At 45.7% G+C, this 71,344-nt stretch overlaps 1 protein-coding gene and 1 non-coding gene across 11 annotated transcripts; both read right to left on the bottom strand.

Moving 5' to 3' along the window:
- Positions 1 to 4,170: 4,170 nt before the first annotated feature.
- On the bottom strand, positions 4,171 to 33,384 carry ENTPD6 (ectonucleoside triphosphate diphosphohydrolase 6). Of its 10 annotated transcripts, none has more exons than XM_066386930.1 (15): positions 33,228 to 33,379; positions 32,871 to 32,905; positions 23,852 to 24,172; positions 22,196 to 22,272; positions 19,708 to 19,851; positions 18,532 to 18,607; positions 17,895 to 17,930; positions 16,542 to 16,630; positions 15,922 to 16,001; positions 14,892 to 14,956; positions 12,260 to 12,361; positions 10,240 to 10,380; positions 7,804 to 7,860; positions 5,868 to 5,980; positions 4,171 to 5,138 (listed from the first exon to the last, which is right to left on the bottom strand). In XM_066386930.1, the coding sequence occupies exons 3-15, from the start codon at positions 24,141 to 24,143 to the stop codon at positions 5,040 to 5,042; spliced, it is 1,371 nt and encodes a 456-aa protein (XP_066243027.1). In that variant the 5' UTR covers positions 24,144 to 24,172; positions 32,871 to 32,905; positions 33,228 to 33,379; the 3' UTR covers positions 4,171 to 5,039. The 10 variants fall into 10 exon arrangements, with proteins under 10 accessions (XP_066243027.1, XP_066243029.1, XP_066243030.1 ...); XM_066386932.1 differs by having other exon boundaries at positions 23,852 to 24,175; XM_066386933.1 differs by having other exon boundaries at positions 33,308 to 33,324.
- Positions 33,385 to 67,303: 33,919 nt separating this feature from the next.
- Positions 67,304 to 67,379, bottom strand: TRNAG-GCC (transfer RNA glycine (anticodon GCC)). The gene has a single exon. It is a non-coding gene; the product is annotated as a tRNA-Gly (tRNA).
- Between the last annotated feature and the right edge of the window lie 3,965 nt (positions 67,380 to 71,344).

Below are 71,344 nucleotides of genomic sequence, written 5' to 3' on the forward strand. Positions count from 1 at the left end.
AAAGTGAAAAGGCAACATGCCAAATGGAAGACAATATTTGCAAACCATCATTTAATAAATATATAAAGAGCTCATAGAACTCAATAGCAAACAAACAAAACCCAATCAACCAAACCAAACCAAAAAAGAAAACAAACTCAACCCAATTAAAAAATGTGCAGAGGATCTGAACAGACATTTTTTTCACAGAAGACTTAAAAATGGCCGAGATATCACTTCACACCGGTTAGAATGACTATTATCAAAGACAAGAAATAGCCCTGGCTGGATAGCTCGGCAGCATCGTCCTGAAGCAAAAGTTGAGACTTTGATCCCCATTTAGGACACAAAATAAATGGATGTTCCTGTCTCTCGCGCTCTTTCCCTTCTTATCTCTTAAATCAAAAACATTCAAAAAATAAATAAATAAAAATTTAAAAAGAAGTAAGTGCTGACAAGGATATTAGGGAACACTCCTACACTGCTGAAGGGAACACTCATACACTGCTGGTGAGAATGCAAATGGTGCAGCCACTATAGAAAACAGTATGGAGTTTCCTCAAAAAGTTAAATATAGAACTGCTACGTGACGCAGCTATTCCATTTCTCAGTATGTATCCAAAGAAATGAAAAGACTAACTCAAAAAGATATTGCACCCTATGTTCACTGCAGCGCTTTCTGTAATAGCCAAGATATGGAAACCTAAGTGTCCTCTGATGGATGACTGGATAAAGAAAATGTGGTATGCCTGACCTGTGCTGGCACAGTAGACAAAGCATCGACCTGGAGTGCTGAGGTCACTGGTTCAAAACCCTGGGCTTGCCCGGACAAGGCACATAGGAGAAGCAACTACTATGAGTTGATGCTTCCTGCTTCTCTCTACACACCCCTTCCTCTCTCTTTCTAAAAATGAATAAAAAATATTTTTTAAAAATGTGGTATATAAACACAATAGAATACTATTCAACCATAAAAAAGAATGAAAATTTGCCATTTGTGATACCATAGGTGGACCTTGAGGGCATTATGCTAAGTCAGACAGAGAAGGACAAATACTGTATGATCTTACTTACATGTGGAATCTAGAAAAAGCAAAAACCAAACAAAATGAAGATCAAGAGATACAGAGAATAGACTGCTGGTTGCCAGAACTGGGGGTGGGCAAGGTGTGAAATAGGTAAAAGTGGTCAAAAAGTATAAACTCGCAGTTATAAAATAATTAAGTCATGGGAATGTGACATACAGACAGCATGACTACTGTAGTTACTAATATTGTACTGCATATTTGAAAATTGCTGAGATCTTATAAGTGATAGTTTTGCAATATATACACATAGCAAATCATTATGTTGTACATATGAAATTAATATGTCAGTTAAACCTCAAAAAAGGCATTGAGACTTGATGTGATTATATACTGCTCACAAAAATTAGGGGATATTTTATGCTTCATATTAATTTTGAAATATCCCCTATTTTTTGTGAGCAGTGTATTTTGGCTAGGTAAAGTCATTTCTGTCCTTTGTGATCAGGGTAAGAATAGCAGGTTCAACTCTTGGGACTGTTTCAAGCAAGTCCTTTCCTTAATCCATCTAGCAGTCTCACAACTTTGTTTCCTGAAAAAAGTATAGCTTTTAAAGGACTCTACTCCCCAAAGAGCCTCTGTCTTCACAGGTTTTTCATTACGTCCACCTGCTAGAACAGTAGTGGGTCTTTGGATAGGCAACACTGCCATTTTGACTTAATTTCATTCTTAAGACTCCCATCCTGCTCTTCATTAGGGCAGAAAAATATAAACCCCCAACTCCACACAGCTCCTCAGAATCTGACTGCAGGAATCAAGACAGGTCTCCCAGTAGGGTGCCTTAGTGACTCCGCTGAAGACCAAGAGTTCGATGGCACTTTTCTACTTTCTGAAGACACTTAATAATACAACCCTATGAAGATACAGAGGAAGCAAGCTGAACTATTCTGAATATCAGGGGGTACATTTCATGTTAAGGAGTAAGAATCATTTAATTACATTATTTTCTAATTTATATCAATCCATTCCTCTCCATCACAGTTCAATTTAATCAGCAGTTTAACATAGATTTTAAACTCCTTATTAAAATATTCTTCTCTTCAATCCCTGGTCAGGGCACACAAGAGAAGTGACCATCTGCTTCTCTCCCTCTCTCTCTTCTTTCTCTCTTCTTCCACAGCCAGTGGTTTGAGCATCAGCCCCAGGCACTGGGGATAGCTCGGCTGACTCGAGTATTGGCCCAAGACGGGGTTGCTGGATCCAAGTCAGGGTGCAAGCAAGAGTCTGCCTCACCATCTCCCCTCCTCTCACTTAAAAAACATGCTTCTAAGAAGCACCCTAAAATGAAACACACAAAATATGTGCCACCCTTTGACCCAACATTGTCAGGATGACTCATGCACAGAATGTAGTACTGGAAACATGATGCTATAAGGTCCCGTCATCCAGATGTGGGGATGCCACCAGCCACTGCAGGGCAGAGGCAGTTTCACTGTACACCAACAGGGGTGGCTGCTCTAAGTAGGAATAGAAAGGTTTGAGACACGTGGACAGAAGGCAGTGTGTGGGGTGTGCAGTGAAGATTAGAGCACACAGAACACATGTCCTCTGCAAGGTGGGACATGGGGGCACCAAAATTCTTACTGTACCCACAATCTGTATTCTTTACAATGTGTTAAGACAGGCACATAGGCAGTTATTCTTTTTTAAAAAAAGTACTTATAAACACAAAAGGCACTCAAAGTGACTTTACCTGTATATTTTGCTGGGCAAAATACTCCATGATTTATTTGGGAAAGTTCCAGTTGTTTACACTTTTTCAGATGTGAGATTAACCTATAAATGGACCAAACTGCCTGACCTGTGGTGGCGCAGTGGATAAAGTGTCGACTTGGAAACACTGAGGTTGCCAGTTCGAAACCCTGGGCTTGCCTGGTCAAGGCACATAAGGGAGTTGATGCTTCCTGCTCCTCCCCCCTTCTCTCTTTCTCCTCTCTAAAATGAATAAATAAAAATATCAAATAAATAAATGGACCAAATCAATTTTCACTTTACCTTAATACATCTTTAGTTCCTAGCCCCAGAGCTCTTTCATTTAAATTGTTAGACGTTGTGGGAGGAAGGGGCTGGGAGACCCTACCAAGGTAGGGGTGGCGGGAGCTAGGGAGAAGTCGTTCCAGTGTTCTTGTCAAGCAGAGGCCTCCAGGCTGTAGTCCCCGTGCGGCTTTTCACTTGGTGGAAGCATCTCTTCTGCCTTGTCTTTACTTGCTGCATCACGCACAGAACTCCAGGCCTTTGCCGTAGGGGTTCCATTCTGGGGGAACCACTGGGCAGAGGAGAGCAGGCTCACTGTCAGTTGTTTGTGTCCTGTGGTCTCCCTCCAGGCTTCTGGAGTCAAGGTTGTAATGACCACCCCACTCAGGCCAGATGAGGACGCCGGGAAGAGTGTGAAAGGCTTCCTATGTGAGCGCCCTGCAGGCACAGTGCTTCTCAAATGGCCGCGACTTCCGTCTGGATCCCTTGCCCATCCCTGCCCGCTGGGAAGTTAGGGCTCTGGCAGGTGAGGAGCAAAACGTCCTTACCCTTTTCCTGCAGAGGCCTTTGCTCCCCTCAGGCCTCGCCCATGGGCAAGTACTCATCAGCTGTGCCTGCTTCCGTCTGCTGCGGCCTTGGGAAGTCCAGAGGCTCCTTCTGTGAGCTCCCAAGAGGAGTGGGGGCTGTGAGCACCTAGTGATCAGGGCACCCAGTGAGCTTGCCCTGTCTTTGTCTGACATTTGACCCCTTCCTGAGTGACCCACATTCAAGCCAGGTCCTCACTGAACACAGGACTACCATGCTGCTGGAGGTGATGAGTGTGACACCCTCCCTGGCACGTGCTGTGGGTGACAGTCCTAGGGAGGAGGGCGAGCTCCGCTCTGATAGAGCCTGAGAAGAGAGGGCTGTCACAAACGGAGGCTAGAGGGCCCAGTGGGGCCTCCGTGTGTCCTTCTGCCCTGGCCTTCTCACTAGATATACTGACAGCACTTAGTTGTGCCACCACCTTTTACCCCATTGGGCAGTTTTTGTGTCAACTTTAGTTAACAGGGACTTCATTCAGGTCCTTCCTGCCAGTGTTGGGTGGATGGCTGTCGCTGGCACTCAATGAGAGGAATCAGAGGAGCAGAACCCTTGGTAACAGGTAAACCTTTATTTTGAGTAGAACACACAAGGTTCAGCTTATCCTGTGTAGTGTACATTCACCAGAGAATGACTGTGAGCCTGGGACCACACTGGTGCACAGCACCTCGATGGACCTCGCAACGCAGACCCTGGAGCTCAAGGAGGAAGGGACCCAAGAGGGAGAATTCGAGGACAGCTCTGGCGACTATAGCGCCAGCTGAGCCACGGGGCTGTGTCTCCTGACACTGCTGAACTGCACACACAGCGACAATACATTCACTGGGGCTCAGAATGCAGTGGCCACACAACCACTCAGCACTGCACGATGGAGATGTCACTCGTAGCACAGCCATGAACATTTTACAGCAGTTCTCGCTCACTTAGTCTTTCTTGAGGAGCCGTGGCCCATGACTCCTATTCCTAGTGTCAACTCCATCAGTTAACCCTGAGCCATCAGAGAACTGGAAACAGCCTCTGTATGACATCTCATGTCCATACTCAAGAAGGAACAAACATGTGCAAATCCCGACTCACTTTCCAGAGGGCACAACGGTTCCCACCCAGCTCACTGAGAGCAGCCAGGACAGCCTGCACACCCTTCCCACGGACTCCGAGGAGAGTCAGGGGTGAGGACACAAAACAAAACCAGTCACAGGGATGAGTGTCACAGCTGTGACACATGGAGCAGAGGCAGACTGAAGGAGGTGCTGGGCTAGGCTGAGTTCCTGTCCTCTGCCTGTTCAGGGGCAGGTCTGCAAGGCTGCAGGGAGAAGGAGTCTTGGCCCAAGCTATGGCCATCTGCCAACATGTAATAGATTCCAAAATGTTCTTGCAGAGATGGAGCCACTGCTGTGAAGACAGCAGGCAGCCTGGCCACTATGAAGCCCTGCTCTTCTGTCCATTCAGGGAATCAATGTAATGAAAAATGGCCCCTAGAGCCCAGCTGGTTTCCACACTGTTGATTTTCCTAGTTAGCTAGAAAAGACAAAGGGAGGGACAGAGGGTCCATGCACAGAAGGAAAGGACGGGCAGAGGGTCCATGCACAGAGGGAAAGGACGGGCTGGTTGGGACGGGCAGAGGGTCCATGCACAGAGGGAAAGGACGGGCTGGTTGGGAGAGGCAGAGGGTCCATGCACAGAGGGAAAGGACGGGCTGGTTGGGAGAGGCAGAGGGTCCATGCACAGAGGGAAAGGACGGGCTGGTTGGGAGGGGCAGAGGGTCCATGCACAGAGGGAAAGGACAGACAACCTGGTTGGGACGGGCAGAGGGTCCATGCACAGAGGGAAAGGACAGACAACCTGGTTGGGACGGGCAGAGGGTCCATGCACAGAGGGAAAGGACAGACAACCTGGTTGGGACGGGCAGAGGGTCCATGCACAGAGGGAAAGGACGGGCTGGTTGGGACAGGCAGAGGGTCCATGCACAGAGGGAAAGGACGGGCTGGTTGGGAGGGGCAGAGGGTCCATGCACAGAGGGAAAGGACGGGCTGGTTGGGAGGGGCAGAGGGTCCATGCACAGAGGGAAAGGACGGGCTGGTTGGGAGGGGCAGAGGGTCCATGCACAGAGGGAAAGGACGGGCTGGTTGGGACGGGCAGAGGGTCCATGCACAGAGGGAAAGTACAGCCAGGTTGGGAGGCAGGAGGTGGCATTCTGGCTCCCTATGCCATACAGGACACAGGAGCACCCAAGAGAGGAGTCCTTACCTTTAGCACTTTGTTTCCTGGGAAACCAAATTCTTGGAGCAGCAAGCTGATGTAGGTGAGATCCATGCACATGAAAGGATTGCTCGGTGGTTTGGTCTCCGCTATCCGGCACACTAGGGATGAGAAGCCACTTCCCGGTCAGGTTCCCAGAGGTTCACTCCCTGGGAAGGGGGTGGAGGGTGGGGGTGCAGGCAGACCCAACTCCACCCACTTCAAGCAGGCTCTGTGCTGGCCCCAAGCCCTCACTGCTGATTTAAATAAGACTGCAGCTAAGAGAAGGACAGTGACCCGCCAAGAGCACAAGAGACAGGGCTTCGTCAGCCCAGTCTCTGTGGGGCTGAACTGTCCATCAGTATGTCATGGGTGGTAGGCCACATCTCTGCACCGTGACCCTGGATACCTCTCCCAGGTGCCAACCTGGGCTTTCTGAGGAATGAAACCACCACTGAGGCTGGCTTGTGGTGGCGCAGTGGATAAAGGGTCGGCCTAGAACACTGAGGTCATTGGTTTGAAACCCTGGGCTTGCCTGGTCAAGGCACATATGTGAAGCAACTACTACAAGTTGATGCTTCCTGCTCCTCTCCCCACCCTTTCTCTCTCTATCCTCTCTAAAATCAATAAATAAAATCTTAAAAGGAAAAATGTTAAAAAAAATCCTTAAAATAAAAAGAAAACACAGACACACAACTGAGCCTGGCCTGTGGTGGCGCAGTGGATAAAGCATCGACTTGGAACACCGAGGTCGCCATTTTGAAACCCTGGGCTTGCCTTGTCAATCAAACAACTAAAGTGAGGCAACTATGAGGTATACTTCTCATTCCTCCTCCCTTCCTCTCCTCTCTAAAATCAATAAAATCTTAAAAAAGGAAAAGAAAAAAACACATGAAAGCTCGCTCAGAACGATCTACTTAGTCTCAAGGGGGATGGATAAACCCACCAACAGTCTTCCCAGAATTCTGCTTGGTCCTTTTCCTATTGACGAGTCATGGACACCAGTATACCCGAGACAAACCCAGAAGTGACAAGAAAGCTTAGAAGCCAGTTTTGGGAGTGAGGGAGGAGGACTGACTATGGAGAAACATACAAAGGTTAACTCTTTTGACCTGCAATTGGGAATGGTAAGCAAAGAACAGAAAATTTACTACAAGCCTTCACTTCACACCTAGTTCAGCTGGGGTGTGAGATGATGAGGAAAGAGGGACAGCTCGGGGCTGAAGGGCCACCACCTGTGACACCCCAGGGGAAGGCTCTTGATCCTTCATATGCCAGGATCTGCTGTGCGGGGTCCCTGGCTTCTCCAGGTTCTCATGACAGTACTGAATTTACCAGAACACTTTCAGAGGAAATCACTCTTAGGGTCAAACTGAGTCACAGTGAAAAGGCATAAGGAAAACTGAAATCAAGGGAGTCCATTTCTCATAATGCAAAGGCTTTTTGTGGCTAGCAGTGGTTGGCAAACAGCGGCTCGTGAGCCACATGCAGCTCTTTGGCCCCTTGAGTGTGGCTCTTCCACAAAATATCATGTGCGGGCGCTACCCCGATAAGGAATGTACTTACCTATATAGTTTAAGTTTAAAAAATTTGGCTCTCAAAAGAAATTTCAATCGTTGTACTGTTGATATTTGGCTCTGTGGACTAATGAGTTTGCCAACCACTGGTAGGGACATAGATGGCCCCCTTTCCCAACACCTGTGGCCACATATGATGTGGTGAAATTCTGGCCTGGGCCCAGGATGGTGACCCCAAGTACGGTATACTCTCAACTCCATACTCTCACACCTCAGAATGCTCGTCTGGTTGACAGAATCAAGTACCAAATCCAGGACTCGGGGCCACTGCCCACGTCACAAGCACTGCAGCACATAAATCCTAGCTGGGGCAGTGTCCCTGCCTGAGCTCTGGCCCCGCCCACCCTGGAAGTGCTGTAACCACTCACCGTACTTGGCTGCCATCTCAAAGTCTTCGACAGCTAGGCTGCCTCCCTTCTCCGCATCTGTGGGACGAGACCAGATGTCCAGTCTGTACCGGCAGCCCAGGAGCAAGGCCACTGAGGCCCCGAGGCTGGCCCCTGGGGAGCCTGGAGAGGCAGGTGCAGGGCTGTGTTTGAGGCTGGCTGCAAGCCTGGCTGTGAGCAGGGCAGAGGCCCTATGCACACTGACCATGGTTCTGAGGTGTCTGACGTGGCTTGGGGAGGGCAGGCGTTCCACCAGGACCACACCGCATGTCAGGAATCTTACAGGGGCTGCCAGAGGAAGTTCACCAGGATCTCTGGACCCCAATTTTTTTTTTCATTTTTTTTACAGAGACAGAGAGTCAGAGAGAGGGATAGACAGGGACAGACAGGAACGGAGAGAGATGAGAAGCATTAGTTATTAGTTTTTTGTTGTGGCACCTTAATTGTTCATTGATTGCTTTCTCATATGTGCCTTAACTGGGGGGCTACAGCAGACTGAGTAACCCCTTGCTCAAGCCAGCAACCTTGGGTCCAAGCTGGTGAGCTTTGCTCAAACCAGATGAGCTTGCACTCAAACTGGTCTCGAACCTGGGTCCTCCGCATCCCAGTCCAATGCTCTATTCACTATGCCACCGCCTGGTCAGGCCACAATTTTTAACTTTAAGAAAAGTAAACTGGAAATGTTTTCCATAGTTATGGCCCTGAGCTTAGCAATGGTATTCTGGTATCAGTTTCCTGAGTGTGAAAAAACAATTTAGAAAAAAAAGGGGGGGGGTGAGGAGTGGTTGGTTGTCTTAGAACAAATGGGCAGAGTCTTTATGGGGTTCTCCAGGAGGACAGCAGCTGGTTTCCTCAATGCCCTCTGAAGCCTCCCATGTTCAATAGAAGGCCTCTAGGAGTCCCACACACTTACGTCTGTTAGGAGGCAGCTAGCCCATGTGGTGAAAGAAATCTGACTTCTTGACTTAGGCTTTTGCTAAAGTCAGCAAATGCCATTATCAAGGGTAGACACCATTTCTGAATGCTGACCCAGGGGGTTCTTTCAGAGCCACGTGAGACCACAAGAGGAGTTAGCAGAGCTTTTCTGAATACCCAGCATCTCCTGAGGTCACCTGGGAAGATGTGGGAACCCTAGGGTAAGGACAGCCTGCAGTCAGAGTGAGGGGTCCTAGGCTGTAGGGAGATGCTGGGTGGGCCCCTGGGTGGGCCCCTCCCTAGGCACTGCAATGCCCAGAGCTGCAGCACAGTTAGGAAGTGCGTGTTAGTGTGCCCTTGCTGCAGTTTACATGGAGCCTGCAGGGTCCCCTAAGGCTCAGCAGCCACACGGTTGGCTGCAGGGGATAGCTGGGGACCTTGCTTTATGTCAGAGAGGAGCCTGGGTCAAAGACAGTGGTGAGAGAGAGGATGGCACCTCCCCACAGCCCCCACCAGCTGCGGGCTGCCTTCCACACTGGGTCCTGACCGTGGGTGGCTTAGTGAGAGTGGAGGCTTGGCTGGAGGCCTCAGGTCCCCGGGAGCCAGAACCTGACATCACCAGTTTATTCTAGGCGGCTTTTTATTTACACTCATGCTCTTATCTTTACACGGGCAATGCAATCTGAGTTTCTCAATTATTTCATTAACAAAAGTGAATGAACTTTTAACCCAGTGCACTGACTTCCAACCTTCAAGAGTTTCCATCCTCATTCTAAACACCAGCAGCCTTGGCAAACTCCAAAGTCACCTCCTGTCCAGACTTCACTCTGAGATGTGCAGGAGTCAGTGAGGCCCTAAAAGCACCTGAGTGACCAGAGGAGTCGGCTGACTCCTCCTCACCCCAGCCTGGCTGCCAGCTGGGGACAGGTGGCTGCTTGGCTACATCACAAATGGCTCCATCAGCCAGGGACTCAAGTACCAGAACAGGAGGGGGAGGGTCTGAGTTACACAGGTGAGTTTAGTCCTGTCTCAGGGCAGGAGATTAAATGAACAGCAACTGACTGCTCCTGCAATGACAACATAACTTTACTAAGTGGCTTAAAGAACTGATATTTATTAAAATAAGGCTTGCTGGCTGGATCAGTGGATAAAATGTCCTGGTACACTGAGGTCATGGGTTTGAACCCTGGTCAGGGCATGTATGAAAAGCAATCAATGAGTGCACAACTAAATGGAAAAAAAAAGTGGAATAGCGAGTTGATGCTTCTTTCTCTCTCTCTCTCTTCCTTCCCCCCTCAAATCAATGGACAAAAAAAAAAAAAAAGAAAGAAAGAAAGAAAGAAAAGTAGGCAGCTTATTAGCTCCTATTTGATGACAAGACACCTATCCTCCTGAGTCAGTCCACTTCTCCTGCCCTGAGGTGACAGATAGCACAGCTGCTCCTTGACACAGGCTCTTTGCCCACGGGTCCACACCTGAGTCCCTGACCCAGCCCACTCTTACCTATGAGACCAACATTTGCTGCAAGGTCGTAATAGTAGGAAAAAGCATAAAAATCCACATCCTTCACTTCTTGCGTTCTGTGCACCTTCCTTTGGAGGACTTCCGACACTCTGCTGGCACACAGCTGGTACAGGTTCACTGCTGGGCAAAGCAAAAGCAGGGCCAGCAGGCAGTGGGCTCCAAGCACGTTCCTGGTGACTTGAGACCCTGACCTGGAGGGTGAGGTGGGACCAGAAGCCTACACAGACCTCTCCCCAAGTAAGAGCTCACTAGCATCATACATGTCAACAGCACCTCTCAGGAGCACTGGTCAAGGGAAAGAATCCCTAAGAATGCAGGTGGCTGAGCATGGCCCCGACGCTGAGAGACAACTGCCTCTGGCTGAGGCCCATGCAGCCACCCTCACACAGCCCCCAGGCTCAGGTGTGCACTACAGTGGCCCTCTGCTACCTCAGTGCTGAGCTCTGAACATGCCGCATCTTACTCCATCCTTATCAGCCACCCAGGAGGTAAGGCATGCACTCTCCTTATGTCACAGATGAGGAAACTGAGGACTAGTAGGCATCTTGCCAAGCTCACAGGGCTGGCCATGAACTCCTTGCTTGGAAGGAGAACACAGATCCCAGAGTTAAGGGATTAGATATCCTACAGTGTCCCATCTTCTTTCCCCCAAACCTGTTCCACCATCTGAGGGAAGCTCCATCCAGTTCTCTCCAAGGCCCACAGAGCCACTCCTTGCCCATCAGACCTCATTTCCATCCACTCTCCTTTGTCTGACCAGTCACACTACCTCCTCATTCCTTAAACATAGCAGCTGCCTCAGGACCTTTGCACATGCTGCTCCCTCAGCTTTAGATCTGTGTGGCTCATTCTGAATCTCTTCATATCTGATCTTAAATACTCCCTGGTTATCTTATCTAAAACTACCATCTTTTCCTTGGCACCACCTTTCCTATTTTATTTTTATTCAGAGCACTTTCTCTTGTGTTTTACTGTCTGACTCCTCCCACTCCACCTAGGCAGAGATCTTGCCTGCACAGTGCACTGCTGCTGTGTGCCCAGTGGCTGCAGCAGGGCCTGACAAATAGCATGTGCACCAGTGGCTGAGTTAGAGCGACCTGCATGGTCACTGGATAATGAGAAACACATTTGGTCTTTGTACCTGGTTTCTGATACAGAACTCCTAAATCCCTTGTAAGATCCTGAGTGACAGGAGTGAGAGGGGCATCTTCTGCTATTCATGATAAACCCCTGTAAAGCACACCTGAGTTTATGCTGATGAAGCAACTCTTTACGGCTCCCTAGATGGCTTACAGGGTGAGGGATGGTTGTCAGAGGAACCAACTACATGATATGAGGGTTGGAACTTCCCAGCCCCACCCAACATCTGGGGAGCGGTGAGGGACTAGGAATTGATTTAATCACTAATGGCCAATGATATAATCAACTGTTCGGAGAACTGGTTGGCATAGAGAACCCACACATTCGGTGTCAGAATAACAGAAGACAAACCACATGTCCAGTCTGGGTACTATTTCAGTACTTCTTTTAGGCGATACAGTGCACAGAGCAACAAAGACCACATGGGGTGAGAGGCGCCAGGCTGGAGAAACCCGTCACACAGCTTACAGGGCTCTGAAGCCTGAAGCAGCCTCTCCCGTCCTGGAGGAAAGGAGAAAGAAAAGCCATCTCTCTCTCTGTGCAGAATGGGCTTGCTGACTCACTTAGAGCCTTGCGACGTTTAGGCCGTCCTTACTGCGGGCTTGTTGGGGAATCAGCCCTTTGGAAGAAAGTATTTGGCAACAGACAAGGAAGCCTTATGTAGAGACCTCACAGGAGTTGGGGGACTCCAGTGGCTGGCAAGGGCCTCCCAGAATCCTGGTGAGGATCAGAGAATCCCATTTCATGGACAAGTACAAGGAGGTTTGGTGACAGTTTCCTGCTTCTCAAAGGTCCTTGGAAGGGGTCGGCTGCCATTGTTAACCCTATAAACCACTGATGAAGGATATATCCACAGTACCTGCCTTCTGCCCTGAGAGTTGGTATGTTACTTCAGCATGCTCCCACTCTCCTTTGAAACTGGAAGACAAACAAGGGCTGATCAACTCTTTTCCATCCTCCACTGAAATAAAAACATAAGAAAGAAAAGCACGTTGTCACTGGACCATCAGGACGCTACACGAAGCTGAGACACGATTGCACTGAGGGAGCCTATAGGACAGAGTGTTCCAGGCTAGTGCTAAAGGCCGGAGGGTTAAAAGTGAGCCCCAGCTCATTGAAGTGTTCCAGGTCACCTTTATCACCAAGGCTGCCACAGACTCTCATCTGTCCTGGAAACATGGACACACCCAGCTCTCACTCACTGAGGTGCTTTGGGGTTTCAGGCAACAGGTCTAGTGCTGTTCAGTGAATTGTCACAAGGATCCTACTAGAAGGGGAGCCATTATTGCCCAATATTATAGAGGACTGAGGCAGGGCCAGGATGATGACACCAAGTGCTACCATGCAACACATCTGTGCTGCTCCACAAAGCTGAGGCCCCATAATTAGCAAAGGAAATGTGGTGGTTCTTCTTCAAGGCTGGTCCCACAATACCATCCCTTGGAGACATGTGTGCTGGTTTCCAACCTAGAAGTGGGCCCCTGTTCCTGCCCCTGGCCTGCTTCTAGCAATGGAAGGTGCAGGACACGATGCCCTGTGACTCAGGCAGGGCACTCCTGGCTGGAGGAGAGGCCACGTGGAGGAGCACAGGGTGCAGATGTGTAGCCCAGCCACCTTAAATGCCACCAAATGGGACCCCAGGGACTCCAGTAGAGGTGTCACCCAAGCTGAAGCCTATGGAACCATGAGATACAATAATAAAATGACTGCTGCTTACAACCATTCAGTTTGGTGAGTGATCTGTTGTGCAACAACAGGCAACACAAGAGGGAGACTTGTCTTCTGCGGTACACCCCTCTTGGTCAGTGTCACGACCCCCATATCCCAGTTGGGCACTTGTGCGGCCTGTCAAGAAAACCAGCAGCCTCCCAGGTGCTATGCCAAGAGGGTAGAATGCAGGAGCTGATGGGACTGCGATGCCAGTCATGGATGGGCAAACTGGTGCTTGCCTTCTTCTCGCTGGATAAATAGGTGTTTTCTGGCCCCTGTGTGAATGTCAAAGTGTTTCTGAGATGTAGACATATTTTTGGTTTGCAACAAAGCGGCTATCATTATGAGGTTAAACACTAGAATTTGAAAGAAATGAATGGAAATAGGATATACACAGAAAAATAAAATTTTCAGTTGAACATTCCCACTGTATCAGAACAGCCAGGCCCTGGGAAGAGGTGAGAGACATGCTGGGCTGGGGGAAGGCGGGAGAGAGCACCACCAAGAGGCCGGGCTGAGGAAAGGGGGTGTGGCTGGAGAACACAGGTCGGCTCACACGCACATTTCTGGGGCAGAGGCATGGGGCAAGGCCTCTGGGGTTCTGGCCAATGTCATCAGGACAGACAGGGAGATGCCAGCCTTAGAGCCATGTCCCCCCATTCCTGAATTGGGACACAGTGACCCCTAAGATCTCTAAGAATTTCAATGCACTGCCTGACCAGGTGGTGGTACAGTGGATAGTGTTGGCCAGGGATGCAGAGGACCCAGGTTCAAAACTGCGAGATCACCAGCTTGAGCGTAGGCTCACCAGCTTGAGCACGGGTCGCCACCTTGAGCGTGGGATCAGAGACATAACCCCATGATCGCTTGCTTGAGTGAGCCCAGAGGTTGCTGGCTTGAAGCCCATGGTTGCTGGCTTGAGCCCAAGGTCGCTGGCTTAAGCAAGAAGTCACTGACTCAGCTGGGGCCCCCCAGCTCAAGGCACATATGAGAAAGCAATCAAAGAACAACTAAGGTGCTACAATGAAGAATTGATGCTTCTCAACTCTCACCCTTTCTGCCTGTCTGTCCGTATCCGTCCCTCTCTCTCTCTCTCTCTCTCACTTGGAAAAAAAAAAAGAATTTAAGTGCTCTGCCAGCCAGTGCCAGCCTTTTCAGCCAGAACCATCAGGCAGGAGCAGACGAGCTAGAAGTAAACATGACTTTAATAACCCGACCAAACACAGGCTTCGTCTCCAGTCCAATACCAGGTCTGCAGGAAGGGCCAAGCCCGTGTTTTATAAGGCAAGAGAAGAGAGAGGGATGTTCTCACAAGGCTAGAATCACTGTGAATGGAACAAGTCCCCTAGACCCATGGCAACAGCTCAAATCACACCTCCGTGTGGCCCCTCCTGTACTGTCCTGAAGAATAAAGTTCTCTCTTCAAATCCTTAAAAACAAGCAGGCTCCAAATATAGGTGATGACAGTTTCTTGGGATCCGAAAATCCCCCAGCTCAGGATTTCAGAAATGACTTTGCCAGCACTTCTTTCTTTAAAAAATAACCTGGACTGTATGCAGGTAAAGCGCATTAGCCTGTGTCCCCGTGGGTGTCACTGACAAGATCCTTCCACATGTGCCTCCTGGGCTCCCTGAGTCCTGCTGGTAAGGGCAGCAAACCCGGGGTCAGCGAGTCGCTGTGACGGTGGAGGTGCGGGGTGGGGAAGGGGCACCTCTCCTGAAGGACCCCTCCCCCTCATGCCTACCAAGCAAGGAGGGCTCTCAACACTGCACTCTACTCACCAGGTTTCCCCTCGGCACCTCCCAGAATCGCCAGCCGTGCTGACATCAATCCGAGCCCCAGGTAGCTGTGAGAGAAAAGGCTGGGTGAGGGCTGGTCTGCCACCGGACGTGCTGGCTGCCAGCCTCGCTGATTCCAACACATTCACCTGGCCTGGGTCCAAAACGAGCGGGGAAGGTAGAACTTCTCTCAAGGCAGCAGGCTTTCCTGCTTCTTCTAGAAGCCTCCCTTGTGGAGTGGAGGGCATTTAGCTAATTAGTTCAACAATGAAGGCCCATCACTTGACAGGAGCCTGTCTCGGAGCTGTGGCCCCTGGTGACCACAGAGACACAACCCTGGTCTTTGTGGTGCGTCTGTGCTCTACAGAAGGAGCCTCCTGTTTGAAGGGGCCATGTGGCAACAGATGGCCCATAAAATTCCTGCACAGTCCTTGGGCTCTTGTCTACTTCAAAGACATCCTCCAAAACAGAACAGAATGAGAACAAAAGAAGACATGTAATTTTACTGTAAAAAACCAAAAAATGGCCCTGGCTGATTGGCTCAGCGGTAGAGCATCGGCCTGGCATGCGGGGGACCCGGGTTCGATTCCCGGCCAGGGCACACAGGAGAAGCGCCCATTTGCTTCTCCACCCCCCCTCCTTCCTCTCTGTCTCTCTCTTCCCCTCCCGCAGCCAAGGCTCCATTGGAGCAAAGATGGCCCGGGCGCTGGGGATGGCTCCTTGGCCTCTGCCCCAGGCGCTAGAGTGGCTCTGGTCACGGCAGAGTGACGCCCCGGAGGGGTAGAGCATCGCCCCCTGGTGGGCGTGCCGGGTGGATCCCGGTCGGGCGCATGCGGGAGTCTGACTGTCTCTCCCCGTTTCCAGCTTCAGAAAAAAAAACCCCCAAAAAAACCCCGAAAAATGGAGGGAGGGGGAGGAGGAGGAGAGAGTGGCTCCAGGTGCATCCACAGCAGGGGGTATGTGGGACCGAGCACACTGGCTGAGCTATATGCCTGGATGGTCAACCTCTCCACCCTCACTCCCGCAGACAAACCTGTAGGAATAGAGCTTGTAGGTCCTATTAAAAATCTGCAGTGACGTCAGGTAGCCTGGTGGGGAGGTCTGAAGGGTGTCCTGGGGAAGAACAGGAGGGTTACTAACTCTCCTGCTGGCCTTTCTAGAGAACTGTCCCCCACTCCCTCAATTCATTTGAAAGGACAGAGATATTCACAGATATATTCAATGAAAATACTTTTCAAGGCAAATTAAGATTTTTATTGGAGCAGGAATGAAAAATAAAACATCCAAAATGAAAAACTAGGTTTTTCTTTCTTGTAACATTTAACTGTTCTGACAAATGTGGCCCAACCAAATAATTATGAATAAATTTCAAAAGTGCTCCTCTGTTGAAAACTAATAATATAATAAAACAGTAGGTGAGGAAGGCAAGGAGAGGGCCCACTTCACGTTCTCTGGCCCAAAGGGCTCCAGGTAGTATGTAATTTATCACCCCACTGAAAACCACATTTCCATTTTCCAGGCAGAGTTAAAATCAACTGGACAGATTTGGCCCTTAGGGGAGGCAGGGACAACACGGGTTCACAGCCATCATGTCTACTGGCCTCCCCATGGGACGCAGCCATGGGGGGTGGGGCCACAGCAGGGGCTAGTTACCTCGACTCTTGGAAGGAAGGTGATCTGAGTGGACCCTCCGCCCAAATCCAGCATGCCCACACTGCTGCTTCCGGGGGATTTCAAACTGCCTGGAGCACAGGGAGTAAAAGGCAACTCAGCGCTGCCATTTAGTAAACAGATCAGTACTATATAGTACAGTAGAACAAGTAAGGAGATCAAAGCCAGGTCCTGAGTGGAAACAAAAACAAGACAGGAAGCAGCAGCAGCTATCTGAAACTCTCCAATAAAGATGCACCCTCTGTGTAAGGGCAGGAACAATACAGCTCCACTGGCTGTGGCTTCAGTTCAGTTCAAAGCGAGAGTGAGCAGACAACACTGCCACCTACTGCGGTCAGGCCTGCCACCTGCTGCTCACTGCCCAGAGCACTGGCTTGTCCTGACACCGACCGGCCCCAGGCATGCCTCCCTGCCTCAGCTCTGAGGCTCACTTGATATGCTTCTCCATTCTCCAAGGCACCAGAAAACTTTCTTTATTCATGTGTCAGCCACAATGATCTTCTCTTTCCTCTTTCCTAATATATGTTTTAATTTATTTTTTCATTGAAATTATTGGGGACATTGGTTAATAAAATTATATGTTTTACATATACAATTCTATAATACATTATCTGTACATTGTATTGCATGTTCGCCACCCCAAGTCAAGTTTCCCTCCATCATCACTTATCAGCTCTTCACCCTCTCCCATCTCCCCCAGCCCCCTTCTCTCTTGCAATCACCACTGCTGTCTGTGTCTATGAGTCCCTTTTCTCCTTTGTTTAATCCCTTCACCTTTTTACCCAGTCCGAATCCCCTCCCCTTGTCAGCAGTCAGTTCACACTGGTCTTTTCTCGCATTACGTTAAAGGGATAAAATTTAAGTACTGAGTTAATCTAAGAAAACTCCTTGCTATTTCCAAGAAGAGACGTTTCTGTTCTGGTTCTGCCTATAGCAGAGAAATTCAATTATAAGATGACTAGCATTTACATCATGATTAAATACTCGAAGACATGACTAGTTTTATTCCTGACCTCTCTTAGAAACGAGAGGACAGGGCCCCTGCTGGTTGCGCTGCAGAAGGGGGAGCCGTGCTGGTGGGAACCTGCAGACCGCACAGGAGCACCCCTGGTGGGAACCTGCAGACCGCATAGGAGCACCCCTTCCCCAGCACTAGCACTGGGAGCTCAGTGCACGCCCTGACAAGCCAGGGGGACACCCCCACCCATTCCAGCAACCTATGTTGGGCCAGAACACTGTGAAACCCTGAGGGGGTATTTTAAAGAGTAGAAATGAGGCCCCTGATAATCAAGAATGGGGTCTGAACTTTTAGCCTTCACGATGAAGTGAACATACCTGTTAGGAAGTTAACAGTGATCCAGGCTGAAATACCTACAAGAGAATCACATAACAGCATCTCAACCACCTGCGGTGTTGTCAACAACATGTGGGACACAGAACATTACTTTTGGCTTCAGGAGCACAAACTGACCACTTCCTCAATACTAAACCTTCAGATCAGCTAGAGAGAAAATTTATTCATAACATCCTCCAGCAGTTTCTGGCAGTTTTAGAAGATACCACACTAAAAAACCAGAATACTCTGCCCCATGTCTTTATCAACGTTCCCCTCCCCTCCTCCAACACAAACTCTTAAAGTCATATTTAAAATCAGGGGCTGGTAAGGAACCTCATTAAGTGTCTCTTAGGATTTAAAATACAACAATACTCTAACATGGTAGCAATTGAGCATCCTCTTTAAATGCTCTTAAAACTGAAAGGATTTTCAGAAACTTCATCTGTGCCAGTTGTGGAGCCAGTCAAGATGAAAATCTAAAACTGGCTCCAAGGCCTTGAGACAGTTAAACTGTGAACTAGAATGGGACGATCGTCGCTCAGTCCTGAATGGGAGAAACCTCAGTGTTCCCAGCAGCCCTGAGATAGCCCATCTCACTGGGAGAGCCTCCTTGCACAGAGGATTCGGCAACTCTACCTTCATCCGTCCCGTTCATGATGGAAACACAGTCTTCCCCTACAAGGAAAGGCGATGCCTTAAACACTTCTTTCACCTGAATGTAAGGAGAGACATTTCTTTATCCTTTAGAATCCAAACTCACAGTTCCCAATCACATATGCTTTCAGCAGGTGGTTGCAAAACACCAGAGGTGTTAGTGGTGCTGCAGAGTAACAAAGCTCAGGTTTGTTTCAGCTTCGGATACTCTGCAAGCGCTCTCCTTGTTAACCCATTCCCTAGGCTGGCCGAGGCTGCCGCTGTTCTGTAGCCGTGCTAAGGCACTCTGGATTAGAAGACCTCTGGGGTGCACTGACTCTGCTGGGCTCAAAAAGGCTGCCCTGCTTTAAGACAGGGGATGAATGGACAGAAAGCCCTATAAAGCGGAGCTCAGACATGGGACCCCTGCATGGCCTGGTGGGTACTGCGCCCAGGGCATGACCTGGCAGAGGGAAGGCAAAGGCAGTGAGTGGCTCCATTTGAATGTATTTTCTTCTCCGTTTTTTAGAAAGCATTGATACACAGGAACTTTATAGTACATCTGAACACCCCAAGGATCCCTTGATCCTACCTGAGTATGTAACTTTTATAAGGGACCTGACAGGAGTAGACTCCATCACTTAGCAGCTAGTTTAGAAAGAGTGTAGAGGATTAGGAGTACCACTTTGCTTAGAACAGCTGCCCTGACGTGCCTGATGAAAACGAACCCCGTGCAGGGGTGGTGCAGGGCTGGGGGGCACGTTCTGGCCATGCGAAAGCCAGGGAGAGGCTACCGGGCCTCCGCAGTGGTTACACCTGAGTATCAGACTGAGAGAGAACTAGCAGTTTCCACGAGAACAAGCAGGCTTGAGCTGAAACGTCAGGAGCCCCATTCCCACGGCCTCTGACATGGAGAAAGTCCTTGGATGGCAGAAAGCCTTGCAAAAGCACAATGAATTTTTAAAACAAAGTTGTTTTTATTATAAAAACAGATTTATTCTAGAAAACACCAATAGCTTTGAATGTCATGAGAAAGAAAATATCATTCACTCACCACTAACAAGTCAGTGTTTTCCTCTTCGGGAAGCGTCCGACTGCCTGACTTCTTGGACACTGACTATTTATTTAGTGCTTTCAGTTACTGTAAGCCACCCCCAAGCAGGAAATGTATAAGATCACCTTTTGTAGTAAATTCTGAGCCTTTTCTCCTGGTAGCAGACGTAAACCAGCTGTGGCCTTGAGGACCAAGGGGGTGGCCTTCCAGAAGTCAAAAGGAATTTCTTGTTTAGCAACATCCAGTAACTCCTGAATGCCGGGAGCGCTCTGTGAACACGGTAAAATAGGCCTGTCGAAGTGCGGCACAGAGAGAGAGAGGCACGATGATCCCCTCACCTGTTCGCTTTTATTAACTTATGAACGCATTTTTTTTTTATTTCCAAACCAGCATAAAACAACTCAAGTGGTGCTGGCGGGTGTGGGGCACAGGGACCAGGTAAGCACAGAGAAATATCCGTGGTGTCAAAGGGTGAGGCACACAAAAGGGGATCCTGTTCTACACACCTGGCCACCAAGACCCTCACCCTGTACCTCAGATGAGTTGTGATTCCCCTGGACAACATGAGTGAACTCCATAGCCCTTCACAGGTGCTACTGAGGAATCACTTTTACCTGAGGGAATCCTTGATCAAAATATTGGATATGGCCCTGGGTCTGCAGGGAGGGGCAGGGAAAGACTTTGGTAAAAAAAATTACTGGGCACATCAGTAGGTAAAATGCCATGAGGGCAATTTGGCAATGTCTGTGCAAAAGAAAAACATACATTCCTTTTACCAAGAAATCCCATTCTAAGAACTCACTGGAGAGATCTCTGCACGTGTGGGTGAGGAAATGCATATATTGTGACAAACTGCCGTCTTCCTTATACTGTTAAGGGCAAAAGACTGGCCATTATCTAATGTCCTTCAGGAGGGGCTGGTTCTGCAGATTCCATGTGCACACATAACTGCAATACCATCTACTCAGGAGTGTCAAAGCTCTTCACACATAGTGATGAACGATCTCCAAGTGACTGTTTAGTGACAAAAGCAGAGCGCACAACAGTGTGAGTGCCACTCCCTTGTGCATGTAAGACGAAACAGAGGGGTAAAGAACACAGATGTGTGTCTCATATCCACTTAAATTCGTTCTTGAAGGATAAGTAAGAAAACAAGAACACTGCAAAATTTATACCACTGGAATCTGTGTTGCCTATTGAAACAAGTAAGATTTAAAAAGAGCTTATTCTAAAGATACCTAATTAAATCAGGTTTAACTTATGGCCACACAAGAATCACTAATTTTTATTTTTTATTTTTGTGACAGAGATAGAGAGGCAGAGAGAGGGATAGACAGGGACAGAAAGACCGGAAGGGAGAGAGATGAGAAGCATCAATTTGTTGCGGCACCTATAGTTGTTCATTGATTACTTTCCCATACATGCCTCAACTAGGGGGCTACAGCAGACCGAATGACCCCTGCTCAAGCCAGCAACCTTGGGTTCAAACTGGTGAGCCTTGCTCAAACCAGATGAGCCCACGCTCAAGCCAGCGACCTTGGGGTTTCGAACCTGGGTCCTTCCGCATCCCAGTCCAACGCTTTATCCACTGTGCCACCGCCTGGTCAGGCAAGAATCACTAATTTTGATTTTGTGTTTTAACCAAACTACAAGAAAGCAAAGCTGTCTGAGCTCAGGATACATCTAGGGACAAAAATGGCATATGAGCTTTAAGACATGCTTGAACCAAAAAACAAACAGCCATATTATGACTGGTTTCATGAGAGTTTTAGTGGAAATACAGGTATCCTGCATTACTCTGGTTGTAAGTTTTAAGTTCTTTAGAAATATAAATGCTACAAACTCTCAAAAATGATCATTTGACAAGTTTAATACATTTTTTTTAAGTGAGAGAGAGACAGGAAGGGAGAGAGGTGAGAAGCATCAAATCATAGTTGCGGTACCTTAGTTCATTTATCGCTTCTCATATGTGCCTTGACTAGGGGGCTCTAGCCAAGCCAATGACCCCTTGCTCAAGCCAGCGACCTTGGGCTCAAGCCAGCAACCTTTGGGCTCATGCCAGCAACCATGGGGTCATGTCTATGATCCCACACTCAAGCCAGCGACCTCAGGGTTTCAAACCTGGGTCCTCAGGGTCCTAGTTAGTGCTCTATCTACTGTGCCACCATCTGGTCAGGTTAATTAAATTTCTTTTATACTTATTTGGTCTTGTGGACTTTGTATAATATATTTTTAACTAATTTTTTTGGTTTAATCAATGTTTGTCATCTTCAATTAGAAGAACTCAATAAAAAAAATTAAGTTTTCAAATGTTTTCTGTAAGTTTGCAGCACTTGTGCTCTCTCAGCGCGTCAGGACTGTGGTGGCGTGAGTGCTGGTTGCGGGAGTGCTCGGCGGCTAGCGGGGTGCAGAGTGGGAGGCGGGGCGCTGGGTGCTGTGCCAGCTCCCTCTCCTTTCTGACCATGCTAAACATCCGACACGTCCCAGGTCAGCACCGTCAGAGGACCCCTTAGTGAAAATAGCCTACTGGGCTCAAGAGAAAGCAAGCTGGTTTTAACAAATCGCACAGAAGACAAGTGTGATGGGCAGACAGACATGAGGGAAAGCTGCTACCTTTTCAACATCATCAGCGTAAGCAGAGAGACCTGGCTGCAGTGCTTTGAAGGTTTCATGCGTCAAGGTGGGAGTTTCTAAGGGAAAAAGATATTTTAAGTAAGGTAAAACTATGACTCTATACACAAACATAAAAGCCTACACAACTAGGATTAACCACATTTTTTAAAGGCAATCTGAAAACAGATCGATCCCAGGGTGACAGGAGCCCTTCAATGATTCTCACCTAAATTCTGACACTAGCTTGGCTAAATAAGATGATTATACCTAATATTTTGGCCAGAACTTTACCTTTTTAAAGAAAATTAACTTTATTCAGGTATAATTTGCATATAAAAACTCCACTTAAAGTTAAAGTTAATTCTTGCTAATTCAATAAATAGAAGAGCAGGGCAGACTGCAAACTGCAAGTGTTTCCTCAGAGCTATAATGGATGCATGGCAGGGCTCTAAACAGTATCAGTTTTCTTCTTTTTAAAAATCGAGTGGATTTTTAAATTGAATGGTTATGAGGAGTCTGGAGTCATGTGAAGACAGCATGGTGAGTGCTCGGAGCACACAGTGGTCAAGGGACACTGGTCCAGATTCACACAGGAAGACCCAGGAAGCAAAACCAGAAGCAAAACCAGAAGGACTTCTCTCCAGAGATAAAACAATGGAATACAGCTATTAAAGGGTTACACACAGACATGTGTTGTCTTAAACTCAGCTTTGATACCATTTTTGAAGGTAGATAGGTCCAGCACATGAATATTTAATGTGCAGTAACTTTAAAAACAAAGCAGGTGAAAAGTAAATAAAATATGCATAATGGTTTTGGAGAGAGCTACTCAAGGTGTCTGCATCACCAGCTAAGTGCACAGAATGGAGTCAACTCAAAAGGCATTAAAGATCAGCAAAGGACCAGAGCAGAGAGGAGGGGACCCCAGCTTGACCAGGGGGCCTGCTGAGTCGTGAGTGAAAAGACAACCTGTTGAAGTGATGGACACAAAGAAGATCAAAGGGAGGAGGGACAGGGTGGAGCTGGACTGGGATGGGGTCTCCTTATAGAACCAGCCAGCTAGTGAAGATGCCCAAACTCCCACCATCCCTTCTACCTGAGTCCCGCAGGAAGCAAGCTGCTGAGGCTCTGGCTCCAGCTGAGCTCTCACTGCCCAGGCCCCGCTTGTCATCCCCCCACTGCCTGGCCCCTGGCAGTTCTGTTTGGGCCTGGGTTCTGGGTCTCTGCATTATCTGACTTTCCCTGACTCCCAGCTCCATTAGCCTGAATCTGGGGTTACTTCCTGCCTTAAATTCACCAATTCGACCTCTAACTTAAGTCACGCCCCCAGCCACTTAACCTACCTTTGCATGCTGGGAGGGGACAGGGCACCAAACACCCTCTGAAATCCCAGCTGCCCTAGCTGGTAATCAGGTGCTAGTACAAGTGAGAACTGGGACTCCTGGGAAATTTAGATTCCTGGGCTCTAACCCATACTCTGAGTCAGCATCACTGGGGTACTGCATTTTTGACAAGCCCCCAGGTGAGTGTAAGGCAGGGAGGCTAGCCCACACCCTGAGAAACCGCTGCTGTCTTTAAGGGGAGGCGATCCCAAGAGCTCTGCTGTAGAAGAGAAAAAGCAGAGCAGGGCCAGGCTCTCTGCCCCGGGCAGGATACCTCCAGGCTGCCGGGTGAACTGAAAGATATGCACTCGGGTGCCAGTGCTTCCCGCATCAAACATGATGCCATAGAACACCTTGTGACCATATGCAGTCGTCTCCAGGGCATCTTGGGTCTGCTGGCCCCTGTGGGCCCCTGAGGCTGCATCAGTGATGCTGAAGAAGGCCTGGGTGGCAGAGACCCAGTGCCACTTGATGTAGACAATATAGATGAGCAGGCACGCGAACAGTCCCACAGGGTACGCCACCTTCATCTTCTTCAAGTTCCCATTATTTGTTATTTTTCTCATTTCTTTGTCTGCTGAGAACTGTGCCACAGCTGCTGGCAGAAAGGGAGAGGCAGTAAAAGCAGGTTAGGCCGCGAAGTTTCAGGGCAAGTCGGAAATTCCTGTGCTCAGGTATAAGCATTGAAGTAAAAACTGGTCTGCATTTTCTCCTGTGAACCGGAAGCTTCACCTGATCCTCAAAATAATTCTGGACAGTGTGATCCCTATTCTATAGAAATGGAACTGAGTTCTCGATGACTGGATGAGTTGTGCAAAGCTGTAGGTCCTGCAGATGCCTACCTGGGTGTAGGGTTAATGCAGGACATGGTCTTTCCGCTGCTCTTGAATATGTGTCAAGAGCCAAGGGACAAACAGACCTTGAAGAAGGCCTCCGTTCCTGGACTTCCAGAATGGGTGCTTCCTGCGCTTGGCTTTGTGCCACTATTGTCTAACTGCTTTATAAGCCACACTGCCTGCGTGGCTCATGTGCACCTTGCTTGCCTGACTGGCTGCCACCAGGCCTTCCTGTATGTAAGTAATAAAGGCTATGTCTGCTCCGTCCGGTGCTCCTTATGGTTTCTTTGGAATATCTGCTAGACAGGTGGGAATAACCTGGTCTCAAACTCCTGTGTTACACTTGGAGCACAGGCCCATGCCTGAGCACAGCTCCCGAAAACCTTTCAAGGTAACAGGAACATATGTCTGATCATTCTCACTTTTTCTCTCATGTAGTAATTTACTTTGCAAATGGGTTAAAACCCTGTCCTTTTAGAATTGAGAACCCCAGGCAAATCTGAGAAACACTGCTCATTCCCCTGGACATTTCAAAACAGATACCTCTTTTTATTTATGTCACATATCCCTGCCAAGGAGGGAGTGATGCCCATGTGCTAGCTTTTCTTTTCTTTTTTTTTAGATTTTTTTAAAATTGATTTTTAGAGAGCGGGGAGAGAGAGGGGGGAGAAGCAGGAAGCATCAACTTGTAGTAGCTGCTTCCTGTATGTGCCTTGACCAGGCAAGCCCAGGGAGTTGAACCGACGACCCCAGCATTCCAGGTCAACACTCCATCCACTGTGCCACCAGAGGTCAGGCCTATGTGCTTTCAAAGGCTATAAAATATAAAAGTTCTACCTCAGTAGCAGAATAAACTAATTCAGCACCATTAACTTTGGTTTAATGTACCCCCAAATGGAAGCACATGTTCAAAAAAATTTTTTTTGAGAGAGAGACAGGAACATCGAGCTGCTCCTGTTTATGTGCCCTGATCAGGAAACAGAACTGGCACCCCTCACACTGTGGGATGACAGTCCAATCAACTGAGCTATCCAGGCAGGGGTTAATTTTTATTGGCTTTTAGAAAGAGAGAGGAAGGAAGAGAGATCGGAGGAAAGGAAGCCTTCATTTGCTGTCCCACTCAGTCAGTGCACTCTTTGGTTGCTTCCAGTGTGTCCCTGACCGGGGATGGGACCCACACCATGTTGTTCAGGGATGACGCTCTTTATTAGCAGCTTGTAGTGCAAGGCTTCATGTGTAAATGCGTACAGGCAGTGAGGGGCCTCATTCTCAAGGCTCCCCTACCCTCGGGGAATATCCACCGTCTGTTCATCCTTCCCTGTCAGTTATGGGAAGGGGAGTGAAGATTCCTAGGGAGAAGGGAGAAGGAACTGCGGGCTGAAAGCAGGACGTGGGTTTAGGTTCTGCTGGCTGCAGTGTACGACCACGGGCAGTTACCCTACCCCCTTGCATGGGGCTGGCCTCATTTGTAAGGGGGGGGGGCTGCTCACAGGAAAGCCGCCTCATGCCGCTGTCTCAGGATACAAAGAGATGTGAGACGTACAGAGAACACAGATACTGGGTGCTGGCTTTACAGAAGGGCAGCAAAGGTAATGACCCATTGGGACCAAGGACAGTGATGAGCAAAAGTGCCAGAGGATGGTGTGACTTCACTGCCTGGGAAGAGTGGGGCCCAGGGCTGCCAGTGCAGGGGCCAGCCTGCAGTGGGCTTCCCGCCAACCTCGAGGCTGTGTGGGTGAAGAAATGGAACAAAAGTGGTCCTAGGCAGGGGGTATACAGTCCAGGCCTTCCACTGCCCCTCCTTTCTGGGATTGAACCCTGTAGCCACACCTGGACGCCCTCAGGTTCCTGGGGCTCAGGTCAGAGCAGCACCACTTAATCCTGTGATGGCCTCTGTGCCCCTAGCTAGGGGAGAGGCATCCCCAGCAGTCCACAACCCAAGCTCAGGCAGGGGCAGGACAAATCACGCCTCCTGAGCGGGGCTGCAGGAAAGGCTCTCTTGACAGGTGCCCAGGAGCAAACCTCCCTTCCTAAAACTCCCCAAGACTCTCTCTCCCCATCAAAGAGTTTCATTTACAATAACTTAAAAAGAATAAAATATTTAGGAATAAAGTTAACTAGGGCCATGAAATACTTGTGCCCTGAACACTACAATATGTTGTTGAAAGAAATTAAATGAGTCCAATAAATAAAAAGGTAACCCATGTTCATGGATTGAAAGACAACATTGTTAAGATGTCGAAACTATCCGAAGTGATCCACAGTTTGAATGCAATCTTATCAAAAACCCAAGAACTTTTTTTTTTTTTTTTTTTTGGCAGAAATAGAAAATGCCACCATAAAAATCAATTGGAATATCCAGGGACTTCAAATCATCAAAACTATCATGAAAAAAAACAACAACAACAAAGTTGGAGGTCTCACACTCCTGATTTCAAAACACATTACAAAACTACAGTAATTAACATATTGTAGTACTGGTATAAAGACAACACATAGACCAATAGAATACAGTAAGAGGCCAGAAATAAACTCTCATGTATATGGTCAAATGATCTTTGACAAGAGTATCAAGACCACTGATTGGGCAAAACATAGTCTCTTTAATAAATGATAATGGCAAAATGGATATCCACATAGAAAAGAACAAAGTTGAATCTCTACCTTACGTCATATACATAAATTAACTTAAAATGGATTAAAGACTTAAATGTAAAACCCAAAACTATAAAACCCCTAGAAAAAATCATAGAAAAGTTTCATGATATTAAATTTGGTAGAGACAGAGACAGATAGACAGAAACAGAAAGTGAGAGAGATGAGAAGCATCAATTCATGGTTGCGGCACCTTAGTTGTTCATTGATTGTTTTCTCATTTGTGCCTTGACTGGGGGTGGGCCTCCAGCTGAGCCATGACCCCTTGCTCAAGCCAGAGATCTTGGGGTCAAGCCAGCGACCATGGGGTCATGTCTATGATTCCACACTCAAGTTGGTGACCGTGATCAAGCTGGTGAGCCCATGCTCAAGCCGGCGACCTTGTGGTTTTGAACCTGGGTCCCCAGCATCCCAGGCTAACGCTCTATCCATTGTGCCACCACCTGGTCAGGCAGTAATTTCTTAGATAAGACACCAAAGCACAGGCAACAAAAGTAAAAATAGATAAGAGGGACTACATCAAATTAAAAACTTTGTGCATTAAAGGACACTAACAACAGGGAAAGAAAAGGCAACCTACAGAATGGGAGAAAATAATTGCAAATCATGTATCTGACAAGGGATTAAAACTTGGAATATATCGCAAACTCCTAAAACTTAACAACACAAAACAACCCAATTCAAAAAAGGACCTAAATAGACATCTCTCTGAAGAAGATATACAAATAGCCAACAAGCATATGAAAAGATGCTCAATATCACTAATCATTAGAGATACATGAAACCACAATGACTTATCACCTCACACAAATCAGAATAGCTACTATAAAAAACCCCCAGAAAATAACAAGTGTTGGGAAGGATGTGGAGAAATTAGAAAACTTGGGGGACTGTAAATGTTGCAACCACTATGGAAAGTAGGGAAATTCCTTAAAAAACTGAAAACAGAATTACTATATGACCCAATAATCTTATTTCTGGGCTATCACTGAAGGAACAGAAAGCTGGGTCTTGAGATTGTTGCACACCTGTGTTTACTGCAGCATTGTTCACAGAAGCCAAGACGTAGAAACAATCCAAATGTCCATCCATAGAGGAATGGATAAAGTACACGTGGTATATTCATATAATAGAAGAGTATTTAGCCTTAAAAAGAAAGAAAACTCGGACATATGCTACAACATGGTGAACCTTGAAGACAGTATGCTAAGTGAAATAAACCAGTCACACAAGCATAAATATTCCACTTACATGAGGTTCCTAGAGTATTCAAATTCAGACAGAAAGAAGAATAATGGGTCCAGGGGCGAGGGGAAGGCAGGAGATGAATTTTTGTTTAATGGATATAGAGATGCAATTTGGGAAGATGAAAACATTCTGGGGATGGATGGTGGTGATGAACACAACAATATGAATGTACTCAATGCCACTGAACTATATACTTACAAATGGCAATTATGTATATTTTATCACAAAAATCCTTTAACAGCTCTGAGGCAAGGCAGATAACGAATGAGTTCTGTGTATGTAGGACTAAAGGCAGTGGTGGAGGAGGAAAATGAAGAAGGCCAGGCTGTCTATTATATCAAATTCAATCTGTTTTACAGTTATTAGTCATACTACACTCTGAAGAGCGGCAGGTCATGTCTTATTGAGAGTCTTCACGCTTTAAATATTCTGTTTCTTTTTAGCAGCCTTTTCCTTTGGCCCTTTCTCCACACCTCTGCAAAACCTTCTCAAGATTCTTACTGCCACTCTGGACCCTGGCAGCTGGAGGCTCCTCCCTTGGGCTCCTTGGTGCCCTATACACTCCCTCTCCCTGAGGGAGTTTTCCAAATTGTAGGGGGGGTATCCCTCTTTCTTCTGGTTAGACAGCACCTCTCTGGCAGCAGAGATCAGGCCACTTATCACCGATCTCCGACTCTGACACAAGGCCAGAGCCCAGCAGCTGCATAGCCACCACTTGCTGGTGAAGGAGGCTGGCTGACAACTTAGCAATTCACCAATCCACCAAAGCAGCACAAGCAGGCAGAGAAAGATGGAGGCATAGGAAATACTCCAGTACCTGTGTGATGGTCACCAACATAAGTAAAACATTCGGGAGGGAGCTGTTTGCCAGGAGACAGAAGCGACCAGGTTTTCTGATGGTAGGACATTAGTCAGAAATGGAACAGCCCTGTGAGAGATGATGGGTTTGAGTCTGGGCCTGGGGAATTATCTGCATTAAGGGGATGTTAATTGCCTGACCTGTGGTGGCGCAGTGGATAAAGTGTTGACCTGGAATACTGAGGTTGCTGGTTCAAAACCCCGGGCTTACCTGGTAAAGGCACATATGGGAGTTGATGCTTCCTGCTCATTACCCCCCTTCCCTCTCTCCCCTCTTTATTTTATTTATTCATTTTTATTTATTCATTTTTAGAGAGGACAGAGGGAGAGAGAGAGACAGAGAGGGAGAGAGAGGAGAGAGAGACAGAGAGAGAGAGAGAGAAGGGGGGAGGAGCTGGAAGCATTAACTCCCATATGTGCCTTGACCAGGCAAGCCCAGGGTTTCGAACCAGCGACCTCAGCATTTTCAGGTCGACGCTTTATCCACTGCGCCACCACAGGTCAGGATCTCCCCTCTTTAAAATGAATAAAGAACAACAAAAAAGGGGGATGTTAACTAAGATTAGGAGTGAAGAAATCAGTAGCAGAGAGAAAAGCCAGGAATAAGTAGAGGCCAAGATACAACCGGGAAATGCCCACTTACCCACAACTGGCCCTCTCAAAGGCCTCCTTTTCTTAGGTTACTATAACCCAAAGTTGCCATTGCTAAGTGGTCATTAAAAAAGTATTTATATGCCCTGGTCAGATGGCTCAGTTGGTTAGAACATTGTTCCGAAGCACAGAAGTCGCCAGTTCGATCCCTAGTCAGGGCACATACAGGAACAGATCAATGTTTCTGTCTCTCTCTCTCTCTCTCCCTTCCTCTTTCTAAAAACAATAAAATAAACATTTAAAAAAGAAGCATTTCTAGAAAATGTTCTAAAGCAGCTATTTCCAGGGATGAATAGTGAGGACACAAAAGCAATACTTTACAAATGTGTGTGTTTTACAAAAACCGTTTAGCCTACCAAGTGGTGGTACAGTGGATAGAGCGTCAGACTAGGATGCTGAGGACCCAGGTTTGAGACCCCGAAGTTGGCAGCTTGAGCGCAGGCTCATCTGGTTTGAGCAGAAGCTCACCAGCTTTGACCCAAGGTTGCTGGCTTGAGCAAGGGGTTACTTCGTCTGCTGAAGGCCCGCGGTCAAGGCACATATGAGAAAGCAATCAATGAACAACTAAGATGTCGCAATGCGCAAGGAAAAACTAATGATTGATGCTTCTCATCTCTCCATTCCTATCTGTCTGTCCCTATCTATCCCTCTCTCTGACTCTCTGTCTCTGTAAAAAAATAAAATAAAAAATAAAAAAAACCGTTCACATAATCAAGCTTTATCATGTTTTACATGATCAGATTCACAAGTGATATATTACATTTCGAGGCAAAGGCTGCTCTTTACCAAATTTGTCTACCTATTAAAAAACACCTTTACATATGCTATATCCTATTACCAGAGGTCCACAAAGTTGGCACTTACATTATGCAACATTACACAAACTTATTTCTATATAACCACACCAAGGCCCGGAAAATGTTTATAAATGGACATGCCAGAACTCTCACAGCTAGCATGCGGTGAGGTACAAAATTTTCTGGCTTCCAGCAAAATGTGCTTTATTACTTCCCTTTCCCTATTATAATACTTGACTAGTGGTCAGCAAACTCATTAGTCAACAGAGCCAAATATCAACAGTACAACGATTGAAATTTCTTTTGAGAGCCAAATATTTTAAACTTAAACTATATATATTGGTAGGTACATTCCTTATCGAGGTAGCGTCCACACGTCGTATTTTGTAAAAGAGTCGTATTTTGTAGAAGAGTCGCACTCAAGGGGCCAAAGAGCCGTAAGTTAGACAACCAAAAACACACGAGATTATATACACATAATCATTTAAGTTATATACCATAAGTACAGGGTGACATAAAGTCCAAAGAGAACAGAACACTTTGGGAGCATAGTGCCAGGAAGAGCCTGGCCCACGGGCACCTCCAAGCCCCTGATGCCAAGCCTGAAAGCCAGTTTCATTCCACTGGGTTAAGGTATTTGTCCAGAGCTAAGACACCTGCTGGAAAGACAAATCCCATTTCCATGGGCACCGCTAACACTGTAGTGTAAATTATGTGTTGATGAGGCCTCCCCAGAGGTTCACCAAAAAATAAAAAAAAAAAAATAACTCAACTTTAGTTTTGCTTTGTTCTTTAAAGGAGTCTAGAACAAAGTTGTAGGAACATGGAGTGGGCTGGTGGGTGGGGCAAGGTGCAGAGTGCACAAAGGCAAACAAAGCTTTGGCTGAGCAAACCTTGCTCCCAGCCAGCTCCTCTGGGCACCACCGTCAGGGCCAGGCAGAGGTCAGATAGGAGAATCTGGGTGTGGAACAGTGGTGTCAGAGGTAGGTGCCTGCCCCATACCTGGCTAGGTTTCTAGGAGCTGGGGATGGCAGGTGGGCTCTCAAAAATACAAGGTCTGTCTGACTCGGGTGTTGACCACCTAATCTGTTGGCCAGCTCCTTCAAGGTTTTCAGTGAAAAACAGCCATGTGCACAAACGATTCTCACATAAACTGAAAACCTATCCACAATCCAAGCATGTTAGTAAACCACTACTTATTCTCCTGGTAGGTTTAAATGGATTTTTCTCCCCTTTTCTGCAAAAAAACCCCCCACAAAACCCAACTATACATGAATCAGCCCTGTCAATACCACCTGCTGTTTCCTTTCCGTAGGACACAGTGAGAGGGAGGCGCTTCCAGACCTCTTTCCTTGGTTGTCCACTCCTCTGGTTCTTCACATAAGGTTCAAAGGGGGAGATGGACACACACCATATTAGCCAAATTATGTTTCTGAGGGCGTAGTGGGGGTGGGGGACATTATGCTTGCTAGACTTTCCATGAACCTTGTTTATGCTATACTAACACCAATGGGAAAAGTTCCTCAGACTTAATGGTTCTTGCACAGGGGGTCAGAGAGCCCTTTGTAATCACAATCAGCACCCACCTTTCTCAAGGAATCTCCTTCTGGGAAGTTTCAGATTCCCTCTCTGGAGGCTAAGAGCTAGGACCACCTCTGCAGCCCACAGGATGAAGGGTGTGTGGCTCATTCACATAATCCTAGAATAACAATTGCCTGGAGGATACCTGGAACTGCCTAGGTTACTTCCAGGTGACTGACTCCTCTGGGTGGACACCCAGAATGGGGGAGGGGGCTGTATGCACAATAATCTACAGAGCTAGGCAGGCTTTTTTACAACCCTGAAAACCTTTCTATGGCTTCTAGCTGCACTTAAAATAAAAACTACCCTTCCTCCATGGTCCCCTGCCCATCTCTCCCTCCTCCACAATCTCCTGGCTGCTCACTGATTTCCAGTGAACAGAGTCCAGCCTAGTGTCCAGCTCGGTCCACCTCAGGGCCCCTTCCTCCACAGCCTGGAGCACTACTGATTCACAGGTCAGCTCAGGAGCTGTTCTGGTCATCCCTCCACCATCAGAGTTGATTGTCTTCACATCCTCAGTACTGTCTGAATGGCATAATCTTACCTGTTCCCTGGGTTTCCCAACTGGGCTGTGAGGGCCAGGACGGAAGGCGCCTGCCTATACTTCCCCTATTTTAATTTGTCTACTCACTAAACAAAAACCTTTAGATACGCTGTATCCTCTTACCAGAGGCCCACGAGGCTGCTGCACCGGGTACAGAGCTGGGAAGAGGAACAGCAAGCGCTGGCTTAATGAATAAACGCAGCCGGGTAGAGAGAACACCGAGTGAGCCCGTCACGGGTCAGCGAAGTTCAGAGCCGAGGGAGCACGAAGGCGGCAGGAGGGAAGCCAGTGCGCGAGGACTCGGAAGCCCCCTCCAGGCGCTACCACTGGAGACCCGAGTTGCCGGGCGCGTGGCTCCGCCCCCCAGGGGCCCCCACTCAGACCGCAGCGCCGAGGCGCGCTGGGAGGCCCACGTGCGGTCAGTCATTCCAGAACCGCAGACCCCGCCGGCCCCACACCTGCCCCAGGTCCGCCGCTTACCCTGCAGCGGCCCCTCTAACGGAGGGCGCGCCGGGTTGACAGAGGCTGCCTCCCAGCCCTCCTACCCGGGTCTACGTCACCTCGACCTTCCGTCACAAGCTGCAGCGAGCCCCCAAGCCCCGGAACCGGTCTCCGCCCACCTTTACACACGGTTCCCGCCGGGGGGGCGGGGCGTCATGGGACCAGTGCGCAGGCGCAACCTAGAGGCGGGGCGTCATGGGACCAGTACGCAGGTGCGGTGTGGGTAAGCCCACGTGGGTTGGTGTGGTCGTTCCTTCCAGCCCGGTACGTGGGCTGGTGTCGCCACAGAGCTGCTCACGCACCTTTGGGTACTCAGAGCAGGAATGCTGCTGTCCTAGCCAGATTCAGCTTCTATCCCAGTTTATAGGGTTTCCTCACGGTGGGACCAGGTCTTCATCGTGCCTGGCCAGGGGTTTTAACCACCACAACCTAACAATCTTGACCAGTGTGGAATATTTGAGATTTCTTTGGGTTCACATACAAAGATACTTGGTAGAAAATGCAACCATAGCAAAATAGGCGGTGCGATGAAATATCTCCTATTCTTGATCTTCATTTTCTTTATCTTCCACGAAATGGTCAAGCTTGCCAGCTCCGAACGTGTGTTAGTTGTGGATACAGGGCTCTAGTTTACTGAATGATCCTGTGGCAGGGGCTGCCCAGATGTCCCCTCCATAAGTCTCCTTTCCACTAGAGCTAGAGCCCCCTTCCCAGCTTCACTTGAGATTGGGCTGCTCAGTAAGGTGTGGGTGCCCCCTTCCCAGAAACCTGTCCCATTTCAAGGGAGGCCCTGTGTAATGTCGGTGGCCGAGGCAGGCAGGTTCACATTGGATTTGGGCAGACCGTAGAGAAACTGTGGAGCAGGAGAGTGTTGGGCCATACCCGTTTACTGGAGGCTCGGAAAGACAGGCAAGCAAATAAAAAGGAAAAAGATAATAAACAAAGGAAAACCTGCTATTCCCAGTAAGGGCAAGGGAGCAAGGGAAACCACAGCTCATGGTGGGAGAGCGATCTGGGAGAATCGCAGCCCTGGAGAAGCACCCATAGCCAGAGGCAGATTTAACAGCAGGTGCACCAGGCAGGCAGGCAACTCGATCCTCAACTTCTGAAGGGCCCGCAAAACCCCAACTTTACACTTTTTTCTAATGTAAGGGGCCCAATAATTTCTTCTGCGCTCGAGGCCTCAACTGACCTTAATCCACCTCTGCCCATTGCCTTCTATAGACTATGCACACGTGCCTCTGCCATGTGCTCATGCACTAATCAAGCAAAGTGCTTGCAGCTGGTAAACCCGCAAGCAAGTCTAACACAGCTGCCCCACATTCCACCCCTTTAGGGTTGCTCACCTCACAATCTACATGACAGGTTTCTTCTGTGATGGTTTCTGTGGGAGGAGTGAGGTACATTACAAAAACCAAAATAGTACAGTCTACATCAACAGAATTACAAAACACAGCTATGGGCAAAATGATAGAGTGGTCAGTGGTACCAAGAGAGGCAAACCTTTCCCTCTGGCAGAATCCAGGCCAGAGTTCTGTCTGTAGATAGCACAGTAGCTGGTATCAGAGGCCCCCCCTGGGTGGGCAAACCAAACCTTATTGGCCTGCATACCAGGATCTGCTGGTTCTGTGTGCAGCAAAATGGGAAAACTCATTATGGGCCATAAAGAAATTACAAAGGTGTCCTTAAAAATGCTGTCCCCCTGAGCACTCAAGGGATAACACACTTCTACCTTAGGCGGCCAGGTGCTGGTTGCTCATGGAGTTAACTGGAGGTCCACCTCTAGCCCCCTAACCCACAGTGCCAACAAGGCCACCCATCATAAATGGGGGGCCTGTACAGTTCAGGGCCTTGTCCATTGAAGCTGTTGGCCTTTAAGGAGGGCTGTTGGGGCAGGCAAAAGCACATTGCCCTGCGTCCAAAGCCCGGCTTGAGCAAAGTGTCCTTGGTGCATATCTGCAACTGGATGGGAGCAGCTTCCTGGTACAGGAGGACCTCCACCGGAGCTGGGCACCCCCGTCCAGGTCTCTTATTCAAAATCTGGAGTACCATCCACAAGCAATGTGTCCATCCAGTAAGGGAGCTAGTGCCCCCTCCCTGCTTTAAGAGTTCATTATACCACTCAATGATATCAGCAACCTGTGGGTGGTAGAGGACATGGTACTTCCAGTCCACCCCTAGGCCTTGATCCCATTGCCTCACCATAGAACCTGTGGAGTGTGTACCATTGTCACTTTCAAGGACCAGCAGCTGCCTGTACACAGCACTCAGGTGGCCCAGAGCCTGTATGACTGCCCTTTGGTCTGGATTATGGGCAGGGTAAGCAGCAAGCAGACCAGTGGCAGTATCTACACATGTGACTGCATACTGGTACCCATCTGACTTTGGCAAGGATCCAATGATGTCTATTTGCCACTGTGTCAGTCACCTGCAGGTGCAGTCTCTAACCATAGCACCCTCACCAAACTGTCTGCCTCATCATTCCCAGAATGGGCTAGAGGGACATGCCCTATGACATGATATACTGTCACCTGCTTCTGATGTCCTGTTTCCCATAAGTCCTGCCACATGGCCTGACCCCATAGTGGACGGTGCCTTACCATCCACTGGTTAATGTGCCAAGTAGCAATCCAAAGGGTCAGTCCACAATAACAACCCAGCTGTCAGTGCAAATCACCAGAAGTGAAGGTTTGTTATAGGCAACTAGCCATACAGCTCTTAATTCTGCCCAGTGTCTGCTCTGGCCTGTACTTATGTCCATCCAAATAGTCTCAGTGGCTGAATAGAAAGCTATGGCCGTTCACTTAGCCTGTTGGCCCCTGCTGGAACCATAAATATACAAGGCATCCTCAGGGATGGACCTTCGCCTCTCCTGGTAGGGACTGACTTCAGGTTCTCCCTCCTGAGACCCAGCTGGACCTGACTCTAAAGTTGCATAAGTGACTGGACCCAAGACTTCCTGTGGTTCTGCTCTCAATGGGCTGGTGCTAAGAGCACAGCGTTGTTGCAAGTATGTACCCCACTTGGCCAGGCTGGAGGTTTGGGCCATACCAGTATGAGGTTTGGTTACCCAATCTCTCACCCATCCTGCAATAGGTTATGTGGTCTTGACCGTAACTGGAGTTGTCATAATACTCTCAGTGGCTAGGAGGGCAGTATACACAGCTGCCAACTGTTTCTCCACTAATCAGTAACGGACTTCAGCACCTTTCCACAATCGGGACCAAAACCCAATAGGTTGCTGTAGGCGCTCTGTCCATTACCACAAGCTCCATCCAAACCCCTCCAAGGTTACATGAACATCCAACTCACAGGGCAGGATCAAACACATTCAAGGCCTGTGCCACCTTGACAGCTCTCTTAGCTGCTGCAAATGAACCTTACACTTGCTCAGTCCAATCCCAGTGAACCCCCTTCCAAATAAGGTGATATAAGGGATGCAGTAACTGAGCCAAATGGGGTATGAATGCTCTTCAATACCCCAACAGACCAAGTACTTCCTGTAACTGCTTTACTGTAGTGGGCACAGGGTATGATGGATCTTATCTATAACTGCATTAGGGATAACCTTTGTCTTACCCGACCAGACAACTCCCAAGAACTTAACAGATAACCCAGGTCCTTATAATTTGCCCTCGTTGACTGTCCAGTCACATGCTTTTATATGGGATAGCAGGGTAGGGGATGCTTGCTCCAGTTCTGGAAAAGAGTCACTAGTTAGCATAATGTCATCAATATAATGATACATATGAACTGCCTCTGGCTGTTTCCATTTAGCCAGGTCAGCAGTCATCAGCCCATAACACAAGGTGGGGCTATGCAAGTAGCCCTGTAGTAATACTGTAAAGGTCCATTGCCACCCTTCCCAAGTGAAGGCAAATTGGTCTTGACTCTCTGCAGCCATATAAATAGAGAAAAAGGTGTTAGCCAAATCTGCCACAAAGTGGTATGTCCCCAGCTCATGGCTTAACCCAGAGGTTAGGAACCTTTTTGGCTAAGAGAGCCATGAACGCCACACATTTTAAAAATGTAATTCCATGAGAGCCATACAATGACCCGTGTACGTTACACATTATCCGAATAAAATTTGGTGTTGTCCAGGAGGACAGCTGTGATTGGCTCCAGCCACCCACAACCATGAACATGAGTGGTAGGAAATGAATGGATTGTAATACATGAGAATGTTTTATATTTTTAATTTTTTTTTAATTAAAGATTTGTCTAGGAGCCAGATGCAGCCATCAAAAGAGCCACATCTGGCTTGCAAGCCATAGGTTCCTGACCCCTGGCTTAACGGATCCATCAGGTTAAGCAGCGTGCAAAGGGTACAGCAGCGTGCAAAGGGGGAGCAACTCTATTAAGTTCTCTGTAATCCACTATCATTCGCCAGGTTCCATCTGGTTTCTGCATGACCACAATGGGGAATTGTAAGGGCTGTGTGCCGGCTGGATGATCTCCATCTTTTCTAGTTCAAGGACTGTCCCAGTGATTTCTTCATAGCTGCCTGGCAGGCAATACTGCTTCGTGCTAGTCACATGCCGAGGAACCGGTAATTGCAAGGGGGAATGTGCTGCATGTCCTCACAACACTGCCTTCACAATCTGGACTCACAGGCGGAATGCCCCGGCTATAGTTTCCAACCACAGTCCTTGTAAGATATCTATTCCCAAAATATATTCAGAAACAAAGGATACATATACTTTATATGGTTTAGGAGGCAGTCTTTCTAGCCCCAATGGAATAGTTCTTGGCTTCACTTGAACAGTTTGGCCCATATAATGGTCAGCGGCCACTGGGGTTCCAGCAAACCATTCTGGGTTTCCATAAAGAAGGGAACATTCTGCACCTATATCCACTAAGGCCAACACCCATTGTACATTAGAAGGGGACCAGTGGATAGCCAGTTCCACGTGTGGCCTCCAGTCCCCACCTGTCCCTGTTAGATGAGTCCCTTGGCCTTCCCCCTATACAAATTGGAACAGCAGGTCTTAGGGGTCCTCCTCTCCTTCAGTGGTCTCCATCGCATAATCTTGTAACCATGTCACCTGTGCACCAACTGTTTTATTGGTAGCTGCTGGGGCCATTCATCTCAGCGGCTGGAATCTCTGTCCTGGTTTAAGCTGCTGCCAAAGTTCCAAAAGAACCTTATCAGGCTTACCATACTGTCACGAACCAGTGCGACAGGTATTTCCAGGTCCTGAATGGGAACAGTGCGAAATTAATAAAATAGACTTAAAGAATGGGTTCGGGAGGGCTCTGCAAAGTTGATAGCTGAAACAGAGAGACCTCGCAAAGCTGCATCTTCCTTTATTTATAGGGCTAAGTGGGTCATTAGCAAATCAATGAGATCTTTGATTATGTTTCCAAGACAATCCAAGAATTTTATTAAGTGCAGAAAACCCTCGCCATACATTAACATCCTAACTTTACACAAAGAAGAAACTTGCCTCCAGTCTTTCTGGGGAACATGGCGGGGGGGGGGCAGGACAAGTATCACAGCTAACATGGAAGTGTGGGGGAGGACTTAGCCTTTTGCACCTTCACAGAACAAGTGAGGTGGGGGGTTGGGCTGACTGTCAGCTTACAGCCAATTTCCCAAACCTCTGTCCCCCCCAAAACTGCAAAAACCCTGTTGGCTTTTTGGTCCCCAACACCATACGATTTCTCCCTATCTGCCCCAGCCACAATTAAATCTACCCACATCTGTGTTTGGGTAACTTTCACAGGCCCATTCCTTTTGCTAGTTGGAGGGGCAGCATAGGCAGCAGCCCTCACTGCTTTATGATCCCAAGCGGCCTCCAGCTCCCCCAAATCTTCTACCAGCTACATAACTACATTGATAGGCTGTCCCACATAGGGGTCCAGGATAGCCACAAGTGACCCAAAAAGGGCTGATGGGGCGCTGCAGAAGATAAGATTTTGCATCCCAGCCATAAACACTTCCTTGGCTGGTCCACGGGACCCCAGGTGGAAAGCAGCATTCTTCATACCTAGTTCCTGAAGGACCTTTACTAGCTCACTATAGCACTGCCACTGACTCACTTCGCCCAGCAAGTCCTCAGCATTTTGACAGACTGTACAAATGGCAGCCATCACCCATTCTAATAGGGTATGGTTTCCTGGGTTGTCATGGCAGTTCTGAAGATGCTGCCTCAAGGAGAAGTTTGGGGCAGCTCTGTTAGGTTTGCTTGTGGGGTTACCAGCTGCAAGCACTTTGCTTGATTATTAGTGCTTGAGCATGTGGCAGAGGCACGTGTGCACAGCCTATATAAGGCTATGGGTGCTTGTGCTTGAGAAATGAGAGATGGGGGATTGTGGATAGCGAATTGCCTGCCCACCACTTTGAGGGGCCATTTTGCTGTTTGTTTGCCTGAGAGGCAGTTTCCCGTGCCTGTGTGCTTGCCCTCCATTGTGAGACTTTATTAAATAGAATGGCCCAACACTTTCTGGCTCCTCAGTTTCTTTACCATCTGCCCGAATCTAATGTGGACCTCCCTGGCCTTGGCTACCTGCATTACAAGGAGTGTGTGGTAATGGCAGCCAATTTCTCTATCTCTGTTACAGGGAGCATAATACCATCCACTCCTATGTCCCACAACCTTAGTAACCAGGCTGCCAGTGGCTCTATGGGTTTCTGCCTAAATTGTGTCCCCAACTCCATCAGCTCTGCCTCGGTGTAGGGTCAGACCACAGAGTGCTCCACTATCTGTGGAGGAGCCTGTGGTTGCTCCTGAAGGACTCTTTGCTGCTGGGATTTTACCTTCTTGGTGACCACCAGCTGGCATCTGAGTCTGTGAATGGCAGTTGCAGCCCAAGCCTCCCCCTCAGAAGATGAGGTTTGGAAATGCCTGCTCCTGCCAACTCAGAGCCACTCTGCCCACAGGAATGCAGCTCTTTCTTCTGCTCCTTTGGCTCCTGCGGCTGCCAGTTCTTGGCCTGAAGCTGACTCTTGAACTCCTGAACCCAACTCTTGAGCTCCTGAACCCGCAGTTGTTTCTCCAACAGCCGTTGCTGCCACCCTTCAGCTTCCAGGGCAAACTGCAACTCATGAATCTGCAATTCCTTCTCCAGAGACTGCTCCAGTTCCAGTGCCGTTGATGTTCAGCCTGCACCTCACAATGCAACTCTTGGACCCAGTTGGCTTTCCTCTCCAGTGCTGGCTCCAGTTCACACTGTCACTGGTTTTCTGCCTGCAGTCTGACTTGCAATTCTCAAATCTGCAGCTTTTTCTCCAGTAACTGTTCCAGCTCATGCTGTTGTTGCCACTTGGTCCACAGCTCACCCTGGAGTTTTCAACCTTGGGCTGCCTCTCGCACAGAGCTCTCAGTTTCTTCTTGCAGGGCTATAAAAAACACCCAACCTATGGCCTCCACAAGGAAAGCCACAGGGGACCATACACTGGAGAACAGCAACCACTCCTATACCCCACCTTTCAAGGGTGTCAGCCTCTTCATACCAATCGGCTCTGAACCCTGACCACTACATCAGATATAATGCCAGTGGCCGAGGCCAGGCAGGTTCACATTGGATTTGGGTAGACCATAGAGAAATTGTGGAGTTGGAAATTGTAGGGCTATACCCATTTATTGGAGGTTCACAAAGACAGGCAAGCAAATAAACAACTAAAGGGAAAGAATTAATAAATAAAGGAAAATCTGCTATTCACAGTAAGGGTAAAGAAGCAAGAAAAACTGCACCTCACAGTGGCGGGAGAGCGATCTGTAAGAATCCCTGCCCAGCGGAAGCACCCATGGCCTTAGATAGGCTCTGCACACGTGCCTCTGCCACGTTTACACGCACTAATCAAGAAAAGTGCTTGCAGCTGGTAGACCCGCAAGTAAACCTAACACAGTTGCCCCACACCTTGTGCAGCGTTAGTGGGTTCCTCAACCACACTGGCCTTAAATTTATTGTCAAGACAGTGACACTTTTGACCCTGGCTAGGTAGTTTAGTGGATAAAGCATTATTCTGACCTACAGAGGTCAAGGTGTGTGAGTGTGGTGGGAAAGCAGCTGTGTTAGGCTTGCTTGCAGTTTCACCAGATGCAAGCACTTTGCCTGATTAGTATGTGAGCATGTGTCAGTGCCATGTGTGTAAAGTCTGTGTCAGTCTATACTTTTGCTTTCTCTCTGGGGTGATTCTCTGAAATTACTCACCTGCCACTGCGGGGTGTAGTTTTCCTGATCCCTTGACCTTCACTGCGAAAAGCAGATTTTCCTTTGTATTCTTTGCAAGCCTCCAATAAATGGGAATGGCCGAATGCTTTCCACTCTGCAGTTCCTCTACTGTCTGCCCAAATTCAATGCAAACCTGTCTGGCCTCAACCACTCACATCACAGGTCAAACTCCAGTAAGTGCACGTATGCGAGGCAATCAATGAGTAGACAACTAAATGGAACAACTAATTGGAAAAGGAGTTTATGCTTCTCTTGCTACCTTTCCCCTTCCTTTCTTTCTCTCTCTCTCCCTTCCTCTCTCAATAAATAGGGGCAGGGGGAGGGAGATTTGACACTTTTGAAAGCGAGTGGGAGCCAAGCAGATGGGATGTAGGGACAGCACAGCAGACCAGGACTGGGCAGCTGGGACAAGTCAAGCACCATGCTGGATATTGCCCTGTGTCCAAATTGTTCCTTGTTCTAGATGTTTGCTACTATGAACAATGCTACAGAATCTCAGGGGACTAACTTTGTGCACATGTGTCAGTATGTCTACAGGAAAAATTCTTAGAACAAAAACTGCTATGGTAAAGAGTGTATTCTCCCTCCCCCCCTTTTTTTTGAAACATTGGATACATATGGTTAAATAGCTCTTTATATATTGTATTAATTGATGCTCCCACAGTAGTGTATAGAAGTGTGAGTTTCCCCACAATTTTTACCAGTAGTCTTTCCGAGCCTTTGGCTCTTTGCCAATACATTTGTTATAAAATTCTATCTCACATAGTTTTAACTTACATTTATTAATATTTTGAAATGTCTTTTCATAGAATTGTGATGGCCCTGCTTCTGTCTACTTCACTTACATCTCTGACCATCCTTTACTGTTAGAGTTTCTAGAATTTGTCACTTTTGCTGATGTGAGCTTTTGAAGACCATACAATGGAGTAAAGACAGTATCTTTAATAAATGGTGTTGGGAAAATTGGACAGGTACATGCAAAAAAAATGAAACTAGACCACCAACTTACACCATTCACAAAAATAAACTCAAAATGGATAAAAGACTTAAATGTAAGTCATGAAACCATAAACATCTTGGAAGAAAACAGGCAGTAAACTCTGATATCTCTTGTAGCAATATTTTTGCTGATTTTTCTCCATGGACAAGTAAAATAAATGACAGGATGAACAAATGGAATTATATCAAACTGAAAAGCTTTTGCACAGAAAAAGACAGCATGAACAAAATAAAAAGACAACCCACACAATGAGAGAACATATTCACCAATATGTCTGATAAGAGGTTAATAACCAAATTTATAAAGAACTTCTACAACTCAACACCAGGAAGGTAAACAATCCAATTAAAAAATGGGCAGAAGAATTGAATAGACACTTCTCCAAAGAGGACATACACATGGCCAATAGGCATGTGAAAAAATGTTCAATGTCACTAATCATCAGAGAAATGTAATTAAAACCACCTCACACATGTCAGAATGGCGTTCATGAACAAAACAACACACAGCAAGTGCTGGCAAGGGTGTGGAGAAAAGGGAACTCTCCTGCACTGCTGGTGGGAATGCAGACTGTGCAGCCACTGTGGAGAACTGTATGGGGTTTCCTCAAAAAATTATAAATGGAGCTGCCTTTTAACCCAGCTATCCCACTTTTAGGAATATATCCTAAGAACACCAAATCACTGATTCAAAAGAAGATATGCACCCCCATGTTTATTGCAGCATTGTTTATAATAGTCAAGATCTGGAAACAGCCCAAGTGTCCATCAGTGGACGAGTGGATTAAAAAGCTGTGGTACATATACAGAATGGAATACTATGCGGCTATGAAAAAGAAGGAAACCTTACCTTTTGCGACAGCATAGATGGACCTGGAGATAATTATGCTAAGTGAAATAAGCCAGGCAGAGAAAGAAAAATATCATATGATCTCACATATATGTGGAATCTAATCAACAAAGTGAACTGAGAGGCAGAGACAGGGTCATAGGGACCAGAGGGACAGTAGTCAGAGGGAAGGGGATGAGGGGATGTGATCAGAGAAAATAAAGGAATTAGTGAAACTATATATACATAACACAGAGGTATAGATAACAGGACAGAAAATCCTAGAGGGAATGGGGGAAGAGTTAGGGGGATGGGGGCAAAGGGGATATAAAAAGGGACACAGGGGTGGGAGGGGTGAGTGAGTTATATTCAGTGGGACACTTGAATCCATATAAACACAATAAATTAAAAACTAAAACAAAAAGAGTGGTAAATGGGGTTGCCCCTGCCTTATTCCTGATCTCAAGGGTATTGCTTTTAATTTTTGTCCATTGAGTATAATGTTGGCTGTGGGTTTGTCATAGATGGCCTTTATTGTGTTGAGGTATGTTCCCTGTATTTCCACTTTGCTGAGAGTTTGGATCATAAATGAGTGCTGGATTTTATCAAATGCTTTTTCTGCATCTATTGAAATAATCATGTGATTTTTATCTTTCCTTTTGTTTATGTAATGAATCACATTGATTTGCGAGTATTGTACCAGCCTTGCCTCCCCAGAATAAATCCCACTTGGTCATGATTTATGAATTTTTTAATGTATTGCTGGATCTGGTTTGCTAATATTTTGTTTAAAATTTTAGTATCTGTGTTAAACTATCGAGTTTATTGGTCTATATTCTCTCTTTATAGTGTCTTTACCTGGTTCTGGTATGAGGATAATACTTGCCTCATAAAAGAGTCTTTCCTCTTGAATTTTTTGACATAGCTGGAGAAGGATAGGTGTTAGTTCTTTTTTGAATATTTGGTAAAATTTGCCTGTGAATCCATCTGGTCTAGGACTTCTGTTTGTTGGGAGCTTTTTTATAACTGTTTCAATTTCATTTGTTATAATTGGTCTGTTTAGGTTTTCTGATTCTTCCAGATTGAGTCTTTTTTTTTTCAGAGACAGAGAGTCAGAGAGAGGGATAGATAGGGATAGACAGATAGGAACAGAGAGAGATGGGAAGCATCAATCATCAGCTTTTCGTTGTGGCACTTCAGTTGTTCATTGATTGCTTTCTCATATGTGCTTTGACTGGGGGGCTACAGCAGGCCAAGAAACCCCTTGCTCAAGCCAGTGACCTTGGGTCCAAGCTGGTGAGCTTTGCTCAAACCAAATGAGCCCGTGCTCATGCTGGTGACCTCAGGGTCTTGAACCTGGGTCCTCTGCATCCCAGTTCAATGCTCTATCCACTGCACCACCAACTGGTCAGGCCAGATTGTCTTGGAAGATTGTATGTTTCTAAAAATTTATCCATTTCACCTAGGTTGTCTGATTTTTTGGCATATAGATCTTTATAGTACTGTCTTCCAATCCTTTGTATTGCTGCAATGTCAGTTGTTACTTGTCCTTTTTCATTTTTAATTTTATTTATTTGAGTCCTCTCTTTTTTTTTCTTGATGAGTCTGGTTAAAATTTGTCAATCTTGTTATTTTTTCAAAGAATTGGCTGTTGGTATCATTGATATTTTGTATTTTTTTTATCCTCTATGTTATTTCTGCTCTTTATCATTTCTTTCCTTCTACTTCCTCTGGGCTTTATTTGTTGTTGTTGTTTTCAAGTTCTTTTAGATTCAGGGTTAAGGTGTTTATTTGAGTTTTTTCTTGCTTCTTAAGATATACCTATAATGCTATAAACTTTCCTCTCAGGACTGCTTTTGCTGTATCCCATAGATTTTGAGTTGTATATTCATTTTCATTTGTTTCAAGAAAATATTTTATTTCTTTCTTGATCTCATTGTTAACTTATTCATTATTTAGTAACATGCTATTTAGCCTCCAAGTGTTTGAATATTTTTCACTTTTTCTATTGCAGTTATTTTTTATTTTATGCCATTTTAATCAGAAAAAATGCTTGATATGATTTCAATCTTCTTAAATTTATTGAGGCTAGTTTTGTGTCCTAACATGTGGTCTATCTTACAGAATGTACCACGAACACTTGAAAATAATGTATATTCTGCTGCTTTGGGTTAAAAGGTTCTGAAGATATCTATCAAATCCAGTTGATTTAGTGTGTCATTTAAGGCTGTTGTTTCTTTGTTAATTTTCTGTCTGGAGGATCTATTTATTTATATTTGTGGGGTATTAAAATCCCCTACTATTATATATAGTATTGCTGTTGACCTCTCCCATTATGTCTATCAAAATCTGCTTTATATATTTAGGTGCTCCTATATTAGGTGCATAGATATTTACAATAGTTATATCCTCCTGTAGGATTGCTCCTTTTATTATTATGTAGTGACCTTATTTATCCCTTACTATAGCATTTCTTTTAAAGTTTATTTTGGCCCTGGCCATTTGGTCAGCAGTAGAGTGTCAGTCCAGCATGTGGAAGTCCCAGTTTTGATTCCTGGCCAGGGCACACAGGAAAAGTGCCCATCTGCTTCTCCACCCTTCCCCCTCTTCTATCTCTCTATCTCTCTCTTCCCCTCCCACAGCCAAGGCTCCATTGGAGAAGAGTTGACCCGGGCACTGAGGATGGCTCCATGGCCTCCACCTCAGGCACTAGAATGGCTCTGGTTGCAATGGAGCAATGCTCCAGATGGGCAGAGCATCACCTCCTAGTGGGCATGCTGGGTGGATCTCGGGCTGGCACATGTGGGAGTCTGTCTGTCTGCCTTCCCTCTTCTCATTTCAGAAAAAAATTAAAGTCTATTTTGTCAGATATAAGTATTGCTACTCTAGCTTCTTTTTCATTTTTATTTGCACGAAATACTTTTTTCCATTCCTTCACTATCAGTTTATCTGTATCATTTTTTTCTGAGCTGGGTCTCTTTTAGACAGCATATGTATGGGTCCTGTTTTTTTATCCATACAGCTACCCTATGTTTTTTGATTGGAGCATTTAATCCATTTACATTTAAGATTATTATTGACATGTACTTATTTATTTCCATTTTATTCTTTAAATCTACAATCCTCTTTTTCTAGTTTTTTTTTCCCTTTGCTCTTTTTACAGCAGGCCCTTTAACATTTCTTGCAGTACTTACTGGTTTGGTTGTAATGAATTCCTTGAGGATTTTTTTTTTTGTGTCTGAGAAGCTTTTTATTTCTCCTTCTATTTTAAACAATAGCCTTGCTGGATAATGTAGTCTTGGTTGTAGATTCTTGTTTTGCATCACTTTGAATATTTATTGCCAATCCTTTCTGGCCTCAAGTGTTTCTGTTGAGAAGTTAGATATCATCCTTATAGGGGCCCCTCTCTAGGATTAACTGCTTTTTTCTTGGAGCTTTCAGTATTCTTTCTTTGTCTCTTAACTTTGACTCTTGAATTATGATGTGTCTCAGTGTAGGCCTCCTTGGGTTCCTCTTTAATGGAAAGCTCTGTGCTTCTTGAACTTGTGTGGCTTTTTCCTTCATCAATTTAAGAAAGTTTTCAGCTGTGATTTCTTCAAACAGGTTCTCTATTCCTTGTTTGTTCTTTTCTCCTTTGGGAACCCTTATGATGCAGATGTTGTTTCTCTTCATGTTGTCACTGATGTTTCTTAGATGTTCCTGAGTTGTTTCGTGCCCCCCCCTTTTTTTTGCTGCTTTGCTTCTGTGCTTTTGTTTATCTTGTCCTCGAAATTGCTGTTTTGATCCTCTGCTTCATCTAGCCTGCTATTGACACCTTCTAGTGGAGTCTTCATTTCTGATATTATATTTGTCATTTCTGACTGGTTCTTTTTATGACTTCATAAAAAGCATCCTTTTTATGCTTGCTATCTCTTTGTTTAGGTGCTCATTATGTCTATCCATTGTTGCTCTAAGATCCTTGAGCATCCTAAAAATTCTTAGTTTAAACTCTGCATATGATAGTGTGGTTACTTTCATCTCATTCAGTTCTTTGCTGGGGCTTTCTCTTGTTGATTCATTTGGGTCACATTTCTCTGTCTGCCCATTTTTGTCTGTGCATTAGGTAGTGCTGTTTAACTTTGAAATTTTTGTGATGTCTTTACAAAGAAGATGGGCTCGTTGATACTTACCTCCAGGCCACCTGTTTTCTATTTTCTAGGAATGCTTCTTGAGGGTACTATTTTCCCTCTTATTGTGAGTATTAAATACAATTGGTTCTTTCGTGGGTATGTTTATCCCTTCAGACTGGCTGGCTCTAAGGGTCAATCTTGATCATGTGTATTACATACTATGCAATGTCTGTCCTGTTGGGCGTATTTATTTTCCACAGTGTCTGGTGTCTGCTAGACTCCACCTTTGGGTGTGTTGCTTGTGTAGGTAGCTGAGTGTAGGGTTGGTGCTGCCTGCTGCCCACTACCAGTTGTGTTGGCTCTATATCTTCTTGAGTTCGCATCAGCTGTTGTTTGTAGCCTGCTGTGGGCTACCTGTCTGCAGCTGCTGCACTTTTCGCTGTTTGTGTCTGCATTTTCTGTGCCTGGGCAGAGTGGGAGGGGCCAACCTTTATATAAGGATCAACATTTTCCTGCTTAGAGATGACAGCAGCTCTGTATAAGCTCCAACTCTGTAAGATTTGTCTCCACTTTTCAGGTGTTTCTTTTCCTCTTGCAGCTGCCTCAGGGGTCTTCCCCCAGAGTCTTCTGTAGTAAGACTGTAGTGTGGGCTTAGACTGGCCTCACTCAAACAAAACTTCAACAGGTTGCATGCTTGGTGGGTTAGGGCAGCTGAGGTAAATACAACATTAATGGAACCTTCTACATCAGGGGTCTCTTGGTCAGGAGCTCAGTAAAGTGAATTTGGCCCCTACTCCAGAGCTTAATCCCTCAGTCACTTCTGGATACTCAAATTTTATTTCTCCCCAACAAGGTGAGCAGCAGGTTCAGACTGAGTGTGGCCGACAGTCCCCTCTGCAGTTCTTTCAGCTGGCGAGACCCTGGTCTCATGGAGGAAGACTGAGAGAGTCTTCCCCTGGGGCTGACTGTGCCCTTCCCAAAGGTGGCTAATCCCCTAGACCAGATCCAACAATAGACTCATAGGGACCCACATGTTAAATGTCCATGTTCCAAGCATCTCTCCTTTCCCCCTGTGGAATCTAGTCTCACAGGGCAGGATATCCAGCACCCAGGCTGGCTGGCTGTGAAGCTCTATTCTATCCAATGCACATGAGTCACTGTGCTGGTGCTGATCACAGAGAGTGGAACTCACCTCAGATGGGCCAGGTGTGAGGAACCTTTTCTTAGGTACCACTCTAGAAGGGGTGTTAGGTCCTGAATTTATGCTTTCTGTAGCTGGCCCCTGGATGTGCCAGTAGTCCTGGGTCTCCCTGGCAAGAACCTGGTGCAGACCAGTGGGAGACACTACCTGTGACTAGCCCTCATCAATCTTCTTGGAGCTACAAGAGTTTGTGACTGCTTCTCCTGGGCCCAGGTGTACACGAAATACCAAGCTGCATTCCTAGGCTGGACACACACTGGACCTGGGGGAAGTTCCACTTAAAAGGCCAAGTTTCTCTGAGTTCTGCCTCCTGCATCCTCTGAGTGCTGGCTGCTTTTTGGGCTCAGCCACTGAAAAAACCTCTGCCAGAGTGTAGTACCTGCAGCAATTCAGGAATTTGGAAGGGTGGTGGATGTGGCTGGCTCTGCCCCTCAGTCCCAGGTGTCAGTCTGTTCAGACATTTTTTTTATAGACCTCAGTGGCGTGTGGCCTCTGAGAGATGTGGTCTGCCGGCACTCTGGACAGTTTCTACTGAGTCTCCCATGAGGTGGAAGCAGCAGTCCTAGAGTTGGGAGCATGTGAGGGAACTCTGGTCTCATCATCTAGGCTCTGGGGCTCTAGGCTGGGACTGAACACCCATACCTCTCAGGGTGACTCTACACACAGTGAGAGTCCCTCCCTCAGCCACCCCTTGCTCCTGGGAGTGGGGCAGCCCTTTCCGCATCTCTGCCCTTTCTACCAGTCTTGGTGTGGCTTCTTCTGTGATCCTTGGTTATGGAGTCCTCTTCTTTTAGTCCAAAGTTGGTTTTTCAAGATGATTGTTCTAAAATTAAGTTCTAATCCAATTTGATCCTGGGAAGTGGCAGTTGGAATGTTTGCCTACTCCATCACCATCTTGGAATTCATTCCCCATGTATTTTATTTTTTCTTGAATTTTTGTAATAGCTTGAGAAGGATAGGTATTAGTTCTTCTCTGAATGTTTGGTAGAATTCGCCTGTGAAACCATCCAGTCCAGGACTATTATTTGCTGGGAATTTTTGATAACTCAATTTAATTTGTTGTAAGTTGTCTATTTAGGTTTTCTGATTCTTCCAGATTGAGTTTTGGAAGATTGTATGTTTCTAGGAATTTATTCATTTTGCTTCGGTTGTCCTATTTGTTGTCATATAGTTCTTCATAGTATTTCCTTACAATGCTTTGTATTTCTGTGATGTAAGTTGTTACTTCTCCTCCTTCTCTTTCATTTCGAATTTTATTTGGGTCCTCTCTCTCTCTCTTTTTTTATAAGTCTGTTTAAATGTTCATCAATCTTGTTTACCTTTCCAAAGAGCTAGCTCTTGGTTTCATTGATCTTTTGTATTTTTTTAAACTTCTATGTCATTTATTTCTGCTCTGATTTTTATTATTTTCTTCCTTCTACTTCCTCTGGCCTTTGTTTGTTGTTCCTTTTCTAGTTCTTTGAGGTGCATGGTTAGATTTTTTATTTGAGATTTTTCTTGTTTCTTAAAGTATACCTATAATGCTATGAACTTCCATCTCAGGACTGTGTCCCATAGATTTTTGGGATGTTCACTTTCACTTGTTTTAAGGAAATTTTTTATTTCTTCCTCAATCTCATTGTTAACCCATTCATTATTTAATAACATGCTATTTAGCCTCAAAATGTTTGTGTTTTTCAGTTTTTTTATTGTTGTTAATTTTTTGTTTTATGCTATTGTGGTCAGATTTCAATCTTCTTAAATTTATTAAGACCTGTTTTGTGTCCTAACATGTAGTCTGTCCTAGAGAATGTATCATGAGCACTTGAAAAGATGTATATTCTGCTGCTTTGGGGTGAAATATTCTGAAGATATCAATTAAATCCAGTTGATCTTTTGTATCATTTTAGGCTGCTATTTCCTTGTTGATTATTTGTCAGAGGATCTATCCATTGATACCAATGAGGTGTTCAAGTCCCCAACTATTATTGTATTGCTATTGATCACTCCCTTTCTGTCCATCAAAATTTGCTTTATATATTTAGGTGCTCCTATATTGGGTGTATAAATATTTACAATGGTTATATTTTCTTGTTGTATTGTTCCCTTTATTATTATGTAGTGACCCTCTTTGTCCTTTATTATAGCTTTTGTTTTTTTATTTATTTTTATTTTTTTGAAGCTGGAAACGGGGAGAGACAGTCAGACAGACTCCCGCATGCGCCCGACCGAGATCCACCTGGCACGCCCACCAAGGGGCGACGCTCTGCCCACCAGGGGGTGATGCTCTGCCCCTCCGGGGCATCGCTCTGCTGCGACCAGAGCCACTCCAGTGCCTGGGGCAGAGGCCAAGGAGCCATCCCCAGTGCCCAGGCCATCTTTGCTCCAATAGAGCCTCGGCTGTGGGAGGGGAAGAGAGAGACAGAGAGGAAGGAGAGGGGGAGGGGTGGAGAAGCAGATGGGTGCCTCTCCTGTGTGCCCTGGCCGGGAATCGAACCCGGGACTTCTGCACGCCAGGCCGACGCTCTACCACTGAGCCAACCGGCCAGGGCCTATAGCCTTTGTTTTAAAGGCTATTTTGTTAGATATAAGTATTGCTATCCCAGCTTTTCTTCCCATTTCCATTTGCATGGAATATTTATTTCCATCTCTTCACTTTTAGTTTATGTGTATCTTTTATTCTGAGATGGGTCTCTTGTTGAGCATATATGGGTCATATTTTATTATTTTGGCTACCCAATGCCTTTTGGTTGGAACATTCAGCACATTTAGATTTAAGACTTATTGATATGTACTTATTTATTGCCATTTTATTCTTCAAATTTATAACTAGTGGTGAGATTCAATCAGTTTTCACTGGTTTGGCAGAACTGATACCTAATTTTTTGTTGAGTTCAGCAAACTGGTTGTTAAATGGTGCTTGTAATCAGGGTTCTCTCTAAGGTGGGCACCTGGGCAGCCGTCCAATGTGGAAATCACAGCCTATTCTAAGCACCCATAATAATATTCATTCATCCATAGGTGAAAAAAATTTGACAGAATTATACTTGTAATATTTATTTATTCACTTCATAAAACTCATTATACTTTTGATGAAATACTGCATTTTAATTCCTTCACATTTTTTATTTCAGTAAACAAACATAACATAAAGAGAAAAAGTGCCAAACAACCTGGTGGTGACAACTTGTATTTTTTTTGTCAGGTATAATTTAACATTTTTCATTAATACTTTAAAATTCTTTCTTATAACTGATTGGGTTGCAGGCTGTAGCCATGACCCCCTCCTCCCTTAAGTAGATGAAGGGACATTAAAAAAAATTGGGCCTGACCAGGCGGTGGTGCAGTGGATAGAGCATCGGACTGGGATGCAGAGGACCCAGGTTTGAGACCCTGAGGTCGCCAGCTTGAGCGTGGGCTCATCTGGTTTGAGCAAAGCTCACCATCTTGGACCCAAGGTTTCTGGCTCGAGCAAGGGGTTACTCACTGTGCTGTAGCCCCATGGTCAAGGCACATATGAGAAAGCAATCAATGAACAACTAAGGTGTTGCAATGAAAAAGTAATGATTGATGTTTCTCATCTCTCTCTGTTCCTGTCTGTCTGTCCCTATCTATCCCTCTTTCTGACTCTCTCTGGCTCTGTAAAAAAAAAAGAAAAAAGGACATTCCAGATAACCTCCCCGCAGGCATCTGGATTGATTCACCTGGGTGTGAAGGTCCCCTAGTTTACTTAGAGTTAATCCCCCCACCTTGTAATGACCACCAATCCCCACCCTTGAATCCCCTATTTAACCCTACCTGTTAGAGAACTGGTTGCTGACCTCTGCCTTAGGAGTCAGCCCCAGTTGCTGACCTCTGCCTTAAGAGTCATCCCAGCAGATGACCCCCTAATAAACTTTTTTTGCCTGAACTCGGGTGTCCTCCTTTGGCCGACCTTACATTTTGGCGCCAAAACCCAGGTTGGACGCTTGCCAGGACCTGCTGAATCGCCCTTCTCTCTTGCTTCCCTTCCCCAGGGCTTGATTCGCCTCCTGGCCACCCCTGCTGAACCTGCCAAGAGGATGCTTTTTTTCCGGGACTTCCCACCCTTGCCATTGCTGACCCTGTGAATATCACCAGCCTGCTTTCTTCTCTCATGGGTGAGTAACGAGTTCTCCTAGCTTTTGGGTCTCCTGCCTCTCTTTCTCGGCTTCTGGCCTCTCAAAAGTCCTAGTGCTAGGCCAGAAAGACTATCTCAGCCTCTGGGCCTGATCCTCACAGATCTGGGGATGCTCAATTTGTGAGTGATCCTCGCTCTCGCTCTTGGAGACTGACCAGGAAACAGGGACACCTCTTCCCTTGGCCCTTCCTCTTTCTAGGGTTTCTTGCACTCACCCTTCATTGCCTCTAACTTCATATCATAGGAGCCTCACAACTGTAGTACTGCGTGGCCTCTGCCCCACCTGCAACTCTATCAATAACATAATCTAATTTTGTGTACCTCTTTTATTCTTCTTTAAGTATTAAGTGCATGAAATAATAAACTACCTTTTGGTATATATATATTATACTTGAAATGGTTACTAGGTCAGAAAACCAGTTGTTAAATTATTTGTATCACACCACTGCTTATAATCCTCTTTCTCTTGGTTTATTTTTTCTTTTCTTCTTATAACAGGCCCTTTGCCATTTCTTGCAATACTGGTTTGGTGATAATGAACTCTATTAGCCATATTTGTCTGGGAAGCTCTTTATTTATCCTTGAATTTAAAATAATAGCTTTGCTGGCTAGAGTAGTCTTGGTTGTAGGTTCTTGTTTTATATCACTTTGAACATTTTCTACCATTCTTTCTTTCCTGGAGTGTTTCTGTTGAGAAGTCAGATGTCAGCCATATGGGGGCTCCTTTGTAGGTATCTAGCTGCTTTTCTTTGATGCTTTTAGTATTCTTTCTTTGTCTCTTATCTTTGGCATTTTAATTGTAATGTGTCTTGGTGTGGGCCTTTTTGCTTCATCTTTTTTTTTTTTTTTTTTCTTTTTTCTTTTTTTCATTTTTCTGAAGCTGGAAACGGGGAGAGACAGTCAGACAGACTCCCGCATGCGCCTGACCGGGATCCACCCGGCACGCCCACCAGGGGTGACGCTCTGCCCACCAGGGGGGCGATGCTCTGCCCATCCTGGGCGTCGCCATGTTGCGACCAGGGCCACTGTAGCACCTGAGGCAGAGGCCACAGAGCCATGCCCAGCGCCCGGGCCATCTTTTGCTCCAATGGAGCCTTGGCTGCGGGAGGGGACGAGAGAGACAGAGAGGAAATCGCAGCGGAGGGGTGGAGAAGCAAATGGGCGCTTCTCTTGTGTGCCCTGGCCGGGAATCGAACCCGGGTCCTCCGCACGCTAGGCCGACGCTCTACTGGTGAGCCAACCGGCCAGGGCCTTTTTGCTTCATCTTTAATAGGACTCTGTTCTTCTTGAACTTGTGTTACCTTTTCCTTCCTCAATTTAGGAAAGTTTTCAGCTATGATTTCTTCAAACATGTTCTCTATTCCTTGTTCATGCTCTTCTTTCAGGAATATCTGTGATGTGAATATTGTTTCTTTTCATGTTGTCACATAGGTCTCTTAGAGTTTCCTCAGTCTTTTAGAGCTTCTTTTTCTTTCTTTTTGCTACTTTGCTTCTGTGCTTACATTTATCTTGTCCTGTAAATTGCTGATTCAATCCTGTTTTTCAACTTGCTTTAAAAAAAATTTAAGTGAAAGGCGGGGAGGCAGAGTCAGACTCCCGTATGTGCCCCAACTGGGATCCACCCTGCAAGCCCACTAGGGAGTGATGGTCTGCCTGTCTGGGATGCTGCTCTGTTGCTCAGCAACCAAGCTATTTTAGTGACTGAGACAGGGCCATGAAGCCATACTCAGCACCCAGGGCCAACTTTGCTTGAACCATTTAAGCCATGGCTGTTGGAGGAGAAGAGAGATAGAGAGAGAAGGGGGGAGGAGCAGAGAAGCAGATGGTCACTTCTCCTGTGCCCTCACCAGGACTGGAATCCTTGACTTCCACATGCCAGGCCAATGTTCTACTGCTGAGCCAACCGGCCAGGGTTCAACCTACTTTTGATTCCTTCTAGTGCAATCTGCATTTTAGATGTTGTATTTGCCATATCTGACTGGTTCTTTTTTTATGGTTTTAATGGCCTTTTTAATGCTTACTAAGTTCTCACTGATATCATGCATTCTTACTCTAAGATCCTTGAGCATCTTAATAACCATTATTTTAAACTCTGTATCTGGTAGTTTGGTTTCCTCCATTTTATTTATTTCTTTTTCTGAGAATTTCTCTTGTTGATTCATTTAGGTCATATTTCTTTGTTTCCCCATTTGTTTCTGTGTATTAGGTAGCTCTTCTATGACTCCCAAATTTGTTGTGACATATTTTTGAGGAAGAGGGACTCAGTGGTACTAACCTCCAGGCCACTAGAGCTTCTTGCTTTAGGAGTATTTCTTGAGGGTTATAATTACACTCTTGTTGTATGTGTGTCTTGAATGCTTTTGGCCCTATTGTGGGTGGAGTTTACTCTTCAGACAGGCTGACTATAAGGATCAACCTTAATCATCTGCATTAGACACTGTGCAGTATCTGTTCTATGGGGTGTGGTTATCTCAGCCAGGTCTTTTTTTTTTTTTTTTTTTTTTTTTTTGACAGAGACAGAGAGTGAGTCAGAGAGAGGGATAGACAGACAGGAACAGAGAGAGATGAGAAGCATCAATCATTAGTTTTTCATTGCGCATTGCTACACCTTAGTTGTTCATTGATTGCCCTCTCATATGTGCCTTGACCGTGGGCCTTCAGCAGACCGAGTAACCCCTTGCTGGAGTCAGTGACTTTGGGTTCAAGCTGGTGGGCTTTTTGCTCAAACCAGATGAGCCCACGCTCAAGCTGGCGACCTTGGAGTCTCAAACCTGGGTTCTCTGCATCCCTGTCCGACGCTCTTTCCACTGCACCACTGCCTGGTCAGGCTTAGCCAGGTCTTTTGACCTGTTGGACTCCTCCTTTTAGGCATGCCACTTTATATAGTATTACAGGCTAGTTGAATCTAGCATTAGTGTGGTCTGCAACCCAATACTGTTTGTTTTGGTTCTGCGTCCTCCTGGGCTGGATTTGTGTATAGATTGATGTCCATTGTTTGTAACCCACCATGAACTACAAGTCTGGATCTAAAGTTATTTTTGCTGTTTGTATCTGCATTTTCTGTGCCTGGGTATATGTGTGAGGAGCCAACCTGTTATAAGGATCAGTTTCCTTCAGCTTAGAGCTGATAGCACCTCCATAAAAGGACTAAATTTCTTAGAATTTTTATCCACTTTTCAGCTGCTCCACCTCCTATTGCAGCTGCCTGGTCTTCCCACAGTCTTCCATAGAAAGACTATAGAGTGGGCTTAGGTTGGCCTCACCCCACCAACCGCTTCACAGGTTGTAAACTTGGTGGGTTAAGGCAACTGAATTGGGAGGAAAATGTTAGTGAGACCCCTTACTTTGGGAGTCTGTGGGTCAGGAGCTCAGTATGGGGAAAATGGCTCCTATTTCAGAGCCTAATCCCTCAGCCACTGCTAGATACTTCAATTCTATTTCTCCCCAGTGAGGTGAACAGCAGGTTCAGATTGGGTGGGCTGACAATCCCCTCTGCAGAAATTTTTTCAGCTGAGGTGCCCAAGTTCTCAGAAAGAAAGAGTGTGAGTTTTCCACTGGGGCTGACTGTGCCCCCCAAGAAGGTGGCTAAGTCCCTTGATTGGTTCCAACAGTCAGCTCCAAGGAACTCACATTTTGAATGTCTGTGCTCTATGTCTCTTTCCCTCCCCTCTGTGGAACTTAGCCCAGTGAAGCAGGGTATCTAAGAATTGGGTTGGCTGACTGTGAAGCTCTACCTCATTCAATGTGTGCGAGGTGCTGTGAAGGTGCTGACCACAGAAAGTGGAAGTCACCTCAGCTGGGTTTAGTGCCTGACAAGCTCTCACTTTGTACACACTGCTAGAAAAGCTAGTTGGGTTTTGCTCCTATGTAGACAGCTGCTGGCCACTGGATATGTTGGTTCTGAGTCTCTTAGGAGCAAACCTGGTGCAGACCAGTATAAGACAATGCCTGTGACTGGCCCTCAGCAACCTTTTTGGAGCCATAAAAAATCTCAAGTTTGTGTCTGCCTCTGCTGGGCTTATGTGCACATGGAAGGACCAAGCTGCACACCTAGACTGGCTTTACCAACAGTGGTCCTAGCAGCAAGCCAGCAAACGGCCCAAGGTTCCCTGACATCTGCCTTCTGCTGCCTCTGTCTCCAGGCTGCTTGTTGAGCTTTGCCTTGAAAAATCCTCTGGTAGAGTCTAGGCAGGGGTCCCAAACTTTTTACACAGGGGGCTAGTTCACTGTCCCTCAGACCATTGGAGGGCCGCCACATACAGTACCCCAGTACACTGACTACCAATGAAAGAGATGCCCCTCCCAGAAGTGCGGTGGGGGCCAGATAAATGGTCTCAGGGGTCGCATGTGGCCCACGGGCCATAGTTTGGGGATGCCTGGTCTAGAGCCTGGGGCAATTCAGAAATTAGGAAGGGTGGTGAATGTGACTCCCACCCCTGGCCCTAGGTGTCAGTCTGTCCTGAATTTTTTTCTCAGACCTTAGTAGGGTGTGGTCACTAGGAATCCAGTGGTTTTGGCCTCTGAAACTGGAGATTTGGTCTTCCCACAGTCTGGATAATTTCTACTGAATCTTCCATGAAGTGGAAGCATCAGTCATATTCTCAGGAAAGTGCGGCGGGGGGGGGGGGGGGGGGCGGTTCTGGCCTCTATACCAGACAACTAAGTCACTGTCTTGCCTCTGCTTCCTAGCCAATGCTGATTACTTCTCAGCAGGGCCCAATTTCCATAGGGTGGGGCAAAAGAGATTCCCGAGGGTGGGGCAGTTGCTTTCTCCCAGGCTGATGCTACATGAAGGGGACTGCTGCTCCTCCCCAGCAATATGGTGACTGCAGTATTGGAGAATGACTCAGCACAGGGATTCCAGTGGCTGTCCCCTACTGCATCTCTCCTCAAGATTGCCAATTTCACGTTCGCCTCTTGTGACTTGTCCTCTCAGCCCTCTTTCTGCCAGAGCCCAGGGGAAGTGGCTGTAAATGAGATTTTTTAGGTCAGTCCTTTAAGAGGGTGCCTGTGTCTCTGAGTTCTCCTGTCTCTTTCCCACAGATAGAAACCTTGCCTCTTTTTACTACCAAATTCTATGTGGGCACTGTAAGGTATTTTTCCCCGCTGAAAAGGAAGGAAGAGGCTAGAGCCACAAAGTGTGGAATAGCAAACGGCTTTATTGGGTACAGAGCATGCATCTCGCCCGGCAAGGTTCCTTGGCCCCGAGGAAAGAAAGATGGACGAAAAGATGGAGGTCAGGGAAGTTGCAAAGATTAAACCGTGAGGAAGATATTTAAAGGGTCCCTCTAGGGAAGTGGAGCTAAAATGACATGGTGAAATTTCACTGGCTGGCAGATGATCGCTTCTTTCCAAATGGTTCCTGGGAAGCTTCCTTTGGCGGGCTTGATTGTGGGCGGTCCTAGCCAAAGTGGGCAGGTCTGAGTTACCCACGTAACCATCCCTAAAATGTAAGGTATTTTTCCCCGCCGAGAAGGAAGAGGGCCAGAGTTGCAAAGTGTGGAATAAGTAAATGGCTTTATTGAGTACAGAGCGCACATCCCGGTCGGCAAGGTTCCCTGGCCCCGAGGAAAGAAAGATGGAGGAGAGATGGAGGTCAGGGAAGTTGCAAAGATTAAACCGCGTGGGAGATATTTAAAGGGTCCCTCTAGGGAAGTGGAGCTAATATGACGTGGTGAAATTTCACTGGCTGGCAGACGATCGCTTCTTTCCAAATAGTTCCTGGGAAACCAATTTCACTGGCTGACTTACCCACTTGTTGCAAAACCCTGGGTTCTCCGAGTCTAGGCTGTGTCCTAGGAGTTCGAGTGATGCACCCACCTGGCTGGATTGGCCTCCCCATTTGGGCAGCTTGTCCTCCACGTAGAGGCACTGAGGAAAACACCTGTTGCCCAAAGGGGCAAGCACTCCGCCAGTGACTGGGCTGCTTGCAGTCAGGGCAGGGCTCAGTGGGCAGCCGTGGGCAGGGGCCCTGCTGGGACCAGTGGTCCTGCTTGCCACACTTAAAGCAAGCTGCTGGTGGCTCTGCTGGTCTCAGGGTTGCCACAAGAGTCGGGGTTTGGAGCGTTACATTCTGCTGCACGTGGGCCTTGCAAACAGCTTTGACCTGTTTCTACTAGTTGGGACCGTTAAAAACTTTAAATGCCGTGTTCACAGGTTCTGGATAGGGGTTTGGGGGATTGGGAATAAGAGGAGGGGGGCTCGTGCAGAGCCCGGCACCCAGATCCCATAGGAAACGCTAGAGCCAAAGGCAGGACAGGGCAGGAACTTCCTGTAAGAAAATTGGGGTTGGACGTCCTGAAAACCGATATAAGAGCCAATGCCAGGCTGAGAAAGGCCTGATGGAGGCGGGACTAGAGAACATAGTGAAGAGAGGGGCCCCTGGCCAGCAGGGGAGGAGAAAGAGAGATGGTAGTAGATGGCGAATAAGAAACAGGTTTTTATGAAGGGAAGGGAGAGAGAGTTGGGAGTCTGCGAAGAAGGAAAGATTAGGAGTGGAGGTTTTAGGTGAGGTTTCTCTGGCTAGAAAAAGGCCTGCGCGGTGGAACAGGTGGCACAGAGATTAAGGACAGGTGCGCAAATAATTAGAAGCCGTGTATGTAAGAGATCTCCAATCAGTTCCCAGCTTTCTTGGCGATAGTTAAATTGGTGAGGGTGTTAAAACCGAAAGTCCCTTCAGGAGGCTAATTGAGTGGGTTCTGTGGCCTGGCCACAGCAGAGAAGAACAGTTTCTTCTTCCTTAGGGAGGGAGATTCCTGTGCCCCAACAGCCGCACTCAGTTCTCAGAGTAGTCAGACTTGAGCATTAGCGTCCTAAAAACTCAGCCACGGACGAAAGTGGATGTGCTTGGGGACAAGGACACACACTCGGACGGAAAAGACTTCCCTGACGTAGCTACGGTTTTGGACAGGGAGTCTCGAAGGAAAGAACTGAGGCGAATGCTGGAGGCAGGGGACTTACCGCACCGTGCACCAAAGTGGGTGCAAGTCGGAGATCCTGGTTCTTTCTAGGAGGGGAGGGGAAAGGAGCAGTCCTTGCGGACTTCTAACTCCTTCCCGGGTTTCGGCACCAAAATGTAAGGTATTTTTCCTCGCCGAGAAGGAAGGAAGAGGGCCGGAGCCACAAAGTGTGGAATAAGTAAACGGCTTTATTGAGTACAGAGCGCACATCTTGCCCGGCAAGGTTCCCTGGCCCCAAGGAAAGAAAGATGGAAGAAAAGATGGAGGTCAGGGAAGTTGCAAAGATTAAACTGCGTGGGAGATATTTAAAGGGTCCCTCTAGGGAAGTGGAGCTACTATGATGTGGTGAAATTTCACTGGCTGGCAGACGATCGCTTCTTTCCAAATGGTTCCTGGGAAGCTTCCTTTGGCGGGCTTGATTGTGAGCGGTCCTAGTCAAAGTGGGCGGGTCTGAGTTACCCACGTAACCATCCCTAAAATGTAAGGTATTTTTCCCCGCCGAGAAGGAAAGAAGAGGGCCGAAGCCGCAAAGTGTGGCATAAGTAAACGGCTTTATTGAGTACAGAGCGCACATCCTGCCCGGCAAGGTTCCCTGGCCCTGAGGAAAGAAAGATGGAGGAGAGATGGAGGTCAGGGAAGTTGCAAAGATTAAACCGCGTGGGAGATATTTAAAGGGTCCCTCTAGGGAAGTGGAGCCACTATGACGTGGTGAAATTTCACTGGCTGGCAGATGATCGCTTCTTTCCAAATGGTTCCTGGGAAGCTTCCTTTGGCAGGCTTGATTGTGGGCGGTCCTAGTCAAAGTGGGCGGGTCTGAGTTACCCTTGTGAACATCCCTCTATCCACTGACCTTACAGGCACCTGTTCTAGATTCTGGTGTTCTAGGCTGGGACATCTGGCCTGATTTTTAGGCCCCTCACCTCTCAGGGAGAATCTCTCCCACAGCTGAAATGTTCCTCTGGCCACTCAGCCACCACTCGCTCCTGGGTGTGGGGGCAGCCCTCTTCACATCTCCATTCTTCTACTAGTCTCGATGTGGCTTCTTCTGTGACTCCTTTGTTATAGACTCCTCTTCATTTAGTTAAGCTAGTTTTTCAGGATGATTTAGTTATAACTCCAGTTTGGGAGGTAGCAATTGGAATATCTGCCTATTCTGTCACCATCTTGAAATCATTCTATATTTTAGTTGTAATTCCAATTTGGTTCTAGGAGGAAGTGAATATAGCATCCAGCTATGCCACTGCCATCTTGGTTCTCTCCAAAATCTTTCTCTTTAACTTTACAGAAAAGTTAATTTTTTCAAATTTCATGAGTACACACATGAAAGAATGTGAAAGAAAACTTATGCTTACAAAGGGGAAGTTGGCTTTTATTATTTTCCTGCTTTCCCATTTGGCCATCACTTGGTCTCTTTTTGCCTTCATGATGGACAGTCAACAGTGGGCACCTGCAGCATAGGTAAATTCTAGTTAAGATAACAAGTGTGTATAACTATAACAAGGGTAAGTAATATTCGGAATGAATGCTTAGCTCTCAGAATAGAGAAGGACTTGTGTTCAGTTTAATTCCTTGAGCAGCTGTTTATTTGTTGTCATGCCCTCCATGGAGTATCTTACATTTTAGCATAAAATAGAAATGAGCCCTTTATCAGATTAAGAAAATTTCCTCTATTTCTAGTGTAAGAATTAAAAAAAATCATTAATGGATCTAGAAATGTATGTTGTGCATTTTCTTCATCTACCGAGATGATAATATGACTTTTCTACATTGATTCGTTAATGTAGTGAATAAAATTCTAATGTTGAATCATTCCTGATTCCTAATAGAAAATGTGTTTTATACATTGCTATATTTGATTCTTATCATTGTGTTTAAGCTGTTTCTTTTTTATTATAATTTTGTTTATATATTTTTTTTTGAGAGAGAGAGAATGGAGGGGAGTAGGAGAGAGATGAGAAGCATCAACTCATAGTTGCTTCGCTTTAGTTGTTTTTTAAAAACTGATTGCTTCTTATATGTGCCTTGACTGGGGGAGGATGGGGCTCAAGCCAAGGCAGTGATCCCTTACTAATGCCAGTGACCTTGGGCTCGAGCCAGCAACCTTTAGGCTTCTAGCCAGTGACCTTTGATCTCTAGCCAGTGATCCTGGGATCATGTCGATTATCTGGCACTTAAGCTGACAACCCCACTCTCAAGCTGGCAAGCCCACTCAAGTGTAGGAGCCCACATTCTAGCCAGCAACCTTGGTGTCCCAAACAAGGGTACCCAGTTTCTAGGGCCGACACTCAATCCACTGTGCCACCACCAGTCAGGCAAAGCTATGTGTCTATGTTCATGAGAGATATTATCTTTTAATTTTCCTTCTTATACTTGTTTACATACACTGTCAAGGCTATTGTAGTCTTACAAAGGAATGGGAGGTTTTCTGTTTTTAAATCTAAAAGTATTTGTATAAGGTTTGAATGTTCTATTCCCTGTATATTGATAGAACATGTTTTGTATGGAAAATATTTTAAACTGCTGATTTCATTTCAATATATCAAATTTTCTATTTCCTTTTAAGGCAGTTTGGTATCTTTCTAGGAATTTGACCATTTTACTTAAGTTTTCAACTTTATTGACAAAACATTGTTCACATCTTCCCTTTTTAGCATTTGTAGTTATGCTTCTGTCAACTGATGTTCATTGAACTTTGTGTGCGTGAGCAGTGCAGTATGGAATAACTAGGAAACTACACTAAGGCATGGGTTGGGAGAGAGCTGATCACAGGAGCAGAATCTTGGGAACACAAGTGACAAGGAAAAAATTTTGAGATGTTTTAAATTAAAGAGATGGAAGGATGAGACAAGAGAGGTTAATCAGCCACATCTGTGGTGGCGCAGTGGATGAAGCGTTGGCCTGGAACGCTGAGGTGGCTGGTTTGAGGACCTGAGCTTGCCCAGTCAAGGCACACACAGGCAACAACTACTTCCTGCCCCCCCCCAATCAATAAATAAAATCTTTTTTTTTTTTTTTTTTTTGTATTTTTCTGAAGCCGGAAACGGGGAGAGACAGTCAGACAGACTCCCGCATGCGCCGGACCAGGATCCACCTGGCACGCCCACCAGGGGCAACACTCTGCCCACCAGAGGGCGATGCTCCACCCCTCCCGCTCCAGCATCCGGGGCAGAGGCCAAGGAGTCATCCCCAGCGCCCGGGCCATCTCCACTCCAATGGAGCCCCGGCTGCGGGAGGGGAAGAGAGAGACAGAGAGGAAGGAGAGGGGGGGTGGGTGGAGAAGCAAACGGGCACCTCTCCCATGTGCCCCGGCCGGGAATCGAACCCGGGTCCCCCGCACACCAGCCCCGACGCTCCACCGCCGAGCCAACCGGCCAGGGCCTAAAATCTTTTTTTTTAAAAAAAGAGAGGTTAGTCCATTAACAACTGCAGGCCAAAACCCAAAATGACTGCCTACTTTCCTGAGTATATGTTGAAACTTTGAGTTAACTTTCCGGTGGCTATTTCCATTGTTACCTAGAGGGAGCCGCCTAGCACCACGTCTACCACGCCCTGCCTGCGTGTGAACTTTCCAGACTACCTACGCATCCATCCCAGAACTATCTTCACCCCCCAACCCAATCAACAACCAGTGTAAATTCTTACAACTTTTTTTCTCCAAAAAACACCCCTGTATGCCCCAGGACAACAGGTAACTTTGTCTTTCCCATCCTGCCTTATTGCCTTATTGCTGGTGGTTGGACTGCACGCCCCAGCTACAGGTTTATTGAGTATACAGATTAATAAAACGATATTTTTTCCCACAAAAACTTTAGGCCTGGGATGATTTTATTTAATATAAGGCATCTGCCTATTTCCAAGCCAACAGGGTGCATATCCCCTGCAAGCTGAGCTGGAAGCCGCACACCTGACTTACCAGTGCAGGGCCTGGCTGGCCAGCTGCCTGGGGAATCATCTAAAGAGACAACGAGGACCCCTGTTTGCTGGCGAAGCCCAGGACCCCTCAGGTCACTAGTTCACATGGGGACTGATTTGTACTGATTTGTCGCTGCCACCCCAGGGTGATTTTCAAGGGGTGGTCCACCTCTTCAGGCCTACATACCTGGAGGGCCCTGTTGCCCAAAGCCCACCAAAATAGTGGAAACCATGCGTGGCAGAGCAGTTTGGGACAGGTGCTGTAGCCTATGCAGGGTGAATAAGCTGGACAAAAGGATAATTCACCCCCTGGATGAGACAGGGTAGGATGGTGTGAGATTTGCTACTCACAACAGCGAGCAATTTAAATTTATGAATGGTTTATATTTGGAATTTTCTATTTAATATTATTGTACCTTGATTGACTGGGTAACTGAAACTGCCCAAAGGTGAAGCTCAGACTGTGGGGGGCTATCATACCTAGATAGTCTTTTCAGTCTCAGAGTTCCCATTTCTGTAGGCAACTACTGTTCACAGCTAGTTTGCATTTTTCAGAGGTATTTTAATATACATAAACATGTATACATATTTATAGACTTGTTTCTAATAAATTTTTCAATCATTATAAAATGGCTCAACTTCAACCATATCTTTTCAGTTATTTTTAATTTCACATTTCTGAGAATGTGTTTGGTGTCAGTTTGTGGAAAGGACACTAGGTGGCAGTATACTACCAAAAATGGAGACTAGGAGGGTCTTTTCAAAAGTTCAAGAGCGACTTGGTTTTCCTACGCATAAGGGATTTCTTGAGCTCTTGTGGCCATGTGTAGGTACATGCCTACTCAATTTTAATAAATTAATGAGAAATTGGTTGAGTTTAAGACCTATTATAAATTTGAACTATAGAATCTGACGTGGGACTCAGTTGTATTTAGTTATTTGAGAAAACCACAATTTTAACCACTCCCAATCCAGACTCCCTGACTAACCTACTTAGATTATACATTTGCATATGCTTTATTCCTCAAATCTGCTAGCTTATTTTTTCCCTTGCTGAACTTTTTTTTTTAAATTTAGAAATTAAATTTGGCCTTCACCGGTTGGCACAGTGGATAGAGCTTTGGCCTGGCGTGCAGATGTCGCAGGTTCGATTCCTGGTCAGGGGGCACATGAGAAGTGACCATCTACTTCTCTTCCTCTCCTTCTCCTCTTCGCTCTCTCTTTCCCTCTCGCAGCCAGTGGCTCAATTAGTTCAAATGTTAGCCTCAGGCACAGAGAATAGCTTAGTTGATTTGAGCATTGGCCTTATGCGCTGAGGATAGTTTGGTTGGTCCGAGAGTTGGACCTGGGCACTCAGTTGGTCCTAGCATCTGCCTCAGATGCTAAAAATAGCTTGATTGACTTGGCATCTGCCCCAGACAGGAGTTGCTGGGTGGATCCCATTTGGTGCACATGCAGGAGTCTTTCTCTCTATCTCCATTTCTCTCATTAAAAAAAAAAAAAAAGAAAGAAAAAGAAATTAAATTTAATGGAGTGACATTGATCAACAAGAGAACACAGGTTTTATGTAAACATTTCTATAGCATTTGAACTGTTGATTGTGTTGTGTACCCATCACCCAAAGTCAAAAAATTTTTATCACCATATGTTTATTCCCTCCCAACTCCTCTCTTCCTGGTAACCATTGTACTCTTATCTATGTCCATGAGTCTCAGTTTTATATCTCAGCTATGTGTGAAATCATACAATTCTTAGCTTTTTCTGATTTACTTATTTCACTCAGTATAATGTTATCAAGGTCCATGCATGTTGTTGGAAATGGCACTATGTCATCATTTCTTATGGCTGAGTAGTACTCCATTGTATATATGCATCACATCTTTTTAATTCAATCCTCTATTGAGGGGTACTTTGGTTGTTTCTATGTCTTGGCCACTATGAATAATGGTGTGATGAACATGGGATTGCATATGTCTTTTTTTTTACTCGTTTTTAAATCAAAAATTTTAATTTATTGTATTAACATGGATTCAAGTGTCCCACTCAATTTAACACCCTCTCCTCCAACAATGTGACCCCTATTTTACCCCCTTTGCCACTCCCCCCTTCCATCTGAGATTTTCTGTCCTGTTATCTGCATCTATGTGTTATGTATATATACTTCCACTAATCTCTTTGCCTTTCTGATCTCATTCTCTCATCTCCATTCCCTCTGACAGCTGTCCCTCTGCTCCCTGAGACCCCGCCTCTGCCTCTATTTCATTCCTCAGTTTACCGTGTTCATTAGATTCCACATATAAGTGAGATCATATAATATTTATCTTTCTCTGCCTGGCTTATTACACTTAGCATAATCTCCAGATCCATCCATGCCATCACAAAGGTAAGATTTCCTTTTTTTTTCATGATTGCATAGTATTCCATTGCATATATGTACCACAGCTTTATAATCCACTCATTCACTGATGGATACTTGGACTGTTTCCAGTTCTTGACTATTGCAAACAATGCTGCCATGAACATGGGGGTGAATATATTCTTTTGAATTAGTGTTTTGAGATTCTTAGGATATATTCCTAGAAGTGGGATAGCTGAGTCAAAGGCAGTTCATTTTTAACTTTTTGAGGAAACACCATATTGCACAACTCTGCATTCCCACCAGCAGTGCAGGAGAGTTCCCTTTTCACCACACTCTAGCAAGTACTTGTTGTGTTTTGATTTCTTAATGAAAGCCATTCTGACAGGTGTGAAGTGGTATCTCATTGTGGTTTTAATTTGCATTTCTCTGATGATTAGTGATGTTAAACATTTTTTTATATGCCTATTGATCATCTATATGTCCTTTTTGGAGAAGTGTCTATTCAATTGCTTTGCCATTTTTAAATTTGATTGTTTACTTTCCAGGTGTTGAGTTTCACGAGTTCTTTATAAAGTTTGGTTATTAACTTCTTTTTTTTTTTTTTTTTTTTTTTCATTTTTCTGAAGCTGGAAACGGAGAGACAGTCAGACAGACTCCTGCATGCGCCCGACCGGGATCCACCCGGCACGCCCACCATGGGGCGACGCTCTGCCCACCAGGGGGCGATAATCTGCCCATCCCGGGCGTCGCCATGTTGCCACCAGAGCCACTCTAGCGCCTGAGGCAGAGGCCACAGAGCCATCCCCAGCGCCCAGGCCATCTTTGCTCCAATGGAGCCTTGGCTGCGGGAGGGGAAGAGAGAGACAGAGAGGAAAGCGCGGCGGAGGGGTGGAGAAGCAAATGGGCGCTTCTCCTGTGTGCCCTGGCTGGGAATCGAACCCGGGTCCTCCGCACGCTAGGCCGACGGGTTATTAACTTCTTATCAGATGTGCTGGCTAATATTTTCTCCCATTATGTGAGTTGTCTTTTTATTTTGTTAATGGTTTCTTTTTCTTTTTTTTTTTTTTTGTATTTTTCTGAAGCTAGAAACGGGGAGAGACAGTCAGACTCCCGCATGCGCCCAACCAGGATCCACCCAGCACGCCCACCAGGGGGCGATGCTTTGCCCACCAGGGGCGATGCTCTGCCCCTCCAGGGCGTCACTCTGCCACGACCAGAGCCACCCCAGCGCCTGGGGCAGAGGCCAAGGAGCCATCCCCAGCGCCCGGGCCATCTTTGCTCCAATGGAGCCTCAGCTGCGGAAGGGGAAGAGAGAGACAGAGAGGAAGGAGAAGGGGAGGGGTGGAGAAGCAGATGGGCACTTCTCCTGTGTGCCCTGGCCGGGAATTGAACCCGGGACTTCTGCACGGCAGGCCAACGCTCTACCACTGAGCCAACCGGCCAGGGCATTAATGATTTCTTTTGCTGTACTACAAAAGCTTTTTAATTTGATATAGTCGCATCTGGTTATTTTGTCCTTTATTTCACTTGCCCATGGAGATATATCAGCAAAAATGTTGCTACGAGAGATATCAGGGACTTTACTGCCTATGTTTTCTTCCAAGATTTTCATGGTTTCGTGACTTACATTTATGCCTTTTATTCATTTTGAGTTTATTTTTTGTGAATGGTATAAATTGGTGGTCTAGTTTCTTTCTTTCTTTCTTTCTTTCTTTCTTTCTTTCTTTCTTTCTTTCTTTCTTTCTTTCTTTCTTTCTTTCTTTCTTTTTTTTTTTTGCATGTACCTGTTCGATTTTCCCAAAACAATTTAATAAACAGCCTCTCTTTACTCCATTGTATACTCCTGCCTCCTTTGTCAAATATCAATTGACTATAAAGATGCAAGTTTATTTCTGGGTTCTCTGTTTTGTTCCATAGATCTGTATGCCTGTTCTTATGCCAATACCAAGCTGTTTTTATTACAATTGCTTTTCAGTATAAGATGATACAGGAAGTGTGATACCTCCCACTGTGTTCTTCATTTTCAAGATTGCTGAGTCTCTTTGGGTTCTTTTTTGGTTCCATTTAAATTTTTGGAGTATTTGTTCTACATCTATGAAGTATGTCATTGGTATTTTAATAGGAAATGCATTGAATCTATAGATTTCTTTGAGTAGCATCGACATTTTAATGATGTTTATTATTCCTATTCATGAACATGGTATATACTTTCACTTGTTTGTATCTTCCATAATTTATTATTTTTTTAATGTCTTAAAATTTTTCTGAGTACAAGTCTTTTACCTCCTTGGTTAAGTTTATTCCTCAATACTTTATTTTTTGTTGTTGTTGCAACAGTGAAGGGGATTGTTTCCTTATTTTCTCTTTCTGATAGTTTATTGTTGGTGTATAAAAATGCCACTGATTTCTATATATTAACTTTATATCCTGCCACATTGCCAAATTCATTGATCAGGTCTACTAGTTTTTTCACTGAGACTTTAGGGTTTTCTATGTACAGTATCATATCATCAGCAAATAATGACAGTTTTACTTCTTTTCCAATTTGGAAGCCTTTTATTATTTTCTTCTTGTCTGATTGCTGTGGCTAGAACTTTAAAAACTATGTTGAATAAAAGTGGTGAAAGGGGGCACCCCTGTCTTGTTCCTTATCTTAAAGGAATTGCTTTTAATTTTTGCCCATTGAGTATGATGTTGGCTGTCAGTTTGACATAAATGGCCTTTATTATGCTGAGATATGTTCCCTGTTTTTTCACTTTGCTCAGAGTTGTGATTATAAATGGATGCTGTATTTTATCAAATGCTTTTTCTGCATCTATTGATATAACCATATGATTTTTATCCTTCATTTTGTTTATGTGATGAATCACATTTTTTGATTTGAAAATATTGTACCAGCCTTGCCTACCTGGAATAAATCTCACTTGATCATAATGTATGCTCTTTTAAATGTATTGCTGGAGCTGGTTTGCTAATATTTTGTTGAGAATTGTAGCATCCATGTTCATCAGGAACATTGGCCTATAGTTTCCTTTCTTTGTAGTGTCTTTATCTGGTTTTGGAATGAGGGTAATGTTTGCCTTATAAAATGAGCTTGGAAGTCTTCCCTCTTCAATTTTTGGGGTAGCTTGAGAAAGATAGGTATTAGTTCTTTGAATATTTGGTAAACTTCGCCTGTAAAGCCATCTGGTCAAGGACTTTTGTTTGCTGGGAGTTTTTTTGACAACTGTTTCAATTTCATTTGTTGTAATCAATCTGTTTATGTTTTCTGATTCTTCCAGATTCAGTTTTGAAAGATTGTATGTTTCTAGGAATTTATCCATTTTTCCTAGGTTGTCCAATTTTTTGGCATATCGATCTTCATAGTATTTTCTTACAATTTTTTGTATTTCTGTGGTGTCTGTTTTATTTTTCTTCTTTCATCTCAAATTTTATTTATTTGGGACCTCTCTCTTTTTTTCTTGATGAGTCTAGTTAAAGGTTTGTCAATCTTGTTTACCTTTTCAAAGAACCAGCTCTTGGTTTCATTGATATTTTGTATTATTTTTTTTAGCCGCCATGTCATTTATTTCACTCTGATCTTTATTATTTCCTTCCTTTTACTTTCTCTGAGATTTATTTATTGCTCTTTTTCTAGTTATTTTACTTGCAGGGTTATGTTGTTTACTTGAGTTTTTTTATTGTTTCTTAAGGTATGCCTGTAATGCTGCTATGAATTTTCCTCTCAGGATTGCTTTTGCTGTATCCTATAATATAGGATAGTATAGATTTTGAGTTTCTGTATGTTCATTTTCATTTGTTTCAAGGAAATTTTTTATTTCTTTCTTCATCTCAATTTTAACTCATTCATTGTTTAATAACATGCCATTTAACCTCTAAGTGTTTGAATATTTTTGTTTGTCTATTGTAGTTATTTTTAGTTTCATGCCGTTGTGATCAGAGAAGATGCTTGATATGATTTCAGTCTTCTTAAATTTATTGAGACTTGTTTTGTGTCCTAACATGTGGTCTATCTTACAGAATGTACCATAAGCACTTGGAAAGAATGTATATTCTGGGGTGAAAGGTTCTGAAGATACCAATTAAATCCAGTTGATCTAGTGTGTCATTTAAGGCTGCTGTTTCTTTGTTAATTTTCTGTCAAGAGGATCTATCCATTGGTGTTTTGGGGGTATTAAAATCCCCTACTATTATAGTATTGCTGTTGATCTAATCCTTTATGTCCATCTAAATCAGTTTTATATTTTTAGGTGCTCCTATATTAGGTGCATAAATATTTACAATGGTTATATCCTCCTGTTGGATTGCTCCCTTTATCCTTATGTACTGACTTTCTTTATTTCTTACTATAGCCTTTGTTTTAAAGTCTATTTTGTCAGATATAAGTAATTTTACCCAAGCTTTTATTTTTTCATTTTCATTTGCATAAAGTACTTTTCCCCATCCCTTCACTTTCAGTCTGTGTGTATCTTTTGTTCTGAGGTGGGTCTCTTCTGGACAGCATATGTATGGGTCCTATTTTCTTATTCATGCAGCTACCCTATGTCTTTTGATTGGAGCATTTAACCCATTTACATTTAAGGTTATTATTGATATGTAGTTGTTTATTGCCATTTTATTCTTTAAACCTACAATACTCTTTTCCTGATTCATTTTTTTCTTTGCTCTTTTTATAGCAGGCCTCTTAACATTTTTTGCAGTATTGGTTTGGTTGTAATGAATCCTTGAGTTTTTTTTGTCTGAGAAGCTTTTTATTTCTTCTTTAATTTTAAATGATAGCCTTGCTGGATAAAGTAGTCTTGGTTGAAGGTTCTTGTTTTGCATCACTTTGAATTTTTCTTGCCTACTCCTTCTGGCCTGAAGTGTTTCTGTTGAAAAGTTAGATGACAGCCTTATAGGGGCTCCTCTGTAGGTAATTAATTGCTTTTCTCTTGCAGCTTTTATTATTCTTTCTTTTTCTCTTAACTTTGGCATTTTAATTATGGTGTAGATCTTGGTGTAGATCTCCTTGAATTTATCTTTAATGGGACTCTGTGCTTCTTGAACTTGTATAATATTTTTCTTCATCAATTTAAGGACTATGCTCCTCCCCAGAGGGTGGTGAATCCTCTTGACTGGTCCCAGAAATTGGCTCCAGGGGAACCACACCTTGAATGTTCATGCTCCAAACTTCTCTTTATTTCTCTGTGGAACGTAGCTTAGTGGGGTTGGAGATCTAGAACCCAGGCTAGCTAACTATAAATGTGCTAGCTGCTGTGCAAGTGCTGACCACAGAAAGTGGAACTTGCCTCAGCTGGGCCCGGTGTCCAACAAGCCCTCTCTCAGTACTCACTTTCAGCAAGGGTCATTAGGTCCTGAACTGATGCTCTCTGCTGCTGACCACTGGATGTGCCAGTCCTAGGCATCCCTAGT

This window comes from Saccopteryx leptura, chromosome 5, assembly GCF_036850995.1.
Source record: "Saccopteryx leptura isolate mSacLep1 chromosome 5, mSacLep1_pri_phased_curated, whole genome shotgun sequence".
Classification (NCBI taxonomy): Eukaryota; Metazoa; Chordata; class Mammalia; order Chiroptera; family Emballonuridae; genus Saccopteryx; species Saccopteryx leptura.

What these genes read in the sequence shown, in the direction of transcription:
- ENTPD6 (XM_066386934.1), bottom strand. Translation starts at nt 24,143, where the DNA reads ATGAGAAAAATAACAAATAATGGGAACTTGAAGAAGATGAAGGTGGCG. An exon ending in ACGCTGATGATGTTGAAAAG is followed by an intron (nt 19,852 to 22,195) that starts GTAGCAGCTTTC and finishes CCGTGTTCACAG; the next exon opens with AGCGCTCCCGGCATTCAGGA. An exon ending in TACAAGCTCTATTCCTACAG is followed by an intron (nt 14,957 to 15,921) that starts GTTTGTCTGCGG and finishes TTTCTCTCACAG; the next exon opens with CTACCTGGGGCTCGGATTGA.